Here is a 71,870-nt window from a genome sequence, read left to right on the forward strand (position 1 = left end):
AATTATCCAGGGGATTAGACAGCTTTAAATCCCCCCAGGCCTCCCTGGCTGCAGCCAGGCAGGTTGGGAGCCAGGGGGGCAATGGTTGGAGGGAGGGAGAAGCCAGCAGGTTGCTGATGATTCATTTGGCTGCTGCCAGCCTTGCCAAGCAATCCAAGAGGTCACCAGGGGCCCAGACGCAGAGTGACACAGGAGTGACGTGCAAGGGAACATCCCAATTAGGAAAGAACACGGAGCTTTATAAATAATTGCAGAGACGAGGAGGGTGGCAGCAGGTAGGAGGAGGGACAAGAGACCTGAGGCAGCCGTTTTCCAAAGTGTAATATCCTTGCTAGACTTTTCCAAGCTGTTTCTCTAACCAGAAACAGGGATGCTTTTGGAACTGCAGCTGATCCATGTGAGGAGATGCTCCAAACCCACCTGCTTGGGCTGGCTCTGCAAATGCGATTCTGGGGATGCGAGTCAGGTTCATCTGTTTGCAGTGCGGAAGGATCACTGTCAGTACTCCATTAAAATGTTGAAGGGAGGCCAACAGCACAGCTCAGGGACTGTGAGGGGGTGGGGAAGAATGGGATGCAAGCAGGGAGGCAGGCTAGATTGCACCAAAACCTGAGTATTTCACTCCATTATGGAGCAAGTGCACATAGCAGATTTCTGTTCTTTACTTAATGCACAGCTGCTGGAAAGAAAGGAGTCCTGTCATTGTTCTCACCATTCATGCCACAGAAGAGATATTCTTGACCTTCTACATGTGGGTCCTGGGACAGAGCTTTGGTGGGGAGATGATTGAGAAAGGCTCAGCTGGGCACGCTGGGCTGTGACTGACACCCAGCTCTGCAAGGATGACAAGGGGGCTCTTCCTCCTTGTGCCAAGGCAGTGGAAAAAGCCAGCAGGGAGGACCAGCTCATGAAACAGGAACAGAGTCCTTGTATCCTAGCTGACCTTCTGTCCATGGGTTTGTGGTGGGGCCACTCTCTTCTTCCCCTAATCTCTAGAAGATGGGGTCTAGCTCTAAGCCAGTATGGTTTACCTTCACTCAGTTTTCCAGGCTGTAACTAAGAAATCAATGCAGGCCTTTGATTTCCCCAATTCTATTCACATTTTACTGCTGCCTAGACCTGTAGCCACCTTGCCCTGGAGTTACATCCCCCTAGACCTGTGGACCCTCACAGCACAGCTCTTATCCCCCAAACTAAGCCTGGCCACCCTTGTCTGGACTGTGGAAAAATCAGGTTTATTCATGGGGGAGTTGAGTGCACCAAGACACTTTATTTCCCTTGCATTTAAATCAATTTATTCTACTCTCTGCTGCTTATCCTACATAAGCTAAATCAGGATTTTCACCCTGTGTTTTCCCCTGCCCAGAACTGGGACAAATTGAAAGCCTTGTTTTGCTGTTCAACACTCCTGCTTTTACTCATATCATCTAGAGGATGCTGTTTAAATGATGTCAGGGGAGTCTGAGTTGAAGAGGGAATAAAATAACAGTCTCTCAACTCACTGCTAGGTTGGGGAATTCTGTGGCTGGCCCTGCAGCTCCTGCCTTGCCCAGACACACAGGCAGAGTCCGTATCAACCGTGGCTTGATTCTGCCTGCGAAGGCAGAGCAAGAAATCACTAAAGCCTGGGTGGAAGAGAGAAAGCAAAGAAGGGAAAGAGCATGGAAAGTCTTTGCCTTTAATGTGAGCTAATGCCTTTCCTCCCTGCGTTGAACATCCTCAATTTCCTGTTTAACTTATAGTCAACACATCTGTCATGCTAGCATCTCCCGCTGCCTGGTTTCCCCAAGCCACCCCCTCCCATCTGCTCTCCCTCCTGCCTCCAGCCTCCCTGCACTGCCATTGCTCCGTGCCTGGGGGTGTGTGCGTGTGAGGGTGTTTTCTGCTGCCTGATGGACTTTTCCATAGCTCTGCTTCAGTACCTGGCTGTGCTCGCTGCGGGATGATCGGCTTGGCTCGCAGAGCATTTACTTCTAATCTCCGCCTTGTGACATCCTAGCAGAAAGGGGCAGCCCTCTCAGGAGCAGCTCCACGGGCTAGGAAGAGGGGAAATGGCTGGTGAGCGGCTGTGATGAGAGATTTCCTAGTTCTGGTAAGCAATGATGCTTTTCTCTTTGGTCCCTTTCTGGGCAATCAGTCCAGATGCAAGAGTAATGGGGCTTAACGGGGTAGAAAAGCAAAAGGAGGGAGCTGAAAAAGAGACAGGGAAAAAAAAGACAGTGAAGCTCATTTGGTTTGTAGTGAAGCTTTTCTGGCGGTCAGTGCTCATCAAAGCAATTTAATTACTGTTAAGTGAGAGGCTGGGAATCGAGCAGATCAACGTGTGTGCCTGGGCAGTCGGACCAGCTCTCGCTCACAGGCAGATCAATCGCCCTTTATCTTTTTTCCTTTGTGATTTCCATCTTGGTTTGATATTTTCCATGTAGTCCTATGTGAGCTCCTACCTGAATGCTGCTTTTTCTGCCCTGTGCTTGTTACTGCAGGAGTTGTGGGAAGTCATTGATAAATTCCTGCCCCTGAGTTGATGCATGAAGCCTCCCAACTTTCCTAGCTGATAAACCATCTCCTTCCTGAAGTCTAACTGCATGTTTCACTGAAACCAATCCCCTAGGTTCTGCCAGTAGCTGTTGTAAAAAGAGGTGCAGATAAAGATGTTTGGAAGGAAGAGGGTCTCCCCAGACAGTGTTGGGACCATGAGCTGTCTGATGTCCTGGACATGGGATTACTCCAAATGAGAGGTTTGCAAGTCAGTGTCTCACAGGATTCTCAAAATAGGTGTCCTGCATCTCAGTCGAGTGACAGCAGAGCTCTTATACCAGGGGTGAATTTAGGGCTCTTGTTTAAAGAGGATCAGGGAATAATAAACCTAAGAGCAGCCTTTGCAATCTGGCTGTATTGAATCTGCAAAGGTCTGTACATAACAAAAAAAACAAGAGAGAAATGTGGTAGGGGAGCTTTGGCAATTTTTCTAACAGGTTCAAATATATTACCTTCTTGACAGACCTGTGTTTCATCCAAAAATTGGTACAGAATTTGGTTTGGGGATATAAAATAATTTTTTTTTCTAGATTTATTTATGACAAGCAGAATCAAAACTAGTTCTGGAGAACATTTCAGAAATGACTTGTTTATAAAAATACTCCTCTCATGACGTATTCATGCAGAAACCTCCACTTGCTAAAAACTCACACATTTCCCACTCTTTGATGTTAGATACTGTGACACAGAGAAGGGCACTTTGGGGTTTGTGATTATTTTAGAGAAACCTAGACGATTCAAACACCAGTTATATTAAATCTAAAGAAAAATATCCTCCTCTCTTCAGCAGCAGGTTTTGACTTGGAATTTTGTTTAAAGCGTGTTTCAGGGGGAAAATCTTTTGGCAAAATCTGTGTGGTAAATGGGGTGAAGAGAACACAGGGAATTTGAAGGGACTTTGAGTGACTAAATCCCAGCACAGGGCAAGAGGGAGAGAGTGCAAGTGCAGGAATTGTCCAATTTCTTGTCTTTGGGTGGTTGGTAATGTGAGGAAATCATCTTAGAGAGGACAGCTTTTGTGTCCTTTCACCAAAACGCCATGGTTTGTTTCAAAAGGTTGAAAATCCTTCATCCTACCTTTCCTGGGATATTGCTTTTGGGCACCAAAAATCAAAAATTGCTTTTATGTCTATAAATTATTTTTCTTGCTGAATTATCTTCTAAAACCTGCAGTAATGTTGATGCCAGAGTATCTCTGCTGTCAGTTTGATGTTGTGTGCACTGTCCCACATCCAGTCTGAGATGCTGGCCAATGGTGCCTGTGCTTTCCTGTCCCTCTGCAGTGCTGCCTGGCACAGTTAATTTCCCCTGTTTAATTAATGGCTCTGTAATATTTATAAAGAGAAAAACCTCATACCCATCTGTGATAACTTTGGTGCTTCTGCCAAGATGAAATTCTAGGGCCAAATGAATATTACAATATGCTGGATATAGAGATGTTTATAATGTCACAAATTTCCTGAGCCATCCCAATTTGATAATGGGGAAGTGAAAGGCTGATCTTAAAACCTTTGTCTCTGGATAGAAGCAGAATTGAATGTGCTACAGAATTAATGAATGTTATGACTTTAATTGAATTTTAGTCTTTTCCTATGGACATTTGGGTTACAAAGGATAGATTTCCCTTGTGAAAAAAAATCCATTTGTTGAGGGCAGGGAGTCATATGGGATCCTAAATGAAGAATACTCCAGATCATTCCTGTGAGGGCACTTGGCATCAGTCATCATCTCTTCAAGACAAGGCAATCAAGAAGATGGAAGATGAAACCTTTCCTTGCCAGAGAAGCTTCCACATTATTTGATTGAAATTGGAATCCTGTCACCTCATGCTTGTCTCTCCAGATTTTTCTTACCACATCTGCTGAATTACCACCAGCTATTTGAGTTTCAAATGGAGGTTTCCTCCTGCACACCCCATCTGCTCAGGCTGTTTGCTCTTCCCTTGCAGTCATGACTTGGTGGTCAGGGTTATGGCAGAGGGAATTGGCTGCTGTGGGGAGGAAGGAAGGTGGGATTGACTGAGGTGGCCTGCCAGATTCCCTTGGCTGTACTGAATCTGAAAGAGGAGCTGGGTTAAAACTGAGGGAAGAACCTCTTATGAATGAGACTTTAGTCAGAGAAAGGGAGCTGGGAAGCTCAGGCCACTTTGAGGACAATTCTTGTCTTTTTCTAGTACTGTCCCAGGAAATCTTTACAAATAGATGTCAGAGAGTCTCCAGTATCTAAGGTGACATAGCTCACCTGGGCATGTTCTTGACTGCCCTAATGCCAGTGAGAGGAAGAAATTACTTTTCTTGCTTGGAGGTGGTTGAAATGTGAGAGCACTGTAAGTATTCTAATCTCCTTCATTAAAGCTGGAGGGGCTACAGGTTTTCAGAGATGTTTTCTGCTCACCTTCATGTGTCAAACCTGGAGATATCTATGGATAGAGAGGGATGTGGCTGAGATCTATAGTTGTGGTGTGGAGGAGACAGACAATAGGGCTGCTGACTTCCCTTCTCAAATCCAAGAGCCAGGCAACATTAAATTGACAGGTACAGCTCCAAGATGCCTCTTGGCATGAGGACTGTCAGCTCTGATGCTGGGCAGGCTCCTCCAGGAGATGCTTCAGGACTGTGAGGGCTCAGTTCTCACTGATTCAGTGTTTCCAGCCAAACTCAGAGTTTTGCTGTGCCTCACAGCAGCTCTTGCAGAAAATGAGCTTGCAGGAAGCTGGAATTCAGCAGCTCCTGACTGGGTGATGGATGGATTTGTTCAAGCCCTGGCTCCCAGCACAGCAGCTGCCTCCTTGGCCTCCCACCCTCCAGGCTGGGAGTAAGAGGCATGGTGTACTGTGAGCAGCACTGCAGAGACTTTCCCACTCCTGGCCTGGAGATAATCCCTGTGGGGTGCTCTGTAAAATGTGAGAGGGTGAATACATCCCTGCAGGATATTTTTGACCCTGGGGAAAGTGCTCTGGGAGCCAATCTGCTCGTGCACATGCTATGCTTCCCACCCCTCCTGCTCTGCAGTGGTGAGCTGAAGACAGCTCCTCTGCCAGGACACAAGTGGTGTCTTGGGGATTGCTCCCACCACATTCCTCCTGCCTCCTCAGAGGGACACTTCTCTTGCCCTTTGTGGCAAGTAGCCAGGCTGCTGCAGATTAACTGCTGTAATTATTGCAGCTTACAGGTAACTGACCTCCTGAACTTGTATCCCAGCCCTTCTCAGGCAGGCAGGACTCTCCTGGTGTCTCCTCTGTGCCTTGACACTCAGAGGAGACCCCAGCAGAGGAGGTGGAGGTGACTTCTTTGAGTCCTTTCATTTATGCTGCAGTCCTTCAAGCAGTGATGCTCCTCCATCAAGGCCAGCTACTCCTTGTTCTGCAGCTCCTGAGTCACACTCCCTGGGGGAGTAGCACATCTGGGGAATCAGGTTAGAGGCAGATTAGATTTGATGCCTCCAAGGGGATGATTGAGGGTTTGAAGGACAAGAATGGAAGTATAAAAATTCTTCTCCAGCTGTACTTGGCACAGATGATGTGTTGCACTGGACACTCCTACTGATGGATGAAAGTTCTTTTACATTTGCAAACTATCTTGGGTGGGTGGATCCTGATGTTCTTCTCAGGGCTGTAAATCCAGTAAAATAAGTAAAATTTTTTCTGGACCAGAATAAGAGATAGATGGGCCAGTGTGAGAGATATGGCACCTCATAATGCAATGAAACAAAAAGTGATAGTTCTGCTCTGTACACAAAGTCCTGATAGATGGGAAGTAGAAGAGAAGGTGATTTGTGGCTTGGGGCCACAGGGGATATGGGCTTTTTACAAAATGGCAACTGGTTCTCAAATGCTTCCAGTGCACTACAAAGGAGGAAATCTGACCCAAATTCCTCTCATCTGCTTCCACTGAAAGTGAGAGTGGGAGCCAGTGGGATCAGCCATTTCTTGGGGGGGTTATTTCGTCCTTCTCTATCCCTAAACCAATGCACTTGCAGCCCAGTGCATCTCAGATGTTTTATCAGGACTGTTTCATTGCAGCAATCTAGTGTGCATTAATTATAAGCATGTGTAAATGAGGTGTTAAATGATTTATATACAGACCCAGATTGAGAAATCCCAGTGGTTTCTCCTCCTGATGTGTAGCTGCTGCTGAAAAAGTCAGACTTCCTGGCACTGAGGACAAGATGAGGAGTGTTCACTTGCAATTCAGACCCAAAATTGCTGGATTTGGTGCAGGCTGAGCCTCCCTGGTGAGCCAAGGCAGGCTGTGACCAGCATGAAAGGAGCAGGGAGCCCATCTCCAGTGGGGCCAGCCCATGCATGACAAATCCTGCTGTCACCACTGCCAGGCACTGCCCTCGGGGGGCTCTGGTGATGCTCTGACGTTGGGACACCCTTGGGAAGATGGGGAATGCCTTGTGCATTCTCAGAGCCAGAGGATGGGAATTAGGAACAGAGTAATTTTAATTAATCTTGTACTTATTATTTTTCACTAATTGGACATACTCTTGGTGTTTTTTTTTCTTCCTCTTTTAGGTAAGGATGTTTAGGGTTGGTTATTTGTATCTATTTTATAGTTCTAGTGACAGAGCATCCTTTGTTGTTAGGAGCTAAGACACTGAAAGCATCAGAGATGCTGCCTGTGCTTGGATGTGCCTGGATTAGTGCCTGGGGGTGCTGGGCAGCACAGACACCTCCAGCCCAGGCTGCCCAGCAGCAGGGGAGGGACAAACCAGAGCTTTGCTGGGTTCTGGGGATGTTGCAGGAATCAGGGGCTCTCATAGGGAACATTCATAGACCATTTCTGACCAGAAAGCATTTGGTGTTTTGACACGATTTTGGAAAGTCAGGCGTGACTGAAGTGGGTCACTTTGGGGTCTTTCCTTAAGGCTTTATTTCCAAGCTGCCCTCCTTAAGCACAGTAGCTCCCAAAAGTGTCTGTGCTGGATGCTGCAGAGCCAAGCCATGACAGATGATGTCCTTACAACTCCTGTAATCCCCCTGACACACGCAGGACAGGCACTAAGGGAATGAGGAAAGATTAGGAATAGCCTAATTTTGCCCCCACCCTGTAAATTCTGCAAAGCCTTGTCTGTAGCCAAAGCTTACACCCTGCCTGCTTTAAAACCAGAAAGAAATGGGAGAGAGCTCAAGTCCTGCTGACTCACAATACAGGGCTCTGAGCACAGCAATTTCCCAGCCATCAGTAGGAAAGGAAGTAAGATTTACACCTGGGAAGTGTCAGGGAATTGGGAAGGGAGGAATGAAAAATAGGGTGCTTCAAAGCCATGCTGTTTGAAAGCTGTCACAGCTAAAGCAGAAGGTTGAAACAGGGCTCCCATTTGGCTTTCTCCAGAGCAAATTTGTGGAGGAGGCAAGTTCTGAGGATGGAGAGAGGCTTGGTGAGGATGAGAGCCCTCAGCCCCCCTCTCCTGCTCTGTGCCAGGCAGCTGCTGCTGGTCCCTGCTGTTCCAGGCCACGCAGCTGATTAAATATTGAAAGGGTTTTGTTGCTGTTGCTTGAAAAGCTTCTGTCTGGAGGAAAATGAAGTTATGTGAGGACAAGTTTGTGCTGGTGAAATTAGTCTCTGTTTGAACACATCTGGCCATATCACACAAAGAGACCCAAAACAGCTTTTTGGGTTTCAAAGAAAAGGAGCCATCAGGACGTGGGTTTGGGCTCCTCATTTTCAGAGGCAAGGTGTGGGAGTGCTCAGGGAGATGGGGATTGCACATGGGGTCAGGCTGAGTTGTCAGGGACCTTGTGGCATTCAGAGGCTGTAGCAGGTGCTCACAGGCTGGTTGTGATGGGAGCCAACACCTGTGGTCTGTGTGTTCACAGGCTCAGCTCCCACACACCCCAAACCCCGGGAGAGACAGTGATGGATGGAGGTGCAGGCAGAGAGAGGGGAGGGGGAAAGGATTTGTGATGAGTTTAGGATAAAGACAGAAGCAGGAGGAGAGCTGGGATTAGAGGTAGGGGCCAAAATGTGAGAGATTGAGAGGGTTGATCTGTGGGCTGTGACTGTCACAGCAGCACAGCTTGGCCTGAGACATTTAGTCACTTCATGCTGTCAGAAAAGACACGTTTGAGCAGGAAAAGAAAGATCCTTGATTGTCTGAGTGTCCAAAACAAGCATGCAAATCTGCCCTGTGATCAGAGGAAAACTTTGGAAAAATGTCTCTGATCTCATTAGTGTAAGCATAAACAGAGAAAAGATATCAACTTGATTAAAATGCTGCTGTAATCTGCAGAGATGCAGGATAATCTGTCCTGAAAGCAGCAGGCCACCCAGCAGGCAGGGAGGCCATCCAGCCTGGAGGAGCAGGACAGGATGGGTAAAGAGCTGCTGGTCCCTCTGGTCAGCAGGAAGGAGAGACAGGATTTCCATCCTTCCTGCAAGGGGAATCTAGTCCTTGCATTGGACTGCATTTATATTAATACATCATCATCACTGAATATTGGTGTCTGGTTGTTTTATCTATAAATTAAGCAAAATTTTATCATAATTTTATGAAGTATTTCTAGAGTTTGATGGTTGCATCCTATGGGAGAAAAGTCTGTAGAAATGCCTGTGAGCAAAGATGAAAGCAAAGCTTTGCTTACTCACAGCCTGAGTGAACTGGCCAACATTTGCTACACAAAAAAAGGCATTTAGCAGCTATTTTTTTTTTTCTCCAATGGTAAGGAAAAAAGAGATCATATTTATCTTCCTTGCTCAGACTGAGGTGATATGTCCACAGCAGAATCTGCGTTTTCATTATTCTTTGGACCTAATTGAAACTTGATTTCAAAAATTACATGAGTCTGTTCAGTTTATGGGAGTCATTAAGCAGTTCATAGTGGTTTTTTAGTGTTGCATGACAGTTGTTAATTGCATTTGATTAGAAGAACATATTCACAGCAGGGCTGATGGATGGATTGTCATCTGAGCAAATCTGGATTAATCTATAGCCCTAAGGTTGTGGTCCATAACATAATTGAAATCAAATTTAAAATCAAGACTGCTGTTAAAATGGGATGTGTGTTCATGGTGAAAATCATTTGCTATCATTTTGGCATCTTTTTCATTCTTTCAGAGCATCTAGTGTAGCTCTTCAATTTCAATTATTTCTTCATAATTATAAGAAAACTTTTTGCACTGTGAACTATTCCATCTGGAAGATTTCCAAAAGAAAATATTTCTTTTGACATTTAAAAATCAAATGCTGAAACGGTTTTTAATTCCTACTAGATTTAGATAAGCCGTTTGATTAAAAAAACATCCAGAATTTCCATCTCCCAACAGTGTACTGAAAAATGCAGGACCTCATTGTAATTATTTAATTAACTGTTGTTGAGGGTTTTTTCCCTCATGTGTGCTCTGAAATAATACCATGATTTTGGCAGGCTTACAGCATCTGAGCCCACGTGGCTCAGCAGAAATGCACACAAGTAAGGAAGCAAATCAAGTTTGTTACATCTGTGCTACACAGCTTTTCCCTCAAAGGGGAAACAAACTGGAATTAGATCCCCCAGGTAAACAGGTCAGCTCAGAACAGACCCTGCCCAGGGTCCTGATCTCCTGTACATCCTCCTGAATGAGAGGATGTTCCCCTGAGATGCTTTGGAGAGGCAGCAGCCCCAGGGCTGTGGGATGGGGGCTCAGGGCTCCATCAGAGTCTGTGGCACCTGAATTATAGGAAACAACAACTTCTGTCTTTCTCCAATTAATAAGAGTAGCTCTTGACCAATTTTTTCCTTTAATCCCTCTTTTCTATCAGTGTAAAGTGTGTGGGAGGAGCTCTCTGTGCAGGGATCTCCCCTGGATGGGAAAAGCTCTTTGGCTGCAGGAGTGTGGTGCAGGGCTTGGGGAGATCCATCCACAGACACCCACAGATACCCACAGATACCCACAAACCACCATGGACACCCACAAACACCCACAGATATCCACAAACACCCGTGGACACCCACAAACACCCACTGTCCCCCAGGGAGCTGGCAGGGGCTCCAGTGGCCTTTCCACAGCAGCAGGAGCAGCAGCTCCCTGCCCTGCCTTTGCAGCAGGTGGGAGGTGGCAGCTGGTGCATCCCTGCCCTGTGGGGTACTGGGGATAATGGAGATGCTTCCCTGATTAACTCTGGCAGCAGCTGCTGAGCTAATTAGTGGGCAGATATAGGATACTAGGCATTACTAATTTGTCCACAGATGCAGCTTGGAGCTGAGTGGGTTTGGGGTGAATTTCATCCCTGCTGTTAGGAAAAATAATTTTCACTATCTTTTTTGAAATGTTTGAGCAGGAGATGCTTCTGCTGTTTCCAGATCCCATCATGAGGATCAATCTACGTGAGATTTCAGTTTAGAATCTTACTACATGGCTTCATGTCACATGCATCTGTCCCTGCTTGCTCATGTCTGGACTTCTGCCTTGCCCTTGACAGGCATGGTCATTCAGGTTTCATCTTCTCACTAGGAAGGGGAATCTTGCTTGCTCCAAGTGAGGGAGATCCAGTTAAGCACGAGAGGCTCCTGAGAAGTGCCTAGGAATAATTCATTTATTGTGGTTGCAGAAGCAATGGCTTGTTCTGAGCAGTCATGTGTGCTTAAAACACATAAGGGCAGAGATCTCCCAGGATCCAGCTGACATGGAAAGGACAGGCAGGAGCCTCAATCAAAGCCTTGAGTGATTTCACAGGGAGCAGAGAACTCAGGGCATCCCAGTGAGAATTCCTGCCCTTGCAGCTGGAGAAGAGCTGTTACCAAATGTTCATTATGACAGTAAGCACTGCCCTTGGCTTGTGGCCATGGCATGATCTGTGCATCAGCAGCTCCATTTCCTGCCAGGTCCAGGTGGGCAGATGTTTTCTTTGGGAGTGTTATGGAGGCTGTCAGTGTTTGGATTGGGGTATTGTCCCCATGCTGCATCAGACATCAGAGATAGCATCTTCTGAGTGGGTGATGGAAAACAGGTGGAGCAAAAGGGGAGAAAGTTTGAAAATGGAGTTACCTTTTAGTTACTACTCAGTTACTCATCACAGAGGAGGGGTTTTCTTTCTTTTTTCCTCAGTGGTTGCTGAGTCAAATCAATGTGTGCATATCACACTTTACCAAACCAGCCTGCTCTGCATCCTTATGCAGAGCATTTCTTGCTTGAAGATGGAGTCAATTACTGTGCATGTATTTACCCAGCCCGAGGAGCCTGCCAGGCTCCCATCTATATTTCATCAACCTCAGCCCTCCCTGAGGCTTGCAGCACTTTGCTCTGCCTGCAGTGAAGGGCTCCTCCACTGCAAAAGCAGCAATGACTCAAGAGAAACACACAGACAGATGAAGTTCCCTGGACTTAACATCTCCTGGCAGCCTTGGCCTTATCCCCTTAATGCTGTGTGGCATTTGGATGCTCTTTTCAGCAGGCAGGTACCATCTGATGTTTGATCTACCTGCCACTGCAGATGTAGAGAACAAGCTGCTCCTCACACCCTGTGCAAGCTGGAAGCCAACAGCAGCACTGACCCTCTCCTGCCACCCCATGGTGTCTTTTCCATCTTTAATTCACAGAAGAGTAAAAGCAAGGTCTCTTAAAATTTCTGTGTCAGCAGCACAGTCAGTGCAGGTTCACACTTACAGGTTACTGCCAGCAGTTTGATTTTCAGCAGCCCTGCTGTGAAGTTTCTGTCTATCCTCTCAATGTGCTGTCCTTCAGCCCCAGAAATGTTGCTGTCAGGAAACTTTGCCTAAACTTCAGCATCAGTTTGAGTTTCAGGCTTTTGCATCTGCAGCAAATGTCCCAACAGGGCTGGGTCCAGCTGGAGAGTCCCTTCATGCTGCCCAGTGAAGCCAATGGGTTCATGGAAAAGAGAAACTCCCCATCTCTCTTTGAAGAACATTCTATCTGGTCAAAGAATGTTCATCCAAAAAATTTTTTTCCCAAAATAAAAGGAATCTGTTCTGGACAAGTTAGAAATATTTGAGAAGCAAATGCTTCCCTTTCTCCATTTACACTGAAAATTACTGAACCCACTGCAGAACTTTGAATCAGGGAAAACCAGCCAAATTTTCAAGAGGAATACTACTTATGTAAAGAAAAAGCATTGAAAAAGCATTATTAGCACTTCTTTTTTAATAGAAAACATATTTTTTATTCTTTTGCCTGCTATAATAGACTGATGAAACAAACAAGCAAGGAGTAGAAAGCAGATTAATTTTTTTAACCTTCAAAATTATTCCCCACATTTCCAGTAGATTCCCCATTTTCTGGGCTCTTAGAATCATTTGGAAGAAACAATATTTGCTCCTCTCAGCAGGGCTATATTTTCAGAAGGGATGCAGAAAAGAGAGGTAAGGTGGTTTATCTTCAGGTAACATGTGGGTTTTCCAAGAGTGATCCCATTTTAAGATTATTTTGATTTTATTTTAGGGTTGAAATACAGTGGGTCTTGATAGTATTTGAACCCATCTGTGCCCACGTGCTATTTCTTTACATTGCTTTTATCATGGAAAGAATAAATGACACATTAGAGTTAAATATTCAGTTACTGATAGTGCAGCTCACTTTTCTTGCAGTTGGGATCAAGCCAAAAGGAATAATCATGTGTATCTATGCAATGCATATCTCTGAAATCTCCAGCTCACATTGCTCTAGGATCCAACACAGGTGATTTTATGAGAGTTAATACCTGCTGAATTAGGAACCTAATTAAATATCCTCAGAGTCAAACAGCTCAGGGGGCTGATTCAGATCCTCCAATTTTCCCTTCACATGGTCTCCTACACCAAAGCATGGGTGGTTTTTAGCACCCTTTGAATATAAACACTACTCATCAGCATCCCAGAGCTCAGGGGTGAATGGACCAGGGGATGAGCCAGTGTCTCTGGTAAGGTCCTAAAAAGTATATGGAATGTGTTAAAAAATAAACCTCACAGGATGACTGAGCTAGAAAGGAGCCAGGGAGGGCAGGAAAGCTGGAGAACTTGGCCAGGTTTGAGCAGGGAAGGTCAGCAGAGCCTCAGCCACCTGTGGCAGCACAGCAGGGGATTTGTCAGGTGAGGGAGGAAAGGAGCCTGAGAAGGAGCTGGGCTGTGCTGGGGCAGTGCTGAGGGTGCTGTGCAGTGGCAGCCAGGGTTACTCTACAGAGATCAGCCTGTCCATGAGCCAAGGGAGCTCTCTGCATGGTGTCAGGCTGCAGGGGAACCCTTGCTGCAGGGACCACAGGCAGTGCTTCCCTCCTGCACAGTGCCAGAGATGGGAGAAAGCAGAAAGAAAAGTCAGGCAAAACTTCCCTGCCTGCACCAGGGGCTCTGCAAGCTCAGACTGGCTTGTGGTCTGGCTGGGGGGGATGGATGCCCCACAGGAGCAGAGCAGGAGTGGCTGCTGGCTTGTAGGAGCAGCACTGGGGCAGCCTTGGGGTTACATGGGCAGATTCCAGGGATGAATCTGGGGTCACAAACCCTGCCTTGTTTGCAGCCCACTGCAGTGAGTGGCACCACTGTGCTGTCACCCAGGGGTGCTCCCCCACAGTTTGCCACATTCAGAGACTGGGAGCCCTCAGGGAGAGACATTTGCTTTGTTTTCAGCAAGGGAGGAGAGTGATTTCAAAACAATTAGGGGGAGTTATTTCCCAGAGAAAATCCTGCTCATCCCACAGCAAATTCCCAAGGTACACTGCTTGCAGACAGCAAACCTCTGCAATCTCCTCAACTCTGCATCAAATCTGGTACCCTAAAATCGGGTCCTGTGCAGCTGGTGTTGAACACAGACCTCCTGCAGAACCTTGGAAGGAGAGCCCAGATGGAGACAGCTGGACAGGGGACACTTAGGAAGCAGGTAAAGCTGTCACCTCTGTAGAGGACAGACAGACCTTTTAGACACCAAATTTTACTTATTAAAAATTTTTAAAAAATCAGGAGGGACCGAATGCTCTGCCTGGAGGGTGTTGTACCTGGCTCAGAATAATTTGGAGGTATAGTGTGGCTTTTTATTGCTCTCTAATTGTGTGAAAAAAAGGCTTTACCTGGATCCTACAGGTGTGGGCAGCCCTGAACAGCAGCATATGGCCATGGGAAGCATGAGCAGGGAATATCCATGTGTCACATGCAGGTAGCTGTGGCATGTGGCCTTTTACCTTCAGCTCTCAGCTCTGTGCCCATCTCTAGACCTGTTTGAGGTTTTCATGTGTGCAGGGGCTGTAGAGACTCAGAACTGCCCTCATTCCATATTCATTACCTGGATTCCTTTATCTGCACCTCGCTGGAAAAGCTGACAAGGGAATTCAGTGCTCAGGCAAAGCAGCAGCTCCACAGGCCTGGAAACCAGCCTTGTCTGCAGCACAAACACCCCAGTTTTACCAAGCAACAGCATTTTGGATGTCCCTGTCCAGCAGAGATGCAACATTATCTGCCTCTGTTCCCAAGTATCTCATGGCATACTTGGAAGGTAGAAAGCACTCAATCCCATTCCCAAAATTGGAAATAGAGATGACAGTCATGCAGAGCCCTAAAAAAAATTCTGTTTCAAAGAAAAAACTTTCTATATAAAATGTCCAAAATTGATATGTTAATCATGGGTTCATGATGGTTTCCAACCATCACTTCCCTGCAGGGATCTCATGCAAGCAAGCGGGGGACTGGTCATCTCTTGCCCCTCCTGCCTGGCTTGGTACTGTGGGTTTCTGTCCTCTGGGTGCTTATTCCTGTGCAACCAGAAAAATTTTGCAGCTACCAGACTTTACATTCATCATTAAAGTGCTATCAGAAAGCAGCTTTTTGCCTATCCAGTCTGGGATAGCTGAAAGGCTTGATATCCCCCTGCCTTCTGTCAGCCATTCCCTGGCTCCCTGACAAGGAAGTGTGAGGTTACACTTCGATAAATAACTTCTGATCATCACCTCCTTGCCACTTTCTTCACCTGGGATATTCTATCCTTTTTCCCCTGAAGAGGCACTAACATGATCTGCCTTGAAGTATTTGTTATCCCCTTGAAATTTGCCAACTAATCCCCCCAGGCTTGTCATCTGGAGGACACCTGCTCTCACACTCCACTTCTTCCTGCCTTCTCCCATATATCATCCAGGATTCCTGCTTCTAGCAAAAGTCTTGCATTTATTTTGTCTTTACTCCAGGTGTGATAGACTGTAATTCTCTCTTCCCTGTGGGGAGCAGAAGCCATTTACTGAGATATCACTTTATCTTCTGGTGTCTTTTCTGTGTCAATAGTTCCAGGGTAGCAGGTGAAGGGAAAAACATTCCACAGCTTTCCTGCTGCTGCTGCCCAGGACTGACAGCCCAGGGAAATATCTGCCTTGGGATGCCCTCTCTGACAGTTGGCACCAGCAAATATGTCCAAGAAAACTTGGTGGATACTTACAGATCAGCCTACACCAGAGTGAAGTTTTCTTGATATTTGCCTCCTGTCTTGAAGAACTTATTTCTCCCAGTAGAAAAAGAATATTGTAGAAAAAGAAACTCTGATGAAACTGACCTTCTTTCCCTCAAATACATCCAATCCCTGGTTTTTAGTGCTGCCAAGACCTTGTCTTTTATTCCCAAGAGCCCCACAGGTTAGTGTGAAAATAGGCAAGATTTTAATCTCTTGCCTTTCAAATTTCTTTAATGTCCCTTTGTCTCCAATTATGAAACTGCAAGTCCATCTCATTTACATTTTGAGGACAAAGAGGCTGATTTTTTTTTTTTTTTCTTCCCTGTTGCAAGAGATATTTTCCCTGTCCCAAAAAATGCTTGGGAGCAGTGCCCACACAGAGGGTAAGGAATGCAAATACTGCAGGGATGCCCTTCAGAAGCTGCTGCCTTGTTGTGCCTTCCCTTCCCCCAGCACAGGTCTTGGCTGTGTGCTAATCTGGCAGCCCTTGGCCACCAGACCCATCTGGCAGAGTGACTTCAGTCAGTCCTGACAAGGAGCCTTGCAGGGGCACTGCCAGCTGACCTGGGGCTGCAGGGAGGAGTGAAAACAGAGCTCAGTGCTGGGGCACAAGACACGATCCTGCTGGGGAGGAGCAGCAGCAGCAGTGGGAGAAGGTGTGACAACACATTTCAGGCTGCAGGTGCTGCCAAATCCAGGAGCTCTTCTGGGAAGCAGGGCTAGAGGAAAGCCCTGATCCCTGATCCCATGCATGGATCATCAGAGCCCAGCTGGGGAACACTGCTGTGGGGAGAGCTGGCACTAGGGGGGCACTTGAAGCCCAAATCCTGGCAGCCTGTCCCTGATTTGCTTTTCAAGTGTGGCTCTCCTGGAGCTCTGGACTATCAAAAGGACAGGCAGCCAAAACATCTCTGAGGAGCCTGGTGAGGTTTGAGCTCAGAGTGTCAGGATGTGGACTGGGTGATAACACAGTGACAGATGAAATCCTGAGATGGGGCCAATTGCAGCTGTCCACCTCAGTCCCTCTCATGCTGACATGAAGAGCTGAGCTCCAGCTGAGGTGTGGAGAGGGCTGAGGCTGCCTGGACACCAAACAAGATTTTGCAAGCAGGCTCAGGCCAAGTGGAGACCAGCCAATATGTACATGGGGCAGGTCTCAGACTCCCAACAGGAGGGAAGATGATGAAGGTCCTTGCTGCTTAAATTTTGCTGAAAGCCATATTCCTCCACTAAACTCACTTCCAGGGAGTCCACAGCTGGCATTTCTGCTGTACAGCTCCTTGAGCTGGGTCAGGGTCTGGGTTTTGGGAGCAGCTACAGGGATGCCCCTCACTTCAGTTTCTGCAGGAAGGAGCACACTTGGACCAGGGACAATGGGGACAGGCCAAAAAGATATCTGTCCCCCACCTCTGAAAGCCAGAGCATCTCCTTTGTATGGGGATACTCAAGTTTCAGGATCTCTCTCTCAGTTGCTTTCTCATTTTTAGGGAGTCTGATGACTCATAGAGTCCTTGCATGCCTTCAATAGCTAGGGCAAAACTGAGAGGAACAGAAGGAGAGCTATGAAACGTGCTGGAAATATTCTTGATTCTGATCACAAACAGCACATTGAAGGTCATTCACAGGAGTCTCTGTCCTTGTGAGCATAATTTCAACATCACAGTGGTCTTGGCAAGGACAATCTGAAGTTAGAAAAGTGAACTTTTGAGCTCTTCACCAGTGGTAACAAGATTCTCTTTTCAGTTATGCCTGTGTTTTCCCTACACAATCTCTGACAGGTAGAGAAAACAAGTTATCACAGCTATTTTGCAGACAATGAACTAAACCTAATAGTAACTAAATGGCTTGCCTTAGGTTAATTGTGCCATTTGTGGCATTAGAGAAAACTACAGAGGTCTTGATGTTGCCCAAGTCACTGAGCCATCTTTTCTCTAATCAAACCTGTCTGAGTCCTAACAAATGTCTGCACAGGCAGGTATTTTTCAAATCTTTTTTTCTTTACTCTTTTCATGTAGCGAAATTCCAGGTAAAACACAAGCAGAAGTTGCCTGAATTCAACTCTCCTGGCATAAATTCCCCTGCTGGCAGTCTGATTTTAACTCCCATCTGTACTGTCGCGCCCCTACCCACAGGCATGAGTCACACTGAGCAATAAATAACAGCTAAATCCTCCTCCTGCCCCGGCAGGTGATGCTGAGGATTTTCTCTCTGAGTACACATGGGGTGCAGTGCTGCAGCCTGATGATGTGTTGTGGCTGTTAATTTGGGGAGATGAGGATTTTTCATCATTAATGTTCAACCTGAATGCAGGAATTTTTTCTGTGTGTTTGGGAAACAAATGCAGAACCTTCTCACTGCTATGAAGTGCTGAGCCTTATTGTTTGTTTTTTTTTTTGTTTTTCTTCTTTTTACTGGCTCAAGGTAACATTAGTTTCTGAGACTGATACTGTGATGCCTTTTTCTCTCCCTACCTTTACAACCTTTACCATTCCCTGCCCTGTCTTGCCTCCTTTCCTATATCTCATGCTCTGCTGCTGCTTTCTCTCATTCTTTGCCTCCTGCAGTATCTTCTCCTTGATTCAGTTTTTTTATCCTTTCCTTCTCTATTGCACAGAGGCACAAACATCATTTCAGAAGACAGTGAGACAGCAAATGTCCCATGGCACAGCTGAAAGCCCCATGACTTGGAGCTGTCAGACTATTGGCCAAGCTTAAGGCTCTGTGTAAATGAGCTCCTCTTGCAAAGACCTATCCTAAAAGCTCCTGCAGGAGCAAGAAAGGAACGAGGGAGGCTTAGGAAAAACCTCTGCCAGGCAACACAGCCTTCCAAAATGTTAAGGGGCTCATTGCACGTACTTAAGTTGTCCATTATCCTCTTCTGCAGGTGCAAAAATACTGCTGGGTGCTTTTTTGAGTCAAAATCCTTCATGAGGATAAAAAAATAAGTATAAATGTAGAGTTGCTCTATGTAGAGTCGCTGGTAAGTTGATACCAACATGTTCCTGGCCCTATGGCAATTTTTATTACTTTTTTTCAAGATGCTGGTTTCAAAAACAAGTTCTTCAAAGATCTGAGAATCTGAGATATTCAAAATACAGCTCAGACAGGCTTTGCAAATTGCCTCCTTACAGAAGAAGACATCACTATGTGGGCATATTTGTGTTGCAGTGATACATGTGGGGCACCTAGTGAATTTGATAGCCAGATAATGGAATTTTTGAATGATCATGGCTGCTACAAGGTTCAGGTCTCCTCAGCAGTGTTTCATATTAAAACAAAAAAAAAGGTTAAACTAATCAAAATGCCATGAACATGAATGGAGCAAAAGCAATTGCTCCAGTATTTTACCTGCCACTTAACCTTGAAAGGAGTCTCTCTAAATTTGCTTCTGCTTGCACTTCTATTTCTCCACAGGCAAGGTGCATAATGAACAGTGCATTTGCAATTTTCAAAGCCCTTGAGGCCACAATACAATTGTTTTGGAGGTCTTATGCAGAAAAGAAAGGGGCTGGATGCAGTTTGAGAACCACCCCTTTTATCTGATCCCATAATAACTGTGCCCCTTTGCCTTGATCATTGGGCAGCCCTGAAGGGAAGCACAGGGACCAAGCCTGTTAAAGGCATGGGGGAAGCATAAGGCTGGCTGTGTCTGTGACAGGCTACAGGGGATTTCTGGGAATGAGTGAGAATTCTGGCATAGCCACTGCATTGCTACACTGCAGTGGAGCTGGTGAGCAGCTGTGTCAAGAGGCTGATCCTGAGCATCCTGGGCTGGGAAAGAGCTGCTCCTGATGGCAGGAGTGGTTTCCAGCCTGTGGAAATGTCCCTGCTAGAGCTCTTTCTGCAATACCACAGAAAACAGGAGGCAACAGCCCTGCAAAGGCTGCTGTGAGGTGCAGTAAATTATTTTGTCTCCATCAGTGGGGAGGTTGGTTGGTCCCCCAGCAGTGAGAAGGTGATTGTGGGCAATAACTGATGGTTTTTTATCAGTACCTGAAACACCACAGTCACCTCCCATCTGGGACTGGGGATGATGAGGAATCCTGGCCACAGCAGTGTGGGAACACTGGGCAAAGGGTCATTTTGTGCACAACACTCTGAAAATACTTTGGCTGCATGGATCCAAAGGAAAGGGGGGTCAAGGCAGAAAGGAGGAAAGGACAAGAGCATGAAGTGATGGGGCAAACAGGCACAGCAGACCTCAAGGCTGCTCTGTTAGGTAGAGGCAGGAAAAAGAAGGAAAGGGGTGTTTAATAAGGATACTTGCTCAAATAAAATCCCTCCTGAAAGAAAGCAGTACTTAGAAATCACTCAGGGCTTTTCTGCTTTCGTGGCTCTGTCACTGGAGCAAATCTATTCATCACAGCCATGTATTAATGAATTAGTTAATTAAGCAGCTCATTATTTAATAACTCAGGTTGGAAATGTGATGAAATAAAAATCCCCTTTGTAGCCAGAGGCACATCTTTGCCAATAAGCTAAGCAGTTTATAGTTAATCAGGGATGTTTGCTGTCTGACATAGGCAGAATCTGCTGAATTGCAAGCAGTTTATTTCCAAGGTTATTGCTTACAGTCCTCTCTGGGAGCTTGTCAGGGCCTCCAAGCCCAGTAAGGTTAAACCTAATAAGCTGTCCAAGGGCAAACACACGTAGAAATGCTCAGATTCATGAAAGGGCACCGGGGCACTCTTGTTTCTGAATAAACATCTAATTTCCTATTGGTTTACACTGCCAGGTGCAATGCTGATAGAGAGGCTGGTTTATTATTAAGCAGTAAACCCTCAAAGATTCTAGCTGGTTACGATATTTTAAAAGACAAGGAAATAGCAGAACCATGTGCTGGTTGTTTGGCTCGGATATGGTTCCCCCAGATGATCTTGGGAAAACTCCTTTATTTGCATCTACATGGACACCTCTAAGTGTTACTTGGTGTCCAGATTTGGGTTCATGCCTCAGGAAAATGTCTGTGGGGCAGCAAAGCTCTCCTTAATCTCAGTCATCATGTGGAGGATAGCTGGGTTTGAAGCTGGGAATAAATCCTTACCTTCCCAGGGCCCCTGGAATATGGGGGACAGCACACAGCATTTCCATTTCCATGCTCAGATACAGTTTTAGTCTCTCTCTGCCTCAAGTCATGATGTGCAAAATAAACCTGAGACTTTTCCCCAGCCTTTGATGGGACTTGGGAGCACTGCAGGCTGCTCAGGTACTGTGGTAATTGGAGAGGAGGAGAACAAGAAATAGACAGAATAGAAGAAGTTTAGAGACCATGAGTAATTTCTCAGCTAAAAAGTTGTTGGCCAAATTCCAGCTCAGGCATATGCATTTCTAAGTTTCCTTTGGATAAATTATCCTTTCCACAAAACTCTGGCACATTAAAGCAGACACTCCTCTCCCACCAGCTCTCCTGCTGTGATTCTCCTCCATCCTCCATGGTTTTGTTCTTTTCCCCTTCACCACCTCCCTTCTGACTAAGCTCTTGACTGTGACTTCTCCCTGTCTTTGCTCCTTGAAGCCAGTCTGTTCATTATTTATTAGCTCCCATCCTCTTACACCATCTGTCTCAACTCATTATCCATATTCAGCTTGTCAAATTGACCTTTTATGGCCTTTCTCTGGAATCCTAATGTGTAGTCTGTCCCTCCTTATATAGATATGTGTTGCTAAGCTGTTGCTTTCCAACTCCTACTGTTAAACATTCCTCTCTGTATCTATCTCATGAACACCCAACTTGCTAGTCTGTGCCCCTAACTTCAGAAAAGCTGTTTATTCTTCTTGACTGATGCTTGTTCCTTGTTTCATCTGCTGCATGGTTGCTGTGCCAGCTTGCTGTAGCACATCCTGTCTTGGATATGACCTTTAAAGCATCTGCACCAACAGAGTATCAGACTTTAGGGTATAATCTCCCTCTAACAGTCTGGGGGACTTTCTGTCCCTTAGTTCATAACATAACATAGTGGATTACAAGCTGAGTTCAGCCCACAGCCACCTTGCTGTGAGTCACCACCACCAGACAAGGCAATGGCATTTTAGTGTCCAATGTGCTGGAAACCAGAAATCTCCCCCAGTGGGGTGGGTAAGAATGAAAAAATGTAAAGGCATTGGAGCAATGCACCCAGATTCTTACTCAGCATAAATCAGGTCAGTTCAATCAAACTACTGAACTCTTTGTGTTCATGCCCCATCCATCTCTGCTTCCAAATCCAAGGGCTACTGTAAATGCTTTTGCTTCAAAGACAATAGTTTCTCCTCACAGAACGTTGTGTAATGCAGGACTGTAGTATCAAATAATGCAATAAGTATTTTCTCCTGGTGGAACAAACATACACAGTGTGCACCTGCCCAGGAATCTGTAAAACCCACCACAGATCAATAGAGATTATCCAGAAGTTGTAGGAGAACTTCAGTTCAATAAACTCTGTGGCAGAGAATTTTGAACTAAAACACTTGCTCTAAATAATTAATCAGGGCTGCTTGTAACACATTAAATACTCCAGCTCTGGTTTCTCTGCAATTCTTGATATACCAGGACTGCATCTGCACCAATCTTTTCCAACCTACAGCGTGGGAGCAGTGAATGAATCCTGTCCCAGAGACCCTGGCAGCATCTTTGAGCAAATCAATGTTTTTTACACTGCACAGAGGAGTTTTACCCTCCATGGTCCTACCTGTGCTGTAGGGGAGCAATCAGTAGGTGCTATCTGTACTGCTGAAAGTCAGTTCCTTGAACCAGATAATTTCAAGTCAATGACTTTCAAATATCTTGCTCATCTTTGCAGAATCTGTGGCACAGATAGCTTGCTTAACAAGCTCCATGGAGAGTTTTTGAACCTGTGTTTCATATCTATCAAACAATTTCTTAATAATAAAAAAGTTGCAGGAGAAACAATTTTTTCCTTAGTTTTCACTTAATACAGTGCTCTCCTCTGAAGCTACAACAAAAGACAGTTCTTTTTCCATAGTTCAAAGCAAATTCTTTTTAAAGGTAGGCTCTGCTGTAGACTTTGATTTTTAAATCTCTTGCTGCCCAGACCCAGTTAGCCTCCTGTGTCTGCAGCCACAGTTGATTGTTGTAGCCATTAACACATAATTTTACACCTGAAAAACATACATTGACATGCCCTTCCATGTAATTTTATTGTCTTTGATGGCAAAGCAGCTCCTTTTTGCTTCCAGCTACCATATCACTGAGTAAGAAAACTCAACTCATATACCTTCCTTGATTTTTTTCAGAGCAAGAACAGAAAAGAGACCTCAGAAATTAGACTGGATCTGATATTGCTCCAATTGCAATGGGCTTTCAGCCTGGGACTGTGATATAGTTCTCCTTCAAGAATGCTGGATGACCATGATTTCTTTTGGACATTAATTGCAAAGACACATTTTACTTTCAATCTTGTGAGACTGGAGAGGAATCAGAATGGAATTTTTTCCCTAGTGATACACACAGTATTCCTTTACCTGTCTAAAATCCTCTAGAAACTTGCATCCCAAGGGCTGATCTGTATTTTGAAAAAAACAGACCAGGTCTTCAGCAGATTAAACCACAAAGATTCACTGACCAGTGTCCAGATCTGAGAACATCCTCCTGGAAATTCCCCAGGGACACACTCCTCTTCACCACCATTGGTTAGGATATTTGATGGAAGGGCAAAGGAAGGAAAGTGACTGCTGAAGACTTGCAAGAGGTGTGATTTATTTTGATACAACCACACCCTAAAATAATGTTCAGTCATTGAGTTGGTTTGGGTTGGGTTGGGTTGGGTTGGGCTGGGCTGGGCTGGGTTGGGAGACTTTCCTCCTGTTATTTTGGCAGTGAAAGAGAGATGCAAAAAGCCAAGCAAGAATTAATAAGGCTTAGGGCTGATCTCTAGCAGAGATGGCACCAGATGCATTTATAATCCTTGGATGTGAAAGCAAGAGCTACTGTTATTACAAAGCATTTTTTCCACAGTTTGTGGATTGATAATATGCCAGGGCTTCCATCTTTCCCTGGCCATTTCCTACTTTATTCTGGGCATAGTCTGGACCATTAATCCCTGTTCTTCCTCCTTGACTTCCAGTTTCACTTGGTTTCTACTTTCTTGTATTCGAAGCCCCCTCATTTCCTTTTTCTACCTCCCCTCACATATAAATTCTCTTCAGATCCTGCTGCTTTTCCCTCTGCAGGATCCTTGCCAAGAACCCAGCCTTGCCATCTGTCCAGGAGAATGATGATATTGCTCAGCTCTCTTCTGGATGTTGAATTGTGTGGCTGCAGAAGCAATTTTAATGCTAGCAAAAAGCAACCCAACAAAACAAACCAAAAAAACCCCCAACAACAATCAGAACCCTGTGGAAGAAAAGCACTTTTCTGCCTCACAGAGGTCAGATACTTTTAGTTATATGCATATAAATAGCAGGATTACTTTTCCTATATTGTATTTCTCTATATTGCCTTCTTAAATGTATACCTGAGATAACTTTACATCCATGAGAGCATAATCAGAGTTCCTGTTACAATTTTTGTTGATAAAATATGCCATTTTTCCAAACCTGAATTATTTAGGGGGAAAAATCAGTTTCAATGAATGTTTCTAATAAAAAATGGATCAAGCAGCTTACAGGATGGCATTTCTTAAATGAAATATTTTGTTTCAGTTTGAAACAAATCTCCATGCACCTCCTTTATTTTTCTTTTTTATGCCAGTGAAAAGGGCAACTGTATATAGTATAAGGTGAAGAATTTATAATGGACCTGATCTGAAAGTTTTTTTTTTTTGTAAATTATGGGATTGCAGTCTAATTTTCAGAATTTTTTAAATTATTAATATCATTTTTACTAGTTGGAAAGAGGGAGCTTTTCAAAGTTCTCCTGAGGTAAAATACCATTTTTCTTAGTTTAAAAAAAATTAAAATGCCAGACTTCATTGAAAACCTGACAAAGACCTGGGAGCACTTTTCCTGGCAGCTCCTCTGCTGTGAAGCTGGGAGCACAGAGACCTCTTTTCCCCAAATTCTGGTTTTTTAAGGCTTAAGATTTTGGGGACACAAGTTATCCATATATGTATATATTCATATATTCATATAATCACAGCTGCAAGGGATCTGCAATTCCCACCAGAGGGAAGCTGTGCTGTCCTGATCTGGGGTCTGGAGGGACACAGAGATGCCAAGAAGCCAAGGGACAGAGCCCAGGGTGCTCAGACTGTAACACTTCCATCCAGCAGCACAGGAATCACTCATTGCCACACTCATTGCCTGTGAGAATATTGATGTCACTGCTTGAAATCCAGGATGCTGCTCCCCTGGGAGCTGTGCTTTGTTAGGCACCTCAAAAATCTGTCCCTTCATGTGTACAAACTGATCCATTAATTGCAACCTCATTAAGAATCTGAGCTTGGAACTTCACAGAAACCTATCTACATAATCACCTTTCTCCTTTCAGTGAGGAAAATTTCTTCTCAGGATTTTTTTTGCAGTCAGCTTTGTGACTGCAGAATGTCCTTATGGTCACTGTAGGATCTGGGCACCTTCCCATTGCTGTCAGCAGAGAGCAGCTCTGGGGGTGAGGATGTTCTGCAGGAGGAGCCGTCCTTCAGGCAGAATATTAAACTGCTCTGCCATCTGTTTTGCAGGGATTATTCTGGTGAATGCTAAAAATCCCTTGAAAGCATTTTTATAGTGTCCCTGTCCTGCCCCTCCTCCTTAGTGTTCAAATAACCTCTCCTTGCTGTTGATTTTGGGTGTTCTCCCCTGCTGAGCATGCAGAGACAATAGCCCTGGGTGGCAGCTCCCAGCCCTGGCTCTCCCTGCTGGACCCACACCATGGATGTGCATTATGCATTCATGTGTGTGCACCCACGGCTTGTGCTCCCACAAAGCAGCATTCTCACTCTCTTTGCTTTTCCACAAACCCCATCACTCCCCAAGGTGCAATATTTCATATGAAAACCCTTCTCATATCTGCCCTGCTCACTAATTCAACACGATTTCTGTTCTCTGATAGAGCTCAGCTCTGACAAGCCTTGGCTCTCTTCATTTAGTACCAGGCACAAGAAACTCGCCCTTGTCTGCATCTCCTCCAAGTTCTGCTGCCCAGTTTATCCCCTCAGCATGCCAGACTTGCCTATATGCCCTCTCACAGAGGTAAATGCAGGTGTTAAACTGCTTTTTTTAAACATCCCTTTCCCTACAGTAGACACCGTTTCTGTTATGAGGATATCCAAGACTTTAGGTCCCTATTTTAAGTTGCATATCTCAAATGACTGAATTCCTGGCTAAGTGTGCAACATCTGAGCTAAATAAAGAGCTAAAGAGTACAAGAAAACTGCAAGATGCATGCTGTATTTTAAAGAAATGAGGAAAGGATCTGAATTCCAATGTTTTCCAGGTTTCTGTGTCCAACACTCTGTTCAATGGGCTGTTCTGGGGACACCCAGAATGCCCCTGCAGACTCTGCCTTAAGGAGCCCATTGTTTGTTGTGTTTAAAGTGTGTTTAAACCTCACTTGTGTGTCTTGGAAAGGGAACTGGCAGTTTAAAAGGGCCAAGGCTTGTAATTAGAATCATTTAGATTGGAAAAGAACTCTTAGATCATTAAGTCCAACTATTTACTCAGCAGCGCCAAGTCCACCACTAAACCATGTCCCCAGGTGCCACATCTACATGTCTTCTAAATCTCCACCACTGCCCTGGGCAGACTGTTCCAGTGCTTGACAACCCTTTTGATGATGCAGTTTTCCCAATATCCTGTCTGAAACTTCCCTGGCACAAGTTGAGGCCATTTCCTGTTGGGCTGTTGCTTGTTATCTGGGAGAAGAGGCTGACACCCACCCTGCTACAATAGGCTTGGTGTGATGTGTATATTTGTCTCATGCACCACTGTGAAGGGTAATTATAGCAACCCAAGCCTGCCATCTTTGTGACACATCATGATTTCGCATCTCAATGCTAAATGGGGCTGTTAATGAGTGAATGCAGCTCAGCTTGAGTGAAAGGGTGTTAAAGAATCAGGTCTGGAGTGAATCAGCCTGTGCATATGTGACAAGGAAAGAAAACAAGTGGTGTGAAATACAAAAAGTGTAGCATTCTGAAGTTATAGCCTGTCTCTCTTCACTGCCCCTTCTCCTAGGGTGATCTCTACAAACTGAATGGGAACCCAGTCACTATTTTTTGCCTTGACCCCTTTTCTCTGAGTTACATGTTCCTCCCCATACAGGTGACTCTCACCAGTCTGTGAGACTCATCAGCTCATGTCATTATTTCTTAGCCTGCCCAAGATGTGATTCCATCTGGTAAAAGCCAGTCTTTGTGTGTCAGTGAAGGATTCTTCAATAGGCCTTTTCTAACTGTGTGCTCTTTGGTCCTGTTGTTGTGGGAGGCAAAGAGCCCAGCTTTAAGCCTCAGCAGCTTTTAAACAGAGAACAAAAAGATTTCCAGCACTTGGTCTTTAAGAACATACTTTTACCCTTTGAAAAAGGAGATAAGGTCTGTGGAGATTTGGAGTCTGATCAGGTCTGATATTGATCATTAGTGTTATTGTTGCTTTGTTTCCTAAAACGAGTTTTCAGTTCTGTAGCAACCAGAAAGGGACAAACACAGTGAGGTCACTGTGCTTGCTGCTCCAACATTTGAGGTCTCTTTGAAGCATGACCTGCCAGCAGATGATTCTTAAAGACTTCCAAGGCAAGGCCTAATGCTCTTTTGCACATATTGTTCTTTTGTTTTTTCTTTCTAAATAGAAGGCTCCTTCTCCTACTTTTCAAAGGAAAATATGTCTCTGTGGAACGACATTTTACTGCCTTGGAGAACACGATGTTCAGTCATGACACAAATCTTTGTGTAATCAAGAAAGTTACTTCAGGACTGGGAGGTTCTGAGACTCAAAAGTAATTGGGGACTTTTTTTAACCATTAAAGGTAATATTCCAGCACCAAAATAAGAGCTGTAGAACTCACTTAAGTGCTTCTGATGGCTGTCAGATGTATTAACTCCCCTGCACATTAACAGCTCTGGTGCCTATGCAAATACTCCCTGCACTGTAGATTCCTGGTCATTATAACCTGATCAGAATGCCTTTGGCATTTTTAATTTTTTTTTTTTTAAATTGCTTTATTCATTGCTCTTTTTGAGCCCTGGAAGGAGTCCCTGTTGCCTTTTTCAATTGGTGCAAAATGTATGGAAGAAAGGGAAGAGGAAACACATTGAATGTAGTGACAAATAGCAGAGGGCCAGAGACAAGGAAGAGGTTCTGGCAGGCTCTGCAGAGGCTGTGTTGTAATTATGGGCCACAAATATATAGGTAGATAAGCAGAAGTGCTGAGGAAGCTTTTATGAAGTTCCTTGGAGCAGCTCCATTAACTGCACAGGCAAGGCATGACCATTAATCCATGCAGAGAAGTCAGGCCTCTGCTCCTTCCTTACCCTGAGCATTTGGGCTGACAGAAAATCACAGCATTTGCAGCAGGAGTGATGCCCCTCTGAGCATTTCATTGCAGAGAGTGCTACTGAGTTTCTCCTCTGAAGTCAGTTTAGCTGCATTTAGCACTGTTATTTACAGCGTGTGCGTTTGCGTGCGCTTCTATAGGTCAACTGACTGTGTAGGTAACAGCACCCACACATCCTCAGTGTGCCTGCCTGTGTCAATCCATACCTCATCTGCACTTTATTTAGGCAAGTAGCTCAAAGCTTAAAGCAAAGTCCACGTTCTGTGCATGCCCACGCCGTGCTGGCTGCTCTGGCGTGACTCCACTCCCTGTCCCATGTGCTTCTCCTTCCAAGCTCTGTGTCTACAGCTGTGTGAGGCAGGGGAGCACTGGGGAGCCAGCTGGCTGGAAACTGCCTGGAAAATAATGGAAATCAGGTGTCCAGAAGGAGTATGTGTTTAGATGTGTCTTGACTTGCCTTGGTTTTCCCTGCAGACAGCAGTGATTCTGTATTAGCTTTGTTTTTTTGCTCTCTGTGAAAATCACCCCCTGTTGATGTTTAGATATGGGGAGAACAGAGCTTGGTGTGACTTTTGGTGATTTTATCTTGGCAGACACTGCATGCCAGTTGTGCATCTGGCATACACATGGAGAGACACTAGGGAAAAAAAGAAGCCAATAAATAAAGTTAATGTGGGGACCTGGATGAAAATGAAAACCAAGATCATATTTTGTCTCATTATGATGCTAGCCAGTTGTAGGGACCAGGGATGAGTGTACTCTGAGGAGATGGATGGAAACATATTTAGCAACCTGAGAGTTCTGTTCCAGCAACCCAGCCCAGTGCTGTTTTGCTCTCTGTGGAAAGCAGAACCACATATGGGAGGCAGGACTTCCAGGAAAGACAGAAATTGGGACCACATGGTACTTTACATTCTACTTTGGGTTCCCACTGAACTTGGTACATTTTAATGCTCTGGTTTTTTCTGAGGCTTTGGGTTTTGATGATGCAAAAACATTCCTCTGTTGCCATATTTTTTCAAAGGAAAAGCATATATTCAAAATGTTGGCTATTAAACTCAGTGCATATGTGCTCTCAAGCTTACTGCTGTCTCATTGCTATTGTTTCCTCTTTCTCAGGACATGACCTTCAGCACCACAATGAATCAGGAAAAACCTGTCAAATCCTCCTAGCTCCCCGGCTGTGCAATTTGCTGCTCCCTCGCTGTTCCCCAGACAGCAGCTTTTCTCACCCAAAGCACAGGAGCCAGCAAGTCACAAATGACAGCTGAAAAGTGAAGCATTACCAAAAGCTGTGTGAGACTCTGTCAAAGAGAACCTTTATATATAATTCCCCTTCTGAGCCTGGGAAGCTGTGCATCCCATCAGTTCCGCAGAGCGCAGAGAAGATATGTTCAAGTAACCAACACCAGAAACTGCACAAATCCATACACACTTTAGAATAACCACACAGTGACCTACAGCATTTAGAATCCTCTGTTCAGAATGGATGATGGGTACAGAAACACAAACCAGGTCTCAGATGACTACAGGTACCAGGATGGAAGCTACGAGGGAGCCAACGACGGCTACTACCGGGGCGGGGAGGAGCCCGCGCAGGAGGAGGATGCCCAGAGCGACGTCACAGAGGGCCACGACGAGGATGATGAGGTCTATGAGGGGGAGTACCAAGGGATCCCACACCCAGATGACATTAAAGAGAAGCAGAAGAAGCGAGGCCCTGCCGTGGATGATGAGTACAGAGACCGTGCTGACCTTATGGCCGAGAGGATGGAGGACGAGGAGCAGCTTGCCCACCAGTACGAGAACATCATTGAGGAGTGCGGCCACGGACGCTTCCAGTGGACTCTCTTCTTTGTCTTAGGGTTGGCACTGATGGCAGATGGGGTGGAGGTGTTTGTGGTTGGATTTGTTCTTCCCAGTGCTGAGAAGGATATGTGCTTGTCCAGTTCCAACAAAGGGATGCTGGGTAAGTGCCACTGGCAAACAGCTCTTCTAATGCAGTGAAAAGCAGCTGGGACACCTTTTTCTAGTGGCCAGCTGATTTCAGAATCTTCTAAAGACTTCTTGTGTTGTATGTCATGCATAGTCATGGGTGGATCTGACTCAGGAGGGGTTCACATGCTGATGAGCAGCAGAATTGTTCCAGAATGTGCTCTGACCCCAGTGACAATCTGGTCACAGTGAGCTGGATCTGGGCAAGGCAGCTCACAGTCTGCAGGTCCACAGGGCAAAATTCCAAGTGGTGTTCATGGATAAATAAGTGAAAAGTTGAAGGTGGATCTAGTGACTCAAAATTCAAAGCTGTTAGGAACTACATGTTTCCCTTTTCTTCAGCCCAAAGTCCCAACTGGCAAATCAACTGTGCAGTCAGTTCCCTCTGCCTGCTAACTTCTCACTTTGCTCATATGTCCTGGATCAGATGTAGTCAATGGAGATTTCTTTTTAAGTCTGTGGAATGCAATTGAAGTGCAACATGCAGATTAAAGCTGAGGCTACTGGCAACATCCCTTTTGCATCACTACTGACATCTCCCTGAGGTCAAAATACAAGGCTTAGTTAGTGGGAGTGAGACTGGGTGGAAAGGTTTAGATGAACAATTTTTTCCCTTGAACAATAGGCAAGCCAAATTCCATCAGCCAAAACAGCAAAGCTTCCCAGATCTCTAAGAATCAGGACAGGATCCAGCATGGTCTGTAGTGAAAGCCAGCCAAGCAATAGGACAGAGCATCTGGAAGGGAAATAAAACAGCTCTTGGAATAACTGCTTGAGGAGGGAGAGAGTGTGTCTTGATGGACACGTACTGGGATTGCAGGGAATCATCAGGGACTGTGGGTTGTACATGCTGGCCCAGAAGCTCTGCCCAGCGCAAGGTAAATGCAAATTTGGGACTAGACCCCAGCCCCTGACTTCATTCTATTTACATGATTTTCATGTGACAAAGGAAATAGATAATCATCCCTATATGAACCTCTCTCCTTGGTGTACTGAGATCATATTCACTTTTCTGTTTCTCCCTTTTTCCTTTGAGGATCGAGACATTTCTTTCTATAATTAGCCAGGTTTGTACTGACTTTTGCACCTTAAAGAATTTAGTAACTTTTTTCTTTGTTCACAAATCCCTTAAAAATTCTAGCTCAAAATATCTCCAGCCAGATATCTAAAAGCAAACCCCTCACAATTAGATCCTGATTTCAAAGGGGCTTTGGAATTCACCAGCTCCCTGTGGGACACAAGCCTTGGTGTCTTTTCAGTGATGAGACCTTTTTTGAAAAGCAGGTCATTTATTTTGGTGACTCTATGAAAGCTGAGATTTTCTGAAACTCTGACCCCATAAAATATCTACCTCTGTATAGCTCAAGCTCTGGCAGGCTCCTGAATGAGAAAACTTCAAATGTCAGAAGGAAATTTATCTTTGAAGTATTTCTGGCCCAACCACAGGTAAAAATGAACATGAAATCTCCCCAGAGAGTGTGTTCTGCTTTTTCCAGCTCAGTATTTGCAAGGCTGAAAGTTCAGGGTGTTCTGATAAGCTCTGAATAAGCAAGGAGACATTTGGGTCTGTATCCAACCCCAGCTCCAGCCTCCTGTGCAGTAACAGAGCTAATCTGGGAGTGCTAATGAGGGGAAGAGAGCTCTTCTTGCTGCCTTTCCTGCCCACTTTCAAACACAGCTTGTGAGAACCTGATTTTGCAGAACAACTTCTTCTGTCCTTAGCTTGTGGGTTTGGGGGATCTGCTGTCAAACCTTGCATTCAAACTATTTCATGACTTCATTATGAAAGGAAAAAAAAATTCTAAAAACAATAAAAGCTGTTTCATCTCAGTTTGGGGCAGGGAGGAGGGTAGGTGGTTATGGTAGCATGGTGGTGTACATGGGGCAGTTCTCTGACTCAATCCATCTTATTTGTTAAACACCTTTTCTTGTCTGCTGGACATTTCCCTGCCTCTGGATCTGAGGTTTGTGATATGACTCTTTGTGAGAATGAATTAAGCATGGCTTGGAAGCACAGCAGTGCTCTGATGTGAGTAGTGAGTACCCAAGGCATCAAGAAGAGAGTATGACAAGCCTGGGGTGGGTAGGGGGCTGCTGGAGGGCATGGGAAGGGAACAGTGCAGATCTCTGGGTCTGGAGAGGGGAAGGATTCTTTCTGCCAAATGAAGGCTGGCAGCAGCAGGAAGAGGGTGTTGGAGTTTGGCAGGCAGCAGGGCAGTGCAGGGACATGAGGTGTGGGTGCAGCCCTGCCTCCAGCACAGCCTTGTGTCCAAATACTGCCCTACATGAAAGTCTCATCTCCTTTCTGAGCAGCTGGGGCACAAGGACAGCAGAACCAGCTTCTCAAGGGGAAGGCTGAGGAGGTGCTGTTGATGGAGACAAGAACAAAATAATCAAAATCTTTGTTAGGATAGCTTCAGCTCCCATCCACCTGCAGCTAGGAGAAAAGGTATCTCCCACAAAGCTCAGTGTCCAAGGCAATCTCATGTTCCTCCATGAATCCATTCCCTCAGTGGCCTGTGGCAGTGCACTTTGATCAGGGTTCAGTTACACCTAGAGATTGATTTGGTGGCCATCAAAGAGCCTTCACCCCAATTTCTAATGTGCAGTGACAGTCTTGCACCAGTCTTGCACAGGATGAGCAGGAGGGTGATTGGAGAGCAGAGCTTTCCCTCAAGTTACCACATGGTTTTAGGGAAGCAGGGATATTATCCACACATGAGCCCCTTGCCTTATCCCCATGTCCCAATAAACATCTCGTGTTTATTCCCAAGGAACCAATTATCTCCCCTCGTTTTTGCTAAAGGAAACCCAACCAGGTTTTCCCAGGAGCAGTTAAGGTCACTTCCAGGCAGCTGTTAACATTTAAAACACAAAAGGGCTCAGCCATAACAAGAGAGCCCTGGAGGGAAAAAACTGGGAAATAAGTCAGGTGAGTAATCAAACTCCAGCAGAAATGGGAAGGGACAAATAAGAGAGATAAAGCAGATGCCTCCTAAAGACCAATTTAGTGAAGTTCAGCTTCTGTTAAAAGGACATTTTGCATTAAACACTCTGCATATTGCATATCTTGTCTCCCTTGGAAAGCAGTCACGGGAAAATATCAAGCAAACTATGGCCAAATTATGCAAAAATTGCAAATAAACAGATGCCCACAGTGTTTCATGAAATGTGTGAAATGGATATGACACATCTTAGAAAACGTTTACATTTCATTCTGAAAATAAACATCTCACCATCAGATGCAAATTAACAGCTATTTCAGCCCTAAATATCCCAAGTGGGACAAAACACGTCCTTGGAGTTTTTCAGAAATCCTTTTTAAAAGATTATTTCAGGGGTGTTACAAAAATAAAACTCAACAACAAAAGAAGAAACAATACTACATCTATTTTAGCAGTTTGATTTAATCAACTTTTAAAACAAGTTGTTAAGAATAAGTTTGGTAACATGTAACAACATTATTTTTATACATTTATTTGGTAAATCAGCTTTGCTGAGCTTTCATCATCAGTAGTCAAAATAATAATTCAATTCTTAAATTTACTGAAACAGAATATTCCTTCTCAGTATGATACAGCCTGTTGGAAACTTTTTTTTTAATAGGTTAAGGATGATCAAAATAGTAAAAAATTTGTATTTTTATATCTGCTGAAAGGCACACTGTACCATTATTTGGAGAAATATATTATTAATATATTTCTTTATATGCTATAAATCACTTCTTAGAGGACTAAATTATATGTTTGCAAGCACAGAGCAGTAAGTATACAAGAAGTATAAAAGATAATGACATAGTCATGTTTTAAACTTCTTGACATCCTGCTTATAAAAAACTGGAGGCACAGTTAAAGCATCAGCCCTCCCAGATCCCAGAGCTGCAGTTGTGTTATCATCATTTCACAGTTCACTAAACTGAGACAAGGAAATTTTTAAGGGCTTTGCCCATAACTGTAAAACAGCTACACTAAGGCTGAGAATAAAATTGCTTTTTCAGGCTCCTTTCTCCTTTTTATTATTTAATAATAATTTTTTTAAGGAGAATATCATATTACAGACTCTTAACCTCATAATGCCAGATTAAAAAATAACTAGGAAAAAGAATCCTATAAGTTATTATGCTTTTATGTAGCAATTCAAGCTTGGCTGTGTGAGTCAGGCTAAATAGAATGTGTACAACATGCCTGCTTTCAGCTGTGTGAAGAGGATGTTTTATTATCAGCTGAGATAGAATCTGGTCTCAGCTTCTCATTGACCTGAATTCACCTGATATGACAGTAAATCCTAATCCCCTCTGCAGGGCTCAATGGCTTTTCTCCACTTCATTTTTTTTCCTCTGGCTGAGCACAGAGAAGCCCAGCCATGGCTCCCTTGCTCTGCCATGGTTATTGTGGTTATTTGCTGCCTCTTTTGCTGCTCCATGGCCAGGGACCCCCAGCACAGTCAGAAATGCTCAGCCCAAGGAGCATCATCACCTTGAGCAGTAGGGGGAAAAATAAAGGTGTTTTTGTGATATGAGAACACCCCACATTGGGGATGAATGGCTGTGTCTCCATCTGTGAACACCGTGGGGATTTCACCTGATGGGTTCCAGCCTGAGGAGGTTTTTGTTGGACAGAAAAGGATTTGTTTGGCCACCTCTGTTGAAATCTTTGCTTTAGCAGAGGGTTGGATGCTGAGAACCAGATAGTCCCATGAATATTGTGCTGCAGGACAAGCCCAGTGGGGAGGTGTGAAGCTGGCTGAGCATAAACACCACCCACACCCCAAACTGGCTGTGCCTCACTGACCCGTGCTGTGCCACAGCCCCACGGGCTCACCCACACACCTGGCTCCAGCTGCACACCCCCTCCATCCCAGCAGCCCCATATCCACACACAGACCTCCCAAAATGGAGCTCTGCCCTTCCCATGGGAGATTCCCTTCTCAGTGCCAGAGCCACTGGCCATGGAAGGAGTCTCAGTGCTTGGATTAACCAACAAGGAGAGTGCAACAGGACCAGCCTTTCCTTTGACTTCCATTTAAAGGTCAAGTTGATTCACGGGGAAAGTATTAATGAGCCTACAAGGAATAGCAGATTGAAAATTGCAGGAAGAATGGAAAAAAAAAGGCCACCAGTCTTCAGCTCATCCTCAGTCCCTCCCCTGTTCTGGGATGTCACTACGGTACAAGAGTCAGCACTATCACTGCTTTATTCCTCTCTCAATTACTTCCATTGGATCCTCTGCCTTGCCACATCCATCCCCTAAATTATCCAGACCTGATTCACAAAGTTTCGTTTGTGTCCATAACCTGAATCCCTAACAGATTCTACACCAGTAACAGTATTCCAATTTTGTTTTTATTACAATTTGAACTACAAGATATCTAAGGTCCTAATAATTTTCTCTTGTCCAAATGCTTTCCCTTTTCAAGAGCCTCTCTTTTTTTTACTGTAGGGCTGTATTGGTAGTGGCCTGGGATTGGAAGGCAGGTAGGAGCTTTCCCATTCCTGTGGTTACTGGCTCCATGCAAACCAGAGACAACTCTGGCCCCAGGCAGCCTCCTCACCTCCCTGACAGCCCCAGGGACTCTGGGACTAATTCTTCTCAGTGAGATATTTGTGTTTTCTCTGCTCAAATTTTCTATTTATTCCACAAGTCTTTGTCCTGTCTTAAAAAGGATTATTTTTAGATGTGCCTCTTTTTTAAGAACTTTAATCCCATTAACTAACAATGAGAAAAAATCATGCTTGTGATGCAGATTTAGGTAAACCTTGAATTTTTTTGGTTTTTTTTCTTAAATCCCTAGAATTTTACTTTTAACTATACTGAAGTAGTAAAAATACAGCACACTGAGAGCCATAAACTGTATTTGCAGTATATTCCTTTCCTTATTCCTAGAACTTCAGCTTTTAACTTCAAATTCCTGTCCAATACAGATCACACAGCTTCAGTGAAGGCTAATAAATTTCTTAGTGTGAAAATTCTAAGTATGTTACCCTCTTTTCTAGTGGGAATAAGCCCAGTCAGTGGTCACATATTTTCCTTATAACTTCAGCAATGGATGAGTCATAACCCAAAATTTATTCATAGAATTTCAGCTCTTTGGTTTTCCACCACTTTTATGGGAGCCTGTTGCAGGCTTTCCCACAGGCATTCATTATTCTCCTGGACTTGTGGAAAAGGCTGCAAATAATGGCTTATTCAGAGCTGCCCTTAACATTTCATCTGAGCACCTTATGTGTCAATTGGGAAGCTGATCCCTCCTAGCACAGTCTGTCTGTGTGGTTTGAAGCCAAGCTCAGAAGTGAATATTCTGGTGCAGAGCATTGTAATGTAGGACATTTGATGGACAGAACTAGCCCAGCATAAGGAACACCATTCTGTGATTACTTTTCTTGGGCCAACTCTCCTTAAAATTTTAGTTTCCTTGATATGAGCTGAGCTAGGTAGCAACTATCACTCTGGAAGATTATCTCCCTACAAAGAGGCTGTTTGAGTAACTATTCCACTCCTCCCTGGGTCCTTGTCACCTTCCTGTCAATCCAGCACACAGCAATCTGCAAAGCAGACCTTGTTCTGCACCCTGGGTCCCGAGACCCATCAGCTGACAGAGTGTTCTATAGCAGCTACCCCAAAGTTTTAATTAGATTGGCCAGAACATGCAGTCTTCACCAAAAAAAGACCTCTCCATGATAATGAAGTGTTCTGTTGATTTTGTTTCAACCCTGAAGTATGTATTTCCATAACCAGGATCCTTCCCTCAAAACCTGGCTAAGTAGGCAGTCTCATGTTGTCCCTGATACTTTCTTTTCTACAGATTTTGTTGTTTAAATTTCTGGGGGACCATGAATCAATTGATTTATCATATACAATAACTAATTACAGCAACATCCTCCAGATGAGTTTGTGACATTAACAGCTCTGCTGTGATTTATCTGCTCACTGTTTGATGGATGCTGTGTTGCAGAGATCCAATCTTCCCTTCCATCACAAATTTGGGCTCCTCAGTCAGAATCTGCAGGGTTTTGCTTACAAAAGCAGCTCCACTTCTTGATATCCAGTTTCAAGCACTGCCACATTTTGTGCTGAGCCCACTCTTCTCCTGGCCAGAGAACAGGCTGCCCCTCACCAGTCACTGCAGTAAAACTGCACCTAGAAGACAGTGACAATCTCCTCCACCTCCTCCTGACCTGGGATGTTTTCTGTTACTAAGAGGATTTGGGTGAACATCTGCCATCCAGGGATTTTCTCCAAAAAAAAAAAAAAAACAAAAACAAAAACAAAAAAAAAAAAAAAAAAAAAAAAAAAACAAAACAAAAAAAAAAAAAAAACAAAAAAAAAACAGTTTGGCAGAACATTTTTTCTTCCTCATCAGGGTCTGGCAGTGCTGGCAGGGCTCACTGTCAGGTGGGTGGCTGTGATGCAGCCCTGAGGAGATGCAGGGCTCATCATCACTTCCTTCCACTGGCTGCCATCAGAATTGCTCCATTAAATGTGGCTCAGGAGCCAGGGTAAAAGCATTAAGCCATCCAGCACTGCATTAAATCCTTCCTTCAGGAAGTTTTTGGACTGAAACTGTTTTTGCTTTGGCTCACCCTTGTAATTTTCACTTCAGTGAACAAGCTGGAGGTCAAAGTAAATAGAAATAGAAACTCCAGACTCTGAGATGTGTCTGTATCTTCTCTTCAGATCAGAACCTGAAACCTTTACACACCTTTAGATCACCTCACCAGGACAGCTTGGATCAGGAGGGTAGGGCAGGGAGTGCAAGGATGGGTAGCACAGAGCCACATGCTCATGGTGGAGGTACAATTGGCCAAATCCTGCTCCACAGTTCAGCTACAAAGGCTTTTAATAAACAAGAGCAGATTTTTTGCCTTTGACACACAAATCCTGCCCACCAGACATCATGTGAATTGAAAAGAATCACTCACAGAGAGGTGACCCCACTGTGGAATAAGGAGATTTAAGAAATCCAAACATTTCCACATCTGATCAATGTGACACAAGTGTCCTTCAAATGCTGCAATGGATCTCTGCTGCATAGCTTTTAATTTAGTAATGCATTTTAAATCAAGTGCAGGCATTTGCAATCAAAAGGAAGACAGGATCAGCTGCCAGATAACTCTGCATTAGCCCTTGCTGGCTTTGCTGGACAGCACAGAGCTGCCTTCAGCCACCACACTGATTGTTTTGTTTAAAAGTTAATGAATTACAAACACATTCATTGCCACCTTGTTTTCCAAGTGTGTTTGGCAGAACAGGACCTGGGGAAGCCAAGCTTGGTTCAAGGTGAGGAATGAACCTCCAAACAGTCAACCATGCCTGAAAAATGTTTCTTTTAGCTGTATTTCTTCAATCAGTGAATAGGAATATTTCCTGTTAAGGCAGTGCATTTACTTGCTCAGCATCTGATGCCTTCACTTGGGGCCAGGGATGCAGAAAGCACTGCTGCTTTCCTTCAACCCCTGCTCTGCTGGGTCTTGAACCTGACATGTCCCCAGTCTCCAAACATCCTGAAGCATCATCTTTTTCCTTCAAGAACTCCCTGCACTGCAAGTTCTGCCTTCTGGCAAGCAGATGTTCTCCATCCTGAAATAGCTCAGCTCATCTGGATCACATCCAGCCATGGTCAGGCCCCATCAGGATCTCCACACAGGATTGTGCAGCCTGTAGACACAGGCTACAATCCTGTCAATGGAGTTTGATATGATGCAGGAGAAATTCTTGGGGCAGCCTCTTGTACCTCTGTGTTCCCCAGGAAAAGCCGTGGTTATAACCAGTTTCTTCTGAACTGAATCTGGAAAGTAGATAAAATAAATGAAAAAATATATTCCTGGACTTTTGAACATTATTAACTAGGGCTATTTACACTGGTAGCTGCCCAAAGCAAAAGGCAATAGAATCTGTGGCTCTTCTGCAGCAGTGGCAGTAGAAGAGCAAAGGACAGTTGCCATGTTCTCCAGGAGAGCAGCAAGCACAGACTGAGCAGGGTACAGGGAGACTTCCCAGGGTGGAAACTATTCTCTCCTACTCAGCCAGGCACCAAATGAGTCACTGAGACTGTCTTTTGAGGACCCCATAGTAGAAGATCTAGTGAAGTCAGGTTAAAAAGAAGAATCCATCTTTCTTAACAATGCTAGAGAGAGAACTCTGTAGACCAAACTGCCCAGACAAGCTTTAGATTCTCCCTTCTCCTCAAATTTTCAGTGTAAGACTGCACTCTTGAGTAGGCTGTCCTTTAGTTAGACGCCAGATCTTGGCTCAGTAATGAAGGAAGTAGCTGAGCTACACGAGGTGAGTCTGGGTAACAGACTGATCCTTTTAGATCCAGCTGGGAAAAGCAGAGAGTGAGAGAGAGGAAAGGCTGCAAAGAGACTCAGCCATGCCTCAGCAGTCTGCTCTTACTGCTGTCTGAGCATAAACAGCAGCCTGACAGAGCCTCTCCCTACACATCCTCCATCCTGCTGCACTCGGGGGGTCAGAGGAGTTAAGACATCAGACTTCTGTTGTATTGTTGGTGGCACATAGCTGGGACACGTGCATCCTAAGCTGCTTATTCCTGGCCATTGCTTACGTGCAGGGGATGTGTGGGCAGCGAGGCTGGGAAGGAAAGAGGTGGGTCTGCTCAAACGAGGGTATGTCCATACTGCCTGAAGGGGTCCAAGCTCTCAGACACAAGATGGGAAAATTACTGTCCTGCCAATGGGCAGAGTTTCTGGCATCTGAGATTTGGGATGGTTAAGAATATCTCTATTGCACAGTATGCCAGGACAACATCAGCTGCCACGTGGGCACTTTAAGATCTGCTTCTACACTGTGTGCTGTTTCCACCCTGTTAACAAGCTGACTGTCTCTCTCACTTCCAGGCTTGATAGTCTACTTAGGAATGATGGTGGGGGCTGTCTTGCTGGGTGGCCTGGCTGATAAACTGGGAAGAAAGCAATGCCTCATCATATCACTGGCAATCAATGCTGCCTTTGCCTTCCTCTCCTCCTTCGTCCAGGGATACGGATTCTTCCTCTTCTGCCGCCTTATCTCGGGCCTCGGGTGGGTACCTGGTGGGGCTGCCCCCTGTCCTGGAGGAGCCCCAGCACAGCTGGGCAGTGTGGGCCTGTGGGGGGGCTGCTCAGGAGATGCATCCCTGGTGCCCAGCTGGGATGGCATTGCCATTTGGGAAATGTGGCTGTGTTACCTCACCCTTGCCCCTTAGAGCTGTAATGGTGGGAAAGTTTGATTGGAAAGTTTGATACTGCCCAAATTGTGCAGAAGTGTGGGTGAGACTGAAAAATGCCCACCTACAAAGCCTCCAGTGAGACCCTCAGCATTCCCATTGTCTGCCTGTATTTTGCCTCCCTAAAGTGAGTGATAATGAAATAGCAAGAGAAGATGTTTAAGTGAAGAGCGGGTTTATACAAACAGTACAGGAAATTCACCTTTTAGAGCATGAGAAGCATCTTGTTCATCTCTGATGTCTAAGATCAGTCCAGCCAAAGAGAGATTTGCATTATTCCTCCAAGTCTCCCCTCTGAGCAGCCCATCTGTGAGTGTGGCCTTCCCTCATTCAACATGCAATCCTAACCACAAAGACATTGAATAAGACTCTCATTTTCCCCATGTGCTGTTTTTTCTCCTCAGTATTGGGGGCACCCTCCCCATCGTGTTTGCCTATTTCTCTGAATTCCTGTCTCGTGAGAAGAGGGGGGAACACCTGAGCTGGCTTTGCATGTTCTGGATGATTGGTGGCATTTATGCTTCAGCAATGGCTTGGAGCATCATCCCACATTACGGTAATCTGTGCTTTTGACTTTCTACACCATGCTCCTACACCACTGCAAACCCTTGCACAGGCAGTGACAGTTCTTACAGATCCCAGCATAAATATCACTGAAAATAATAGATAGCTGAAGCGCTCATAGATCTCATAAACTGACTGCATGATTGACTGATGGATACTGCAGATAGGACTGGATGGGGCTGTTTTCCATCTAAAGCCTCAAATACATCCCCTGAATTACACTGCTGGAGCCTGAGCTCTTAACATAAATGTCAGCTCATTTGGGGGAAAAAAAACCTGAGATTATATTCCAAAAATTGATACAGTTATTAAAAATAAGCAACTTTAATCAGGGAATTACTGGATGCTATGAATGATAGAGTGAGGACAGCACAAGTGCTTTCCCTTAGCCAAGTGTCCACACTGTCAGGGCTGTGTTTGGTGACACCTCTGCCCAGCATGTGATGGGCTGAGGTCACTTCTGACTTACCTAAATGGATGCAGGAGTGGGATGGGTTCCCTGCCCTCAGCTGGAAGTGGGAATACAAAAGTAGATGGCTGTAAACTGAAATTTTCTTGTGCTCTGAGAAGAAAAATCTGCATGTCACATGGAATTCCTTGTAACTTGTGGATATAACCTAGGAAAACACCAGAAGCAGATATCTACTGGAAAAGATTAATTCCCCCAGTAGTGAGTGACACCAGCTGTTTGCAAAATCCTGTTTGAGGAAAGTAGGACAGTTCACAAAACCCACAAAGGAAACCACTAACATTTACCTATCTGTCATTTCATTTTTAGCACATTTAAGGCAGTATAAAGAAATATTCATGCTTTTGATTGATGTGACAGAGACTGTTGGAAGAAATAGGCAAACTTACTGCAATGGTGTCAGGTAGAAATAATTCTATTACCTGCAACAACATTTGCTTTTAAAAGCCCATAGATATTTACATTAAAATTATTTTTCAGATGACTTTTTGATGTTGTGTTTGTGTGTTTGTGTTTGATTTCCAGTGTTCCACCTACTATTTTGGAACTTTGTGAAATCATTAGAGCACCATGACTGGCTTAGATGAAACCTCTGCAAAACCCATTACTTGTTGATTTCCTTATTATGTGAATAAGATTTTTTATAGGAAAAAAAAAAAAGATTTAAACACTCCTTATGAGATTTAAGCCTAGGGAGAGTGAATGGAGCAATGTAAGAAAATGATGCTGGACTTTCCAGTTCTTAAGGAATATCTAACTTGGTCAAACACCAGGAAAAGAGCAGGAGAGGGGGGTACCTCAAATGCAGGATTAGCACTTTAATGTTTTTAAATCTGAACTCCAGCTCAGGTTTTGTAGGTCTAGAAAAAAATAAGCTTGCTTTTCTCGTTCATTCCCATGAAATGTAAAATACATATGTGAAGTAGGAGATGGAAAGAAGCCATCTCTAATGTGCCTCTCAGATCAGAGATTTAACCTTTGGTAACATCACTGAGAAGCCATCAGTTCTGGCCCTTATTCCTGCACCATTTTCCACCCTCACCAGCCTACAGCTGCACAGAGCTGTTCCTGTCACTAGGTGATTTCTAAACCCAAAGATAAAAGAAGGCTCTTAAAAGGCAGAGCCTGAGCATGTTCCAATTTCTGTAATGAACATGAACTCGTGCTATCTACTGAGCATGCTATAAAGCCTCCAAGAGCCACCAGAACTAAGAATAGCAAACTTCCAACCTGTCCTCATGTCATACACAGCTGCAAAGCTCAGAGCTGCCTTAGCAGAGAAAAACTCAGAATTCCTGGTCAGTATTTTTACTGTTGGCTCTTGCTGTTTCCAGGCTGGGGGTTCAGTATGGGAACCAAGTACCACTTCCACAGCTGGAGAGTCTTTGTGCTGGTGTGTGCTCTGCCCTGCATCGCCTCCCTGGTGGCACTCAAGTTCATGCCTGAGAGCCCTCGGTTTTTGCTGGAGGTAAGGTGATTCATCTCAAACCCTGCAGTCTGACATCAGCAGAGGATGGCAGGTCCCTAATGTGTCACTGCCTGTCCTTCTTTGTCCCATCAAACACACAGAGCACAAGCTCAGAGGCAAATCCACTCTTACATGTCTACACCAGCTCCACAGACTGCTTAAACCCCAAAGATTGCAGGCTGTGGGGTCAGTCACTGATCATTAGTGTGTCACTGCCAGATGGGGTACAGAAGGAAGGTAGTGAGAGATGGGAACTTTATATGGCAAACAAAGGCACTTTGAAAACATCTGCAGAGTTTGGGCATGGAACTACTGAATCCTGGTGGTAGAGCAAAGGGCAAAGTACATTTCACTGAGTAAAATGCTTACACCTCAGCAATCTTAAGCAAGTATTCTGTATCTCCAATTCACAGATGGGAAATGTAGCTATACATAGTCCAAGCCTGCAAGTCTTTAGCAGAGCTGGGATGAGAGTCCTGTTCTCATCCATCTCCTCTTCTTTCATCTGTTTTAAAGCTCTATCCCTGACCCCTTTTCTGCCTCAGGCAATTTTAGGACAATTCCTTTCTCCAGCACAGAGGTGCTGCACTCTGTGCATACCAACCACACTTTCAGCTCTTTGGGTTTCATGCAGCCCAGGCTGGCTGTGTGCTTTTCCACTCTGCTGGACCCCTAGAACTGCTTTCCCTCTGTGCATTGATAAATTACAGAGCTGGCTTTCCTTCTCTTGGCTGTTTTCAGATTGGTAAACATGATGAAGCTTGGATGATACTGAAGCAAGTCCATGACACCAACATGCGGGCCAAGGGCGAGCCAGAGCGGGTGTTTACGGTGAGTTGAGCAAAGCCAGGGTTAAGAAAAACTGGACATGCCCTCCTTAGTGCAGCACAGCACTTTATTCTTCCTCAGGATTCTTTCAATGTAATCTCTCCCCCAGCAACCAGAAAAAGGACTGTGAGAAGTATTTTGTGCGTTTAGACTTAGATGCTGGTGTGCTTTTCCAATAATTAGTCAAGTCTGTCAGTTGCAGTGGGTAGTCTTCATTCCTGGTGTTACTCTACATCCTTCAGACCAGTGATTTCTCAATTATGCACGTGCTTAATTGGCCTGCTCTAAGAGACTAAAACAAAATAAGAGAGATATTAGCCACGAGGGAGACCTGAGTCACTCCTTTCTCCATTCTGGCTTCTAATCAAAGTCTGATTAAACTTCATGTACTGTCTAATGAGCTTTCCAAACTCCACCTGCCTCGTACCCAGTCTTTAATCTCTCCAAGGGAAAGTGGGATGAGTGGCTATTACTCATTGGTCTGCTGCTTGTTGTGAAAAAGGTCACACCAGCAGAGTCGTTAACAGCAAAATCAGAGGAGAGGTTTATGCTGAGGTTAGCTGCAAATTACTATAATACAGCTGTAAAATCCTGGTGAGCCAGCCAGGGAAGAATTTTTGATTTATTCTTTTAAAGATGAGAGTACACATGCTTTTAAAGGATGTGGAAAAAAGGAGATACACTTGTGTGTGAAATGTATTTTTGATCAAGGAGAGCAACGCTCCATGTTCAGAAGGTTGTCAGGAAACTGTGCCTCTCGGGAGTGATCCTTCAAGGAAATTAAAGTTCCATATCTGAGCATGACAATTGTGGGCAGGTTCATGTAGGATCTAAATGAGCATGTGTTATTTTTAGGCTACCAACCATTTGAGTGATGCAAGCCCTGATAGCAAAGGTGAGAGAGACGTTTTCTTTAAATCCATCGCTGGCTTTGCTGTAACTCTGAGCTGGGAAATGAAGCTCAAGTATAAATACATATCAATATATATATATCTCACAAAGTAGGGCACTGTGAGAGTCTGAGCTGAGTAGGAGAATGAATTAGGAGCTGTACAGCCTCCATTAGTGCTCGTTACTCCGTGCAAGAGTCGTGACTGCAGTGGAGGAGCTGAGCTGGGGATCACACCTCGAGGCAGCGGCTGAGCCGAGATGTACTGACACCCACTGGCACAGGGGCTGATCAGTGCTCCTGGTGTGGCACAAACTCAGCTTTTGTGCTCTTCTGATAGGCCAGAAGTTGTCAGTTTGTGGTGAGTCAGCTGGTACGGGACAGTTCCCAGATCTGACATTTATTCAGTGCCAGGATGAGGAGTGCGGAGACTCCGCAGCTGAGCCGAGGCGCTCGCTCTACTCAGAAATTTATTCAGCAGATTTTCACCTCCTCCATGTGTTTACAAACAGCTCTGTTTTCCTTGAGTATGTCCTTTAATTAAAGTTATAAGCAAATATTTACCGTGATCCATTTGTATGTTTTCCTGAGCAGTCCAGTTCAGGTATTCAGCAGTGAAAATTCAGACTGAATTTGGTGAAGCAAATTGATTGAATTGTGTGGGCTCACTTGATGGCAGGATGCATTTTCAGCTGCAAAGATTCCCATCTACACATTCATTTGTCATAGAAGTTCTGTCAGTGGTATTTAAAAGATGTTGAATGAGAAATATTCCTGCTAGCTGGAATGAAATCCTGAGGATACAGTTTGGGTACAAGTGGCTGATCTTGGAGATAATTTTTACTATACTTTCTGAGTCCTAATTTGTAGTGGGAACCTGAAGATAGAGAAATAAGGTAGCATACAGGTACATTAGCCAGCAAATGAAAGATTGAAATGGACATGATGAACTTAAAATATTTCGTGGAAGAAAGAGAGAGAGAGAGAGAGAGAGAGAGGATAAAGGGATGGATTAAAAGAAGGAAGGAAGGCTTATTTCTGTTAATAGTCTCTTGCTGTAATTAAATCAATTAGCTCAATTACTAATGCTAACTTTCAAGGAAAAAATAATATGGGTTATTAGGTGGAAACATTGCATGGAAAACAATGGAATTTAAATCCACCCAAGATCAATTCTAGAAATTTTAGTCCAATTTTTTTTCCTTTTCCTTTTTTTTTTTTTTTTTTTTTTTTTTTTTAATTTTTTTTTTCTCCAGGTTTCCTATATCAAAACTCCAAAGCAAGTAGATGAATTTATTGAAATCCAGAGCTCAACAGGGACCTGGTACCAACGGTGGCTGGTCAGAATCACAACTACTTTAAAACAGGTAAAGAAAAGAAAAAAAAACTTCACTCAGTGCCCCAGTGCCTCTTTGCTTCAGGTCATTGTACCTTGAAACCCTGACTCTCACCTCAGAAAACCTTCTGTTTTTTGCAAAGAGCTGTAATCTGACTGCACTTTCTGCTCAGATGTGTGCACCTGCAAACTGCCATGCTGCCAGCCCCCAAAGCCCCTGTGAGCATCTCTGCCATCCAGCAGAGCAGAGCTGGACCAGCCACAGCCCCAAGCGCTTGGCTCTCCTCCTGAGCAGATAAATATTGATTCTCTCCCCAAGCCTAAGTGAAATTACCACCTGCAGTGGAGGCAGAAAGTGTCTGCTCTTTGTTCCTGCTGAGACCAAATTTCTAAGAATGTTGTATTGTCTCCTAGGCTAATTTAACCCTTCACACCTGCTATGCTGCTCACCTAATGCCCATGTGAAAAATCTTGCTAGAATTTCTAGTCTTGAAGGATGAGCTGAAAATAAAGGAAAGTTTTCTTAATTAATAGCAATGCAGGTGCTATACTATTACTATACTTTCACAGCAAGATAAGAGCTTGAGGAGTTACATCCCCTCATGTTCTTGGCAGCACTTTCTGTAATGAGTCAAGAGCAGATCTTGGTCTGCCTCCTGCTTGGCTTCATCCTTATCTGATTTCATCTTATACCTCCTAAAGTGCCAGCTGTGTTCAGGCTTTTGCTCTTCAGAGAGCTTTGGATCTCAGTTTGAAAGAACTCCTGACACCACACATGTATTTGAAAAGATAAAGTCAGAGGGTCTGAGAATAATCTCATACCCACATTTGCTGATATAACCTGAGAGACACTGCCTCATACCCAGCACTAATCATGCACTCCAGTTCATTACAGAGGGCTCAGATCAAGTACTCTTGCACTGAGCTGAATAAGTGATTTTTTTGTAAGCCATTTACTCGATAAATATAATTTTGAAAAAAAAATGAATATAAGCCACATATCTGACCTTCTCCTAATGAACCCATTTTTCTGACATTAGGTTTATGATGCACTCAGAAATTAAGCTGTCAAGTGTCTGCTGGGGTGTCCTGGCAGCTAATTCCTTCTTGTGGATTTGTAGGTTTGGGACAACGTGCTATATTGTTTAACAGCCCAGTACAGGATGAACACACTGATGCTGGCTGTGGTTTGGTTTACAATGGCCTTAAGGTAAGGACGATATTTCTTTATATTTTTCAGGAAACTAAAGCACTATTCAGAGTCTGAATAGTTATTTATTTAAATTAACTGTTACAGAATTAATCCTGGACTTTTTTTAGAGTCTTTATGAACCAAGCCTTGCTCTCCTACAAATATTGATCAATCTGGTTGCTTTATATGAAGTACAAGGTTCTTTGAACAAATCAGGAGTTGAGAAGTGGTTGGTAGCACAGTAATAAATTGACTTTCTCACCTTTAGATCCTCCATTTGACATTGTCCACACTCACACACAAAAGACACGATCCTGCCAGATTCTCAGCTCTTCCTTAGTCTAGATCAAAACCACTCAGGGTAGTCTAAATCTAAACTACAGGCAACTTTTGTCTACTTCCCACTTCAACTGCACACTTGCAGAAATCAGCCTAATTTGCTTCTGCTGCTAATTCAATGGGTTAGCACATTTCTTTATTCCCCAGCCAAGGAGGATTGAAATGAATTGTCCTGCTTCAAGGGTGAGGGAATGGAACAGCACACTCCTGAGATCAGCAGCTGCTTAGAGTGCAGAAACAGTTTGCTCAGTCCTAAGACTGAGCAAAAATTCATGTCAGACATGCATCCACATTTGGAGTTCAACAGGTTGACAAGCTGTGAAGTAGATCTTTGGAAGGATCTTGTGTCCCTGACGTGTGTCAATCCTGCTGCAGTTACTACGGCCTTATTGTCTGGTTCCCTGACATGATCCGCTATTTCCAAGATGAGGCATATGAATCCCGAGTGAAGATCTTTGATGAGGAAGAAGTGTCCCATTTCACCTTTAATTTCACCCTGGAAAACCAGATCCACAGAAATGGGGAGTACAGGAACGACAAGTAAGTGAACAGAATTTGCTTTGATGTATTCAAACTGAAATAAATTTCTAGAGAGCTCTTTCTTTTCCATTTTCCATCAACTTGAACCTCTCTGTTGTTCTTTTGGACACTCAATCTAAATCTCTCAAATCCCAGAGGCAGTTTTTGACAAAATATAATTTTAATCTGGTTTTGCACCTACTTTACCTCTGTCACTGACTTCTGCAGAAGCCCTGTGAGGAGTCCTGCTTCCAGCAGCCCCGTGCTGGGATCAGGCAGTGAATGCCCACCTGGCTGTGCTGGGCAGCCCTGGATGCAGAGGTGATTTCTCTTTCCTTAGCCCACACTGACATCTACTGGGCTTGGGCAGCCACTGGTAATGAAATTGCTGCTGTATTTCCAAAATATAAAGCTATTTCTTCTTGGAGTCCTCTGTATTAACTACCCCAGTCTCCATCCTGCAGCCCTTTAGAGCAAGCTGTGTGCCTCTCCCACTGCAGTCACTGTCTCCCCACAGACGAGTGTGTCACCTTCTCTTTCAGTGTTTTGAAGTCTGAATTTGCTCTAGCAGAACATTATCACTTTCCTTTCTTTTTTCCTCCTGTTTGGGCTGGACTTGTTTTTTCTTCTGTGCCCAGCCTGGACCCAAATCATCCTATGTTCCACAGCAATGTAAATCCTAGTCTTTCCATGATTACTTTTTAAAATCCCAAAAAAAAGAAAAAATATCTCTATGTAATTTCTGTGATCTCACTGCCCAGGGTAGACCTAACAAGCTGCTGCTCCAGCAGCCTTGCTGGAGGGAGCTCCTCCCCATGTTACACAAAACACTCTTTATTTTAACCTTCACAGCTGAAACCACATCTCATTGCCCAGACAGGTTGTTCCAATCCCCTCAGAACTATTTATCCCCATTTCCTTGTTATATATTTGATATACATTGGTGGGGGACCCCAGCATGTGTCCCATGTCCTTCCCTGCAGCAAGGAGCTGAGCTTGATGCAAACCTGGCCCCACAACTCCTGTTCCCCAAAAGAAAGTGGTGAGAAGTGGATGTTGGTTAAATTCAGATTGGGGAGAATTCTTCTATGCCTAGAAGAGGTGCTGAATTTGAAGTGACTTCATTGAGAATTGAGGATACTCAGCACCTTGCTGGATGAAGACGTAAAACTGTGATGGAAATCACTATTCTCCTGCCTTGGTCCTCTCCATTTCAAGTACTCAAACCTTCACCAAGCTAAATTGCAGTTATGCCCAGAAGTTATCTCAGTATGGCTTACAGCTGTGTTTTCCCTGCAGCCCTGGGCTGTGAGCTAAAATTTCACAGATCACCAGGCCATTGCTATCTGACTCTTCTAAAGTTGAGTGTTAGGAAAGCAAACTGCAGGGGGGAAAAGGGTTTTAACAGCCTTTGGGAGTAAATACATCACAGGCAAATACATCACTGAGCAAATGCAGAACAGCTTAAGTTTTGCTGTAACCTGTGAGACCCTCTACATGGAGCAAAACACTTGAATAATCTTCTTGTGGTATTTTGTGCATTAATAATTTCTGCTAGTGGGCTCAGTCAAGAAGCCCTGCAGTGCTCATTTAAAGGTGTAAACAACCATCACGTTATGCTGTATTAAAAGTGCCCAATTCAATTAAGCTGCAGAGTATATGTTAGAAGGGTTTTTCTCATCTGCTGACAGTCATGGCCTCTTTAACTAGAGCAATAATGCTTGTTCTTAATAGCTCCTTACATCTTCTAAACGTGCCTGTGCATTACCTAATACATCTTCTCAGTGCTCCTGCAAAATCTCACAGGTAAATCAATATTGTGTCATCCTCCAGGCAGCCAGGTCAGACATGTCACACTTCCCACCAGAGGAGAAATCAATCACCTGACACAGTTTATTATTTTTAGTGAAATCTGTTTTCATTACATGATAAGTAATAAACCTTGAACAGAGATGGTTACAAGCAGAACTCAGATAATCTCCCCACTCACTCCAGAATCCCTACTGCATTTTCACTTAAAAAATCACTTTGAGTTTAAACAACTGTCAGAAACCTTTCACCAAATGGCTCAATAAGCTCCTGATAATGTCTGGTTTTATTTATGATGGAGGAAGGGAGAGACTAAGGAAAGCATCAAGGTCAGCTCATGAAGGAAATGCCCTGCATTAAGTGAAATTCTGTGTTCTTCAGGCAGACTAGGACTGAACATGACAGGATTTGTGTCCCCTCAGCTTTAGAAGCACATTTTCTCAGATGTGATTATTTTGAGAAATAGAAAAACTGCCCAAATCCTAAAAGATTCATGTCTCTTTAAAGAAAATACCTCTTCAGAGCCTTCTCTCCTAATAAAACACAGAAGGACCTGGAAGGAGTTATGCATTCAAGCAACACCTTTTCTGTAAATGACACCAGAAATTGGAATTAGTGCTCTGTCTCTTGAAACAGCCACTGCACACTATACAGTGTAGAAAATATCTTAAAGCACAGAGTGAAGTTCTGTTTCCTGCCCCACAGATTTATTGGCATGAAATTCAAGGAAGTGAGATTTGAGGATTCATTATTTGAGGATTGCTACTTTGAAGATGTGAGATCCAGTGAGACCTTCTTTGAAAACTGCACCATCATCTCTACTGTCTTTTATAACACTGGTAATGGGATTCCTGCTGCAGTGTCATCTCTGTAACTAGGAACTATGTTATCAGAAAACTATTTTATTAGAACTGTTTTATCTGCTTCCTGGGAGAAAGGATGGTAGGGATCTGTGTGAATGTGTGCTGGGTGATGAGAGTGATGCTGGAGGAAAAGGGTGTGATGCATTTGGAAGGAAGCCTCAGGTTGCTCCATCAGTGATTTTAACCCCATGGCTTCTGGTGTCTCTGGGTGTTACATGGGAAATGCAAAATTCTGTGCTCAGGCCCTGACTGGTTAAAGTAATGGCAAAATTCTCAGCACTTTACAGCTCTACTCAGTAAAACTGGCTTAAAATATAATTTCAAGCCACTGGCAGTTGAAGGCTATCAGCAGTAAAATCGTCACTAATTTATACCAAAAAAGCTCTTACAAATTATAATGCTAAGAAAACCAAAGCCTGCATTGCCCTGTCCTTGTGGCATGGAGATGCTTACCCAGGTGGCTCCACAAATAAAAGGAGTGTATGAGCTTGCATCTACCAGGAGCCCAAGACTCAGCCAGAGTTTACCACTCTAATAAATTTCCACTGAAATAAATACTCCCTGGTCATTTCCATTGAATGAGAAACTTCTCTTGGGTCTGTGGTTTGGTCCTTGCTGTGTGTGAAGGATTCAGCCAAGCAGGCTCAAGCCTTTGCCTCTTTCCCTCACAGATCTCTACGAACACAAATTCATCAACTGCAGGCTCATCAACACCACGTTCATGAGTGAGAAGGAAGGCTGCCACATCGACTTTGAGGAGGACAATGATTTTCTGATCTACCTGGTCAGCTTCCTGGGCAGCCTGTCCGTGCTGCCAGGCAACATCATCTCTGCACTGCTCATGGACAAAATCGGGAGGATAAAGATGATCGGTGAGTGGGACACGGGTGATGGGGCAGGGCATGGAGGGAGCACAGCCCTGCACAGAGCCCTCTGAAGGGCTCTGAAAAGCTCTCTGTGTCTGCACAGGGCATGGCTCTGTGGGAATGAGACATCCCCAAAACAAAAGGAGCAGAAGGATAAAGACTACAGGGTGAGGCAGGTGATCTACTCCACGGCAGTGAGCAAGTGATCTACTCCTCACCTTCTCACCCTGCTTTTCTCTTTGTCTATAATACCTTTTTTTTATTATTATTTTGCCTATTTGCCAAATCCTGCATGTTTTCCAGTGTTCAGCAAAACAGTCAGAGCTAAAAAAGGGCCTCTTGGTCCTGTTGATTTGCTGCTGAAGTCCAAAGCCTCTGTATAAATAAATGAACATTTTGCTTGTAGCAATGAATATTCACAAAGATTATTTGATGTGGCAGCTTGACAGCCCAGGAGTTCCCTCTTTTGTTTTTTTATCTGATGTTCAAATGATTGCACAAGCAGCTTCAGAGACCATATGGTGAATAAATTGACCATGCCACAGCCAAGAAAGGAGCCACCCTTTAGCATCATGGGAATGAGTTATTGAGTTATCACCTTACCAGCTTTATGGATACTTTGGGAATTGCTGGTATTGCAGCCTCCAGGGTTCAGACCTTGCTCTCCTGGTACTATGGGAATCATGCCCTGAGGGATAGCCAAAGGAAGGTAATAAAATCAGGGATGTGGCTCAGGGGTAAAGGATGAATCCTCTCTTGAGCTCCTCTCTCTCCTCTGAGAGCAGAGGGAAGGTTTAGCTCAGCCTCACATTCAGACAGGTTAAAGTAGAGCAAGATGACTGATGTCTCAGGAATGCACACTGAGGGAAAATGAGCATTCATGGGGTGAATTTGGAAAAGACCCAAACAAACCACAGGGTCTGTGAGAAATAAATTAGAGGAAGCTGAATGAGAATCAGATTGTCCGTCCTGCAAACATGTCAGCATTTCAGCATTTTCATCTGGAATTGGGATGACAGCTGGAGCCCTAAATGCTTATTTCTCCTGCAAAACGAAGAGAACAGGACAAAAATTAGTAACATCACGCTGAAATGTTTCACTATGGAATTTCCAATTGAAAGAGCCTTCTGGCATCCCACCTGTATCACTCTGTCAAACATATTATTTCTGGTCAGCTTAACAGGAAAACTGAATTTCTCCTTTGTGCTATGTGCCTCACTGAGGCTTCAGTTGATTTTTATGACATCCTGCCAAGCCTTCTCCTGTACAAAACAGCAGATCTCATGGTGACCAGTGCTGACTGGGCTTTTGCAGCAGGGGGAAGATCCACACCACACTCTGGGGATGTAGTTTGGTCTTGTACCATGGAGCAGAAGTGGACATGGAGTCCTGAACAGGACTTTTCATAGGCAGGCCACTGCAGTAGCAAGATGCAATATAATGTCTAAATTAAAACATTTTAAGTACACTTCAGCATCCAAATTATTTTGGATGGCATTAAATTGACTCTAAAACCACCAAATGACAGAGAAAATAGTTTGCTTTTCTGGTAATAAATGGAAATATTTCAGTGATAACAGAACATTCTGGTGAAAAATAGTTTGATTTTTCACAAATTTTGTCTTTCAGGTGAAAATTCCCAGTGGGGTAGAAAGCAGTGATGTAGCTATTAATATTTCTGAATCTGAACTGTGCCTAACTGAGCATGAATGCTCTCACTTTCTCCCTTGGTGATGTTCATAAAATTATGGCTCCTGTGCAAATGTGCCATGAAATCTAATGATGTTCTTATAATTAAAAGAGACCTCAAGTGCTTCGTACAAGTGACTGTAAATTATCCTAATTGGGACTAGAAATGTGTCAAGTGACTTCAATATGATATGAAATACACAAGCTTATCACTTGAAACTCAAGTTGAAAAACCTTCTCAATGATGCTTCCTCCTCATTGACTTTCATGTTTACTTGCCTCTGCTCTTCCTGTGTCCATCTGGAAGTTTGAGATGCTGGAAGCCTGCCTGGAAAAGCCTGTCTTCACAGTCTTTGCAGAGCAGGACTATCAGCAAGATCAGGTGGACATTGAGAACATTTCCAGGCTGGTTTCCAGCACCAGAGTGTGACAGATAGGCAGCACTGGGGTGTTTTTGGATGCTCACATGTTGCATTTGAGCTATAGGAGAGCGGTGAAAAGGATAATGCAATATAGCTTTTTGTGTAATGGAGAAGTAAAAGAGAGTTTTTATTTGAAGAAAACTACACTTATATATAGGGTAGTTCGTGTAATACAAAATAGAAAAGACTCATTGGTCCAAGAAGGCAACACCTCTCTGAAAACATGCTTTCTGCAAAACATCACAAGACACTCACATGGCTCTGTGATCAACAACAGGTGTTCATTTATGTTATTCATTCTTCCCTCTCTTGTTTATCTCTGAGAAAAGTCCCAACAGCCTGGGAAAAATCCAAGTTGGGTTTTTCCATGAGCCTTCAGCAGTGTCCACACTCACAGATTTAATTCTTACTGGGATGAAGCGCCATCGCTCGAAAGCCATCTTTAACAAATGTGTTTGCTCAGCTGTGGACAGGGGGAGCTGGTGCCAGAGTTTTTCTGTTGGTTTGCCCCGCAGGTGGCTCGATGCTGATCTCAGCCGTGTGCTGCTTCTTCCTGTTCTTCGGGAACAGCGAGTCGGCGATGATCGGCTGGCAGTGCCTCTTCTGCGGGGCCAGCATCGCCGCCTGGAACGCCCTGGATGTCATCACCGTCGAGCTCTACCCCACCGACAAAAGGTGCTCAGCACACTTCCCCTTTACTCTCCACCCTCTACCTGGTCCCCAACAGAAAAAGCTGCCCTAGAGACTTGTGGGTGGGGAAGATGTATATTTTTATTTATTTTACTTTCACCCGTCCTTCAGGGTTGTGTAATGCTGGGTAAGTAGAGACATTTTCAAGCATAATTCTGCATGAGTGGCAGGTTGAACACGGGGATCAGGTGGACATATAGAAATTATGAGCTGATAAAGAATCATAGATTCATGATATCACAGAATGGTTTGTGTTGGAAGGGACCTTAAAGATCAGTGAGTTCTAAACCCCAAGCCAGAGGCAGGGCCACCAAATGAAAGATGTACTCTATCATTTCCACGGATGTGCATGGAGGCCTGGCCTTTCACACTGCATCCCCAAGCCCTTATCATGGCTTATCACTGGGGCAGATTTCCCCTCCAAAACCTGGAGAAAACTTGTTCACAGAGTGATTTGGGATATGGGGTAGAACAGGAGACTTTGGGACAATGTCTTGCAGAATAAATCTTTCCTTACAACATTACAAGCCCCTTTTCACCTTTTTCAGAATGTTGGGGGAAGTCAGAAATGAAGGAGAAGGACTCTACATTGAAAGTAGTGTGCTTTTAGCTGGTGGCTGAAACAGGATTTAGAGGAGAGCTGTGGTTGCTTCTCTGTTGACAACCCATTCCAGGTAGCCCTTGGAAAGGCTTTGAGGAGATCTAGAGCAGATTTTGTCCTGCTGTCTTTGGGGAGGAAAAAGACTGACAGAGTGGGCCCCTCTAGGGCTAGGGAGAAGGTGAGATGAAAAGGAGAAATGAGTGCACACAGACATTCTCCTCATTCACACAGACATGCAAAACAGTTGCATCTATTTATCTTCTTATTTACTCTGCCCAGGTTTACTTGCTAGAAGTTTAGCCTGTGCAACATAAGACCATTCACAAAATTACCCATCCAAACCTTCTGTAGCTGTGCCAGAACCTCCTTCCTAACCATTGCTTTCTGCTTTTCCTCCCCACAGGGCAACAGCCTTTGGCATCCTCAATGGGCTTTGCAAGTTTGCTGCCATCCTGGGGAACTCCATCTTTTCCTCCTTCGTAGGGATAACCAAGGTGGTTCCCATCCTGCTGGCCTCCTCCGCCCTGGTGGGAGGGGGCCTGCTCGCCTTGCGCCTGCCAGAGACTCGAGAACAGGTCCTGATGTGAGCAGCAGAGCCCAGGGGGTGTGGGGGGAGGGCAGGAGTAGAAGAAGAACAAAAAAAGAGCCATGTCTGGAATACCCAAAATGTTCGTTCTGTCGATACCTCAAAGCGAGATGGCAGAGGGGAAGAAAACCCGCAGGGATATGAACAAAACCATCGTTTCTGACCTTACTACAGCCACAACTGGTGCATGCAGCCCCCACACACCCCTTGCAGAGCTTGGGTTCCAGCTGGGAGCCCCCCTGTCCCCGTGCATCCCCCTGCAAGGACACCAGACAGCGCTGTGAGCCCCCCGGGTGTGACACGGGGACAGACCCGACCCTCCTGCCTCTGCCCCGCTGTGACACCCTGCCCTGCCTGCCCACCCACTGGGACACAGCATCCTGGGGAGGCAGGTAGCAAACCCAACAGGGCTAAGAGTTGCAGGCACCCCAGCTGTCTTGATTTTGGGATCACCACCCCACCCACCTGGAAGAGAGAGAATCCCGATTTCTCGAGGATGTGAGGGTGGGTGCTCAGCTGTCTCAGAAGACTCAGAGCTTCAAAGACCTTTGCTGTCTTCACCTGGGCCCAGGGAATCACTAGGCACCTTCTTGCTGTGGAAGAGAAATACCTAAATAATTATATATATCTGTATTTACACCTACTTGCAAACGTACACACACCCATTGAAGTGATCAGCTATTAAAATTTAGGATTTTTAATTTCTGCACCCTTAAGAGGATTTTAAGAGTAACACTAAAAACAAATCCCAGTAATTCAAGATTATCAGGATTGATTTAGTGATACTTTATTATTTACATCCAGATACCAAATATTGAAATGTATTAGTGGCTGGGAATATATATTTCTATAATGATTAAGAGGGATTCTTTTTCCTATAACTTTCACAGAGGAGAAGTTGATATGATATTGGAGCATTCCACAAACCAAATGTGTATATATTATCCAATGTAAATAGGGGATTTTTGCCTAATACCTAGAGTATGGTAACTGTGAATTTACCAGCATTTTAGCCATATTATTTGAAGAATATGATGCTTGATTTTCTAATATACTTGGGTCTCATTGAAACACTGTAAGCACAGTTACTTAAAGCCATTTAACTTGTTACACAGGGAATGCACACAGCAAGCTTTCACTGTACAGAACATTAAATTCCCCATTAAGTGGCACAGTTTAGTTTGATATCCTGTGGAGAACATTTCTGAAATTTGTGTGCCCTTTTTACCATATGAGTTAAGTTCTGTTGCACCTAGAGGCAAAGTGAGTTGTATACTTTGGGGTGTGTTTTCTTGGGAAACCAGAATGAAAAGCATCCTGTTCAATAACACACCAGAGCTCACATTGGATGAGATAACACTAATTATACCCTTCAACAAGCTCAGCAATAGACCTGAATTGATCTGAAACCACCACATAGTGCAGCTAATCTGTCAAACCAGGATATTTTGTGGCATAAAAGTTATTTTGTACTTTTGCTGATGATCTTCTCATTTACCTTTTGTTGGATCTTCTTCGTTGTTTTTTTGTTAGTTTTTGCTTTTTTGATGATTTTTTTCAGAGAAAACCAGGCAAGGCTAGGCTGAGACCTGCAGGAGTGATGTCTCACACCCCTGCTTTGGGGTGTGAGCCCCTTGCTCTTAGGCTGCAGCTCTGGGAGTCAGCCTGGTGCTGCTGCAGGGGCAGCTGAAGGACACTCAGCAGGCTTGGATCACAAGCAGCAAACCCTTGCCAATGAGGCAAAAGCCTCTAATGAGCATCACTTTTATCATCGTGTCAATCAGGGATAAACACTCATGGATCAGCCAGGCTACAGTGGGCTGTTTGAGATTTTTGACCTTTATTCTGAGGTTTATGAAATTGATAAAATCACAAGCTGCTGTAATAACTGAGCTTATATTATGCCTCATTTCTTCATTTTATGGGTAGCTTTGGGCTTTGCTTTTTATTATTTATTTTATTTATTTGTCTTCAAAGCAGCAAGGTTCCATCTCTAAGGTAGGAGTGAATGTAATTATGTCCTTTGGCAGCAGTTCACAGCTGCTGTTCAGAATCACAGCCCAGAATGTGGGTTTTTTCTCTAAGAATATCTGGTCCTTTTGCACGATGAGAAACATTTTAAATATGTATTTTAACACAAAAGATCACCATGACCTTTAGGTTTCATCCACTTTTTTGGGCTGTGCTTGCCAATTATCACACTGCAACTGGGCAGGGGGGTAAAATTTTGTTTCATTTCCTGGACTATTTGCTTGTGCTGCTCTGAGGAGCCAGAACCTATTTGTCTAAATATTTATTTTGTGTACCATTCCTATTTACATGTCACCCAAGTCTCACAGCAAACCTATTTGGGTTCTCCACTGACATTTTGCAGTGACATTAATGACATCATTTATTTTGCAAAACTTCCCTGTTAATTTTCAGAGAAAAAGAAGAAGAAACTGAAATCTTGAGGAGATAGAAATGGCAAAGTAATATTAGGAAATATAATCCAACCTTAGAAACTTTACAGGATGGCTCTTTCACAGGCTGCTAAACCTCACCTCACAGACCAGCTGGGACAAGGGATAGGATCTCATAGTCAATGTCACCTGGAAACTCTTTGCAGCCCTAAAATCCATGGGGCAGTCACTTGAGGGCTAAGGGATATTTATTGCATGTGCTGGGACAAGGCTCCTAGCCCTGGCTTGACCAGGGAGTTTGGGATGTAACAGGAGAGAGCAAACACACAGCACAGCTGGCACAGGAGAGCCTGAGATAAAGAACAATGAGCAGAGAAGGAAGAAAGGAAGAGCTAAGGAGAGCTCTCATCACCTAGGACTGGACTGAAGGGATTGCCATTGTTCTCAGAGGCAATCCATGGGACCCTGCCCAGGCCCTGTGCCCAGCTGGAGATGACTTGCCCTGGATATTCCTCTTCATCAGGGACAGAGAGATCCAGGGCAACACTCCAGCTCAGGCTTTGTGGCACCTGGGCTGACATCTCCCACCCAGTTCAGTGAGGACAGCTCAGTCAATATTCCCAGTGTGTTTGTTTGCTGTCCTTGCCATGTAAATCAGCACAGGTGTCACACTGCTGCTCTCCAGAGCAAAACAGCTGCTGGCTGCAGACCCCTCTGCATTGCCTGGGGCTTGTTTTGGGCTCAGTTTCAAGCCTTGGCCACCTGCTAGGCTTAGCCTCAGTCATGGATCCTTGAGCCTCAAGCAAGGGAAGATTTCTCCTCAGGCACCTCCTCTGATGGCTCAGCTCAATTTCTGCTGTAAAATCTGCTGTTGAAGGGCCAGCACACTTCCTCCCCCAGTTCCCCTGCCCACGTCTGCCACAGTGAACAGTCTCTGACTTGGATACACTGGACCATGCACAGAGAAATCTGCTGACCACAGGTCCCCTGATGGTCTCTGCACAGCTCATGGATTCATGAACCTCACTGCAACAGGGACACAGAGGACCAAGGCAGGGGACTCGCCTTAAATCCCAAAGATGTTTTCTAGAGGACAGCTGGATCTCCTCATGTGTGTGTGGCACACCAGGACAGCCACTTGGCCAGGGACATTGTGGCATGGGAAAGGTGAGTCTGGGGAAGCCAAACTGGCCTGCTGTGGCTTTGTGACTTCAGCTGTCCAGCACTGAGGTTGGAGGAGTCCATTGCTGAATTTCTGAGCAGCAGACACAGGTTGATATAGGAACACCAAGCACTATTGATACTCTTATTAAAGACCAGTGGTATTACAATAAAAGTTCTGCCTCCTTGTATTCCCTGTCGATTCAGTGGGTTGTGGTATTGTGATTTATTTACTCCAGCTGTGCAGGACAGCTTCTGTTACTGCCTTTGGCTCTGCTACATCCTAGTGATGGTGCTGCAGCTTGTGCTGGGTGGGGTGATCCCCTCCTTACCCATCTCATCATCACTCTTTGAAATTCCCTGAAATGCTGTGGGACTTACAAATGGTGGTGTATGGATCTCTTGGGCTATGAAGAGGGTCAGTCTTGGAAAACCCATATCCAGAGGTTCTGCACACTGGGAAGTGCTCAGGCATCCTGATGTCCTTCAGTGACACTGGAGAGGCACTGAGGGATGTTCCCTGAGCCTGGGAGTGGTCCAGCCCCAAGGCTGGGCTCACACAAGGGCACAGAGCAGGATTGCATGGAGCTGAGCTTTCTGCAGATGTCCAGGACCCCTCCAGGTCCTGCTTTGAGATCTCCAACAGCAGAGTACACTCTGATGCTCTTAAGGAGGCCCTAGGTCCTTTTATATTCCCTGCTTATGTCCTTTGGCTTTCCAAAGGAGTCACAAAACCTGAGAGAATATTTTTAGGTTTGTGTAGATTTGAGCCCTATGCATTTTATTTTGCATTAAGTTTTTCCCTCAGTTTCTCACCCTTATATTAGCAAATTCTGCTTTTAGGATGAATCAAGCCTGGGAACTGTGAAGGAAACAAAATGAAATTAATTTCTTTGCTGTATGTGATGCTAGTGCTATATAAATGTACACACACTGCAAGTCCCACTGTAAATAACACCTGGCATTGTGCTTTAATGGAAAGTTTCATTTAGATGTTCTGTCAGCTCTGTGTGTGAAATAGCCAATTCCTGTCCCTTGGTTCCTTTTCTTCATTTAAAACCTTTTATTTTTTTTTATTTGATCTGTGTCTGGTCGTCACTGGAAATTGCAGCTGTTCAATGGACTTTGTTTTTGTTCTCTCTGTCACATTAAAAGGCTGAAAGAAAAGAATGGCTCTTGTGGTGTTTGTGTTTAATGTACATTTTGAGCCTTTTTACAAGGGCTATATTGGGTAACTTTGTACCCTGACACTGTGGGTGCTTTCTTTGATATTTGCTACTTGTTCATCCTTCCTCTCTCAAACAATCCCAACTCAATTAAATCTGCCTTCTACCAAAATCCTTCCACACTGTGCACTTCCAAACATAAGACACGAGAAAATCTTTACCCTGAAAAATTTTCTGGTAGGAGGGAGCAGGAAATATCTTCAAATGCTGTGCAAGACCAAAAAGCTAAACTCTGCTTTGTGACAAGAATGCACCCCCAAAGAAGCACTGCTTTTGAGGCTTGTACACCATTTGACCACAGAACACTCCCTTCTTGGATGTATTTCTAAGGATGTGAGCTCTTTCTTTTTATTTGCAGCTCTTTGTATATATCTAACTGTCCAGGCCATGCTTTCAGAGCAATGATACAAATAGCAGCAACTGTAGAGGAAAAGAGCTCATGGCACAAGCAGTGGAGGCTGTCTGCCATACTATGGGGTTTATGCAAGAATTTCTTTATACAGAACATAAAATGCAGTGATCCCAGTGATTCTAGGCTCACTGATTTGATTTGAGTTTTGATCTGGCTTGTAGTTAAGAAATTTAAATGCTAAAAAGTTGTTGGGTAAATCAGTGATTAGTCTTCTCATCACATCCACTGCAACATGCTAAAGGTAATATTAAAGTGAGAGATAAAGAGCCAGAAAGATTGGAAATGTAATAAATAAACCATGAAGGTATTTTCCCTCAGCTTGGGTTCAGCTGGATCCCATAGGACCTGTCTGGGCTGGGGTTCCACTGGGTGAATCAGAGCCAGCAGCAGTCTGGGATTGGTAAGGACTGGTTTTAGGCATGAATCAGTAAGGGCTGGTCTCAGGTGAGAATCAGTAAGGACTGGTCTCAGGTGGGAGCTGCCAGTTGTGAATTTTGCAGTGCTCATGTCCAACTACAGAGTGCAGAGCTGTGGAGCCAGCCCTCCCTGAGCCCCTTCTGTGTGTTCTGCCTGTAGGAAAACGTGCATCAGCAAACACCATCATAAAGCATTTTCTGCAAAGTGAGTTTTTAGATAAAGGTCAGAGATTTGCACTGAAAGCCTTGGAGGTGCTTTTGAGTTGTTCTTACTCCAGGCTAGTTGACATTCTGCATAAGGCTGAAGTCTCAGTAAGCAGAAAAATCCCATATTTGAATGTTCAGACAGGGTTGCTGATAAAAAAAGTGCATAAAACCCCTGACTAATTTTAAAGTAGGGCACAGGGAATTTAAAAGCAGGATTATGTGACACATCTGCCTGAGACCACATAGGATGGAGTGGTTGGTATGAAAACCTTTGCCAATCTGTGTTCCTGCTTTTCCATATTGATGTTCCTGCCCTGACCATCTCATTTTCTTCATGTGGATTTTCTGGCACAGATTCTCACAGGTACTAATAAATGACCCAGGTAAGGAAGGGTGATGATGATGGCAATCCTAGCAGCCACAAAATCCAGCAATAGGTTTGAGTGATGCTTCTGAATTGTGAAGTGACTTCATATTAGGCATGTGGTTTAATCAGGTTATAGTAAGATGGCAAATCATTTCACCAGAGCTCCTGTATCTCAGATCTAATTTGGAGACTTTAGAAGCAGAGATCAAACTTGGCAATCTGAGTTCACATTTGTTGAAAAGACAAGGGAAGAGCAAAACTTGGCCAGGCCCCTGTGGATGGGAAATGGAGCCCTGTTTTTTCAGCTTGGGGCAGAAATTGCTGGAGACTGAGCACCCTGCCAATGCACGAACCATGGTATGATTTGGGGGCTGATACTAGGTGAGTCTGTCCTCCTCAGACAAGATTTTTTTGTGAGCAGGTGATTATAAATCAGGAAAAACTATCAAAAGATTTTTCTTGCTGCTCTCACTGAGCAAGGAAAATTAGCTGAAGAACTTTCATGCCCATGATAATGCAAACAGTTAGGGGGTTATATATAATTTTTAACATTTTAAGTGTACAGAGTTATTACTGTATTGACCCATAAAGTACTATTTGAAAATACTAAAATTAATATTTAAATTTATTGTTCAGCACTTCTTTTTTCACCTATAAAAATATGTGTGTTTATATACATATATACACATATATACACATGTATGCACTTATATGTAAAACTAAATTATTGTACTTTACTGATGATGTCCAAGCTTTTTGGGGGATTGAAAGACCAGGAGATGGCAGCAGCTGCCCACAACATTGACTGGTCCCTGCTCTTCAGTAACTGCTGGAGGCTGTGCCCAGGACCCCCATCAGACAGACGTGGTGCTGCAGCAAATACAGCTCACAGGGCTCTGACCCTCAGCAAAATCAGGGAAAAGGGGTAATGAAAAAAAATAATAATAAAAAGCAGTGATTCAAAAATTCAGGGAAAAAGCAGCCCTGACCAAAGCCAAAGCTTTTGAGATGCGAGTTGTGCAAACCTGAAGCAAAGCAAACATAATTATGGAGGAGAAAATAAGAATTTCTGCTTCAGTAGGCTGGTGCAGTGCTTTTCAAGCCTTCTCAGCCTGCACATCCTGATATTTTCCAGGGGAGATGTAGATTCCCTGTAATAATGTGGTGAGAGTGCAGTTAGGTGCTCTGGGGCAGCCTGCTGGGATGCTGTAGCCATGGGCTTTGTAGACAAGATCTCCAGCCCAGCTAACCATCACAAGATGTCACCAACATTGAGGTCCTTCTCCAGAAAGCAGAACCTTCTGCAGTTAAAATCTGGGCTATTAAAAGGAGAAGCCTCACCACAGAGTGGTTTGGTGAGCCTCTCCCATATCTCTGCATGAGGAATGTAAGTCAGGTATTTCTAAGTGCTTTGCTTATCACCTCAAAACAACCTGAAGCCACAAACCCTCGATGCTTTCCCTATGTGGGTGATTCAGATCAGAATTCTCATCCTGCTGGGAACCAACCAGCTAAAATCAACATTGCAGCTGTCAGAACCCACAGAGCCCAGCCTGAGGCTTGTGATCCTCTTAAGCAGGGCTTTACCCCAGCCTTAGGAGCTCACTCCACCACACCTGCACACAGCTGAGGTCCACCACAGATTTTGTGTTGATTTGTTCTCTCTGAGAACCACGAGCATAGGATTCCTTGGAAAGCTTTTCCTTCACCATAGAAAATTTAAAAAGAGCTACTTGGTAAATATAGACAGAGCTAATAGCAAGGAAACCAAAGGCAGATCTCAAGTGGCTTCATTCCTCACTTTTGTTCTCTGGCAGAGTAAGGAGACACTCCAGGGAGGATGTAACTCCCCAGGGCTGCAGCCTGTCCATGGGCAGGACAGGAGCAGGATCCACTCCTGTCCTGGGGGTTCAGAAGGAGTCAGCAAGATTTCTCCAGAGGGAGCCCTTTCTTAGCCTTGAAATCTTCTGCTTCAGAATGGGAAAAGAATATTGTACTCAACACTTCAAAATACATCTTTGAGTGATAAACTCAGCTCTTTTATCCTTCCTTATTTAGGATAAGAATAAGAGCTTTGGATTTTTTCCAGCAACCCTTAGACCCCTGAACAGCAAAGCAGCCTTGTACTGAGCCCTTAGGCCTATAAATATTTCAGAACAACTATTTACAGCCCTCTTCTGACCCTACCCAAAGAGACCATGAAGGGTTCTGAGCAGCCCTGGCTCGGCACAGCTGTGGGACCCTGCTAAGTTACTCTGTCCCCTTTTGCATCCCACCTGGAAAAGGACAGGAATAATGTCACCTTTGTGTTGGTCTCTGGGACAGATCTTTTGCTCTGTGTGGGGTGACTCCTACCTTAGGGGCTTGAGAGACATCCTCAAACAGATTTTCTGAGGTTTTGAGTCTGGGGTGCCAGTTATTATTCCATGTCCTTGCTGACATTTATCTCTGGTATTCCAGAATGCCCTTTCTCCAGGTCAATTAAAGCAGCTTTTTCTTGTAAGTGCTACACATTTGCTTCCAAATAAGCAGTTTTCCTGCCTCCTCAGGTCAAGGTTCAGTATAAAACTTGTGGGGAGGAATGCTTGTTAAAGAGAAAAAAAATATGAGGTAACCCTGGGTGAATGCTACATGAACCACAGAAGAGTTCAAGGCTAAAGTTAAGTATATCCTAAATCATAAACATGATTATTGCAACCTTCCAGTGTTCACTGGGGATGAAATAATGCCTTGGTAGGCATTAGAGATAGGATTTCATAAAAAAGAGGAAATCTAGAAGGGAAAATTAAGCAGGGAAATGTTAAAATCCAACCAAACAAAATGCCCCTAATTCAAACCCAAACCATTTTCTGACCATTATCTCACGTTAAACAGGGGTATCTCCCACCAGAGCAGGTTGCCCAGAGCCCCATGCACCCCTGTCCCAGCACCACACTGGTCACAGCTGGATCTCTGCTCTCTGTGCAAGCCCCAGGCTCGGGGAGGTGAATGAAAACTAGGGTGGTGGTGTGGCTCACTGGAAAGCTGGCAGCTCCTTCTCACTTTAGAAGAAGATTTTAACTAGATCTCTGAGGTGTCTCATGGCACAGCAAAATCCAGGAAAACCACCTTCTGTCTCCTTTTCTCTCTGGGTTTTCCTTTTTCTCTTCAGGTATGACTTCCCCAAGTATCCTCCCTTGCTCGATATAGTTGGAATCTGGTGACACATCAAATGAAATGCTGGTTTTCAAGCAAGATTATGTAAATCCAAAATGTTCAGTCACTGTAGTCCTGGGAATTCCCTTATCAGCAACACAATCCTTGAGAATGAATTCCCCATCTGAGATAATGGCAGGGAAGGAGTGAGGGCTGAGCTAATCACCAGGCATGACTCAGCCAGGGATTCCTCCTACGTGACAAGGAATGAGCACAAGGTGAAGTGTTTGTGCCACAGAGATCTCCAGTGCAATGGCCCAGCTCTCAATAGGCCTCTTAATGACTGCACAAAGCACTAAAGCCAGTGTGGAGAACAATCTAGACCTTCCTGTTTGCCACACAGGGATCCTGGTCCAGTTTGGTGTCTGCCCTCGAGCTGATGGGGGAATAAAACATTAAAATTTTCTGTCCTGAGCTGCTCAGTGGTCAGAGACCTGAGCTATTAGTTCTTGTGCTCCCCTTTGACTCTTTTACAAGAATGTGCTGCTTGGCATTACATTTATGAATAAAGTCCTTGGGTGGTGGCCTGATTAATTTGATTTCAAAATGAGACATGGGGGATAATGCTGCCTACTTATTTTATGTCCTTGCTGCCCTCTTACTACCAATCTTTGCAAGCACAACTCACAAGTGACTACTTTGTTTTCCTCTGGGCATGATTTAGCTTTATTTATTGACATTGTTGTTATTACTATTCATAAAAAGAAATTATCAAGGTAACCTGGCTGGTGGACTTCCAAGCATTTAGTAATGACTTCTGCAAATCATGAAGAAAAATGTACCTTGGAAACTGAAGACATAAGCAAAAGCAGGGCAAGGGGATGATGAGCTTTAAAGAATAGGTGTCCTTTCAAGGCAAAGATTAATTCCAGATTGAAATTATCAGACAGTAAATAATACACCTGAGTCTTCGTCAATAGCAAGCAAATTTACCCTGTTGCAAATATAGTAATCACTAGCCTAGCAACTCCCATTATTAGCTGAGAATAATTATTCTCTCCAAGGAAAGTACAGACCTTCAAAGGAGATAACATCTTAAATCACAGCAAATTTTAATTTAAATTCGAAGTGTAGGAATGCACACAATACCCAATATCTCATACCCATCCAGGATGGTGTCATTACAGTGCTTTAAAGGCAGCCCCAATCATTGGACTAAACACCTGCAGCCTAACACTTTGCAATTTCATTTTCTCCTTGTCAGACTGTGTAATTGATATTTTTACTGGAGGTAACAAAACATGAAGAAAATGTGAAGGTGTTGGTAACTGTGCCATTACTGTCTCTTGAGCTGCCTGAGGGCTGGGGAGGACTGGGTGAGGCAGGTGGAGGGAGCTGAAATGTTCACTGCTGGCTTTGCTGGCTGGCTCTCATGGTTCATGCAAGTTCCCAAGTACAGTCACATCTGTTCCCCTTGCTCCCAGCTCAAGGGCAGGGTGATGGCATCTGTTTCATGGGCTTTTTGCTGAGAGCAAATTCACCAGGTGAATTACAGGGATTTTTCTGCTTGTGTGGGAGTTTGTTTTCTCCTCCAAATGCCTTGGGTTCAGTAAGAGCTCTTCTTCTACTACCTCGAAGTGTCAAACTCCCATGAGGGAAAGGTAATTCCAAAACTGTGTTTCCAGGTGCCACAGCAAGCTTTTCCTTGGTCATCACAGCTCTGAATCTATGTAAATACCCAAATCTTCTCCATTGTTTTCTAATTCTTTTCATGTTTTACTTTCAAGTCTGTGCAATGCACAGTGCAACAGATGCAAATGCCCTGCAGAAGTGACTCTGACTCTGAAGCCTTTAAAAACCAGGACCTTTGGGTTGAAATTGCTCACCAGGTAAACAAAACAAAAGAAAACACCATCCCAACACCCTTCAAATGTGAATAATTTGTTGAGAGTATCTTCTGGAGGGATAGATAATTGTATCTGTTCCGCCTCCAAAGCAGCTGAAATCAGCCCAGTGACATTTGTCACAAGTGGAGGCAGTTATTAATAGGCTGCACACTTATAAAACTTCTTTACAATGCAAATTGCTTCTTACTGCCTTTATCCCAGCTTTGGGGATGTTTTATCCATGTATTCTTGACTTCTGACTCCTGAGTCGAATCTAAATACCCTTAAAGGAAAGAGGAGTGAAAGCCCAGTTGACTTCAAAGCTTTGGACAGCACCAGGAGTTCTGGGGATGTGTCCAGAGGGGATGAAGGACATTGGTCGAGCAGGAACAAAAGGCTGTGATGCCTCCCTTACTGGTAAAAACCTACCAGAATAAATCCCAGAATATGGCCAATTTACTTGCTTACCACTGGAGCTGTTTGTACCCATCTACTTGGCAACACTGATTGAATAAGAAGTTTAATTTATTTGGATTTCAGAGATGCTTTGGCAAACATAGAGTGGGGATCACCCTGTCTTCTTTCCAGCATTACATGAATTGTGTATTTTTAGCACTTGAGCTCAGAACTAATTTTTCAGGAATTTCACAGCTTAAGCCTCTTGGTTTGGAAAATAATCAGTGAAACATTAAGAAAGGCTGAAGGTAATGGGGATGGAGCCAGCTGTGAGCCCTTGCCAATGTCCCATGTTGATTGCTGCTTTTATCCTCAGTGTCAGGAAGAAAAACAGGAGAAAGCAAATACAATGCAACCTCCAAGCAGAATATGTAAATATAAATCACCATATAATAGTAGCAGTGACCCAGGGGCAAGCAGTTGCTGCACAGGAGAGGCTTTCTGACTTTCAGATGAGATTTAAAAATCAAAGTCCTGAGCTCTTCTTGTCAATAACGGATTAATGAAATGAACAGACACAATGTGCATTCTATGGGAAGATGTCAGAAAATTAAGTACTGAAATCCTGGCTGTATTTCTGTGTGCAGCACAGTAGACTGAGTTGTTCTAAGAACTGAATTATTGTTACTTTGAAAATGTGTCCCCATACTGAAAAAATGCCCCTATATTTATACACAGATGAAATTAGACTTACTGCAATGTGTATATTATATAAACAGACTCCAGTAGCTCTTGGGGTCAGACATGATTTAGAAATGCAGATTACTGTTATTATTAATAATTATGATCATGACCAGCTAGGGTTTATAACTCAGGACATTCTAGCCATGGCAGTCTATTACTAATGTATGTGTCTTGATCATTATCTTATAAAACAGCCAACCAAAGTACTATACTGTGTATAGGAAATCATCCCCTCTGCACTGCTAAGTGAGCTAAACACACAGGTACCATTAGTCCTCCATTATATACTCTTCCAAGTACAATTAAGTGCAGACAGGGTCTAAAACTGAGTCCTGTTGTTTTTCCCCTGTGCATCATGTAGGTGGAGTTGTTTTATTGCACCCATTTCAGTTCTTGTTTTTTAAAAAAAGAAAAGAAAGCTAAATGGTCTCATTAAAACCTCATAGAGGAAATTTATTCATCCTACTGAAATATTTTTGGGCTCTTCCAAAACCAGTAATCAGCGTCTGAAGACAGTCATCTGCCTTGCTAATGGACCACAGTTACATGTGTAATTGATTAATTAAGGAATGAAAATCGCTGCTGAGACTAAGGGAGACGTTCACAGCTTCAGCAGGCATGGAAGTGAAATAGCAGCTCCTCCTGGGCAAGGCAGATGAGATTGTTTCAGGTATTTTTGTCCATTTTAAACTGCTCTATCTTCTCTGTACAGGTTGTTGATTGGTATCCCAGACTTTTCTGTGGGGGTAAGAGGCAGGGAAAACAAGAATCACTCCATCCCTCCTTGGTGGGTCTTGCTGAGGTCTTGCTTCTTCCATTTAACACCTGACCTGAGGGATCCCTGGCACTTTGAAAGAACCTAGAGATGTTTCTAGTGATATCAGTAGTAGGGGCTGCATCTAAGAGAAAGTAAAACATAGGCTTAAATACCTTCTGACACTAAATCCATTGTTTTTCTATGGCTCTCATTGCCTCAGTTTGATCTTCACGGAGCTCCAGGCAGATCCAAAGATCAGGCAGATTTTATGGTTAGAAAGAACCAAAGTGTTGAAATTTGACAAAAAGCCTTAAACCTATTTTTAGATAAGCATCTTGAGCCCTCTAATAGGCAGTTCAGCCAGGCAGCCCAACCAAAGCCAGTTTTTAATAGCCAGAGACTGACTGAGCTGTTAGCTTGCTCTCTTCATCTGCCCATTAGACACCTCCCATTAGGCACTGCCACCCCAGTTGTGCACTTGTCAACAAACTCTTTTATGTTCTTGAGGACATGGATGGTGTAGGTACAGCTTTGGACTCCTCACTCCCTGTACTCTGGGATAAATTCTCTCATAACCAGCCCACTGCTCACCCTTCAGGGGGCTGTTCCTGCTGATGTTGATGTGCACATGCACTGTTTGTGTTAGTGATGAGTTATCTCAGCTGGTCATGAAAAATCAGGAGCATAACTGACACACTAAATGGTTTCCACTCAAATAATTTTACTAGATGATGAATTTTCAAATGCTGGAAATTGTAGGTAGGCAGTTACAAGCAAACATCCCTAAGTTACCTTCAGATTTTTAACATGTGAATTTAGTTTTCAGGCAGCTAAAATGAAGTATATGGAAATTGTCTGGCTTTTATGGCAGCTGTGAATGATTGCTAACCTCAAAACTTTAAAAGCAGCATTTTTGTGCATTTATTCCTCAGATCTTATGTCACATTTGGAGAACAAATTGAACCTTTTCCTCTCAGCTTCCTTGAGCTTTTACTTGTGAGTGGTGAAGATCTGAAGTTAGGTACATTTCCTTAAATGCACCTTAAGGAATTTGCCCCTAACTGCTTTAAACAGCTGTAATGAGCAGCTTTTGGAGGTCACTTAGGCCTGCATTGCTATCCAGTGCCAAATAATGATTTGGCAAAGCATTACACAACTAGGCTGAATTTTAAGTATGGCATTAACTGTGTTTAACTCTGCTTGCTGTCAGTGGGGTTTACAATGAGTTTTAAATGTTCCACTGAACAAGGATGGATTCAAGCAGGTGCTTATTGTTCAGCATGCACAAAAGCACCTGACTGATTCAGGACCTGAGAGAGATAAATGGAGAGAGTTACAGAGCAGCTGGTGTCCCTGCCTTCCTAGCACTGCAATTTCCATCCAGGGAGCAGGTGAAAATGGAAAGGAAAGAGAGAAACTATTTTAAATTAAAGAAGGAAGGGAGAAAAACACCAGTTGGGTCACTGTGGGTATGTATAGAGTGATGTGTTGACCCTGACAGACTGTTGGGTATGGATGTGTCCTTTCCTTGTGAGGGGCAGTCTGTCTGTTATCAGTGATGGCCAAATGGAAAGATCATCAGGACAAGTGCAATCTTATTCATAGTCCATAAAATAGCAGAAGAGAAGCTCCTGGTCTTCTCCTTTATGTCAGCTTTGAGACTAAGCCAGAAAACCTGTTATTATGGAACAGCTCTGTATGCATGTGCATGCACACTGTGTGTCTGTGTATGCAAAACCTGTCATTGTCAGACACAGTAATGGCATTCTACTGGACAGAAATTGAACTTTCCTTGTCTTTTGGGGGTTTGATTTTGAGAGGAAAAACTGGGAGACCTGCTGCCCCCTCAGCTTCACTGACTTATGATTGAAGCTTATTTTATGGTAGATTTTGTTTTCTTACACATTCAGATGATAGTATGGTTCAGAAGGGAGAGCATGAGTGACATCCCAAATTCCTCAGTTTTCTTAAGGATTATGTAGTTTGTCTGCTGTCTGAGCTCACTCAAACAATTTAACTTCCATCATGGATTTCTACTTTATTTATAAAACAGATATTTCTGAACCTACCTGAGAGGCCCCATATAATCTCAGTCTGGTTTGGGTTGGAGGGGATGTTCTAAGATTAAATAATCCAAACCTTCTGCAATGGGCAGGGACATCCAGCCTGAATTTGAACAATTCCAAAGATGGGGCAGCCACAGCTTCCCTGAGCAACCTGTTCCCATGTTGCACATACAGCAATTTTGTGGTTTTCCTGTGTCTCCAGGATTATAACAGTAGTAGCTCTGTATTGAACTCTCACTTCCCCCTTATCTAGATGGAAATCTATTTTGCACACACACTCACCACTCAGTTCATGTTTTCATCTCTTGGGAATATTTAGCCTTCTTATGAAACCCAACCCAACACAAAGAAATCAATTAATTCTGGCTCGTGAAGACAAAGACACTGCAGAAGGAAAACAGATGAGTAGGGGATGTTTAGTCTAATGGATGATGAAAAGCTAAAGTGTTTTAAGCACTGATTTATTACCATTGAGACCAACAACAGGATTCAGAGAGAGGAAGAACTGTGGCTCCTCATTTTGCTGGCACCTCCATTTTTCAGGTTGGAGCCAAAGTTCTGTCCCAGCTGGTTAATGGGGACAGTGCCTGTGAGGCACAGCAGGTACCCTGGGGGGTAGGGTGGTTTAAAACCAAGGGCCACTTCCTACCCTGATCCAAGGAGAGAAAAGGTGCATGAAAGTGCTCATGACTGAAGACTAAATCAAGAGAAAACAGAATGGAGGATAAGAAAACTATGAAGTGATAGCAGTGACCAGGACAGGCAGGGATATGTGCAGAGCAGCCTCAGTCCTGATTTGCAGAGGGTAATGATGGCAAGCTCTCAGTTCCTCCTCATGCAGTTCAGACCTGCTACAACAGAAGCAGTCTACAGCATCCTTGGAGCTGTTCCAGCTGCCAGAGACCAGCCTGGAAGCATCTCACATGTGTTTGATCCAACGTGGAATTGTTTGAGTTTCAGGAAAAAGGGAGGGTGAATCCTGGGCTGAGCTTGAGGGAAGAGCTCTTTGCTGCTGCAGCTTCCCCTGGTAAACTGCATTTTTAGGAG

General features: G+C 44.1%; 1 protein-coding gene across 1 annotated transcript; it reads left to right on the forward strand.

Moving 5' to 3' along the window:
* Nucleotides 1-1,886: 1,886 nt before the first annotated feature.
* SV2B (synaptic vesicle glycoprotein 2B) lies at nucleotides 1,887-60,364 on the forward strand. The gene is made up of 13 exons (XM_056500231.1): nucleotides 1,887-2,092; nucleotides 29,425-30,274; nucleotides 40,154-40,334; nucleotides 40,923-41,074; nucleotides 42,886-43,019; nucleotides 43,761-43,850; nucleotides 45,993-46,103; nucleotides 47,194-47,282; nucleotides 47,979-48,143; nucleotides 50,637-50,770; nucleotides 51,466-51,666; nucleotides 54,287-54,446; nucleotides 55,466-60,364. The coding sequence occupies exons 2-13, from the start codon at nucleotides 29,791-29,793 to the stop codon at nucleotides 55,647-55,649; spliced, it is 2,085 nt and encodes a 694-aa protein (XP_056356206.1). The 5' UTR covers nucleotides 1,887-2,092; nucleotides 29,425-29,790; the 3' UTR covers nucleotides 55,650-60,364.
* Nucleotides 60,365-71,870: the final 11,506 nt, after the last annotated feature.

This window comes from Oenanthe melanoleuca, chromosome 10, assembly GCF_029582105.1.
Source record: "Oenanthe melanoleuca isolate GR-GAL-2019-014 chromosome 10, OMel1.0, whole genome shotgun sequence".
Classification (NCBI taxonomy): Eukaryota; Metazoa; Chordata; class Aves; order Passeriformes; family Muscicapidae; genus Oenanthe; species Oenanthe melanoleuca.

Excerpts from the sequence above, each read along its gene's own strand:
- SV2B (XM_056500231.1), top strand. The coding sequence starts at position 29,791 with ATGGATGATGGGTACAGAAACACAAACCAGGTCTCAGATGACTACAGG. Across the intron at positions 46,104-47,193 it reads TCACAACTACTTTAAAACAG|GTTTGGGACAACGTGCTATA; the intron begins GTAAAGAAAAGA and ends GTGGATTTGTAG. Across the intron at positions 48,144-50,636 it reads GGGGAGTACAGGAACGACAA|ATTTATTGGCATGAAATTCA; the intron begins GTAAGTGAACAG and ends CCTGCCCCACAG.